General features: G+C 42.4%; 1 protein-coding gene and 1 long non-coding RNA gene across 2 annotated transcripts; both read right to left on the bottom strand.

Annotated features, from left to right (window-relative positions):
- Positions 1–24596: 24596 nt before the first annotated feature.
- On the bottom strand, positions 24597–31596 carry LOC310704614 (uncharacterized protein). The gene is made up of 4 exons (XM_083498263.1): positions 31392–31596; positions 30487–30555; positions 27707–27859; positions 24597–24685 (listed from the first exon to the last, which is right to left on the bottom strand). The coding sequence occupies exons 1-4, from the start codon at positions 31487–31489 to the stop codon at positions 24604–24606; spliced, it is 402 nt and encodes a 133-aa protein (XP_083354389.1). The 5' UTR covers positions 31490–31596; the 3' UTR covers positions 24597–24603.
- An 11929-nt stretch (positions 31597–43525) lies between these two features.
- LOC310706060 lies at positions 43526–57636 on the bottom strand. The gene is made up of 2 exons (XR_014525617.1): positions 57148–57636; positions 43526–44087 (listed from the first exon to the last, which is right to left on the bottom strand). It is a non-coding gene; the product is annotated as an uncharacterized lncRNA (long non-coding RNA).
- Positions 57637–72089: the final 14453 nt, after the last annotated feature.

Here is a 72089-nt window from a genome sequence, read left to right as displayed (position 1 = left end):
TGTAGTTTGTTATTTGAAATTGTTTGTACACCTGCCTCTCTGTTGGTGTCCGTTGCTCATTTGGAGATTTGAGTATACGTATCACTATTATATTTTTAACACAGCATGTGTGTTATGGATGTAGTGCCATGCATAAAGATTTCTACTTAGACACACAATATGTTTAGTTGTTCATTTCTGATCAAATTGTCTTCGTTCCTTCTTTTTTTTTTTTTTTTTTTTAGTTAGATAGGTCCATAAAATCTTTTTGAAAATGCAGTACATTTCTATAGTTTCAAGCCAATTATATTCTGAACACTCTTACTCATGCAATTTCAAGAAGCTAGAATTATAGTACAATTAAATAAATGAGTGTTTCTGTAGATGTCCCCGGACTGAATCAAACATTGTTTTTAAGAAGAAATCCTTCCTAATGTATTGCAGCTGAAAGGAAAGATTAGCTGCATTGGCTCCTACATAATTTGGTTTAATTTTAGATATTTCAATGGCAAGAAAATTTGAGGGGGAAATTACTTTGCAACATGATCCTATAAGCTGCATAAGGGCCCTAGTGCTATTGTAAAGGTTTAGTGTTCCCTCTCTGTTTGGTGCTAGGGTCCATCTGAAATCCTAGTAATGCTACACTGGGGCTTACCCCTGAGTTCATGCATGATTTTGTTGTACCACACAGGCCTTATTGAATTATACTGGTGGCTGTTTTTCACTGGCAGGGTCATTTCACATTCCTTTGCCTTTTAAAAGCTGAGTTGCAAGGCTTGGTGGGCAAGAAACAAAAAAGTATGACAGCTGGCAGAGTCCACAATTCATTGAAAGAAGATCCCTCCTTCATTCCTGGCCATCCCTAATTATAAGGATTTTTTTAAAAAATGAATTTTATTAAGGTTTATAGAGGAAAAATACTTGTTCTATTTGCCCATTTTTAAACCAAACCAAAACTTTTACATAGATACAATAAAAACATGGAAAGGTGAGGAGAGAAATAGAGAAGGAGGAAGAAAGAAAGAAAGAAAGAAAGAAAGAAAGAAAGAAAGAAAGAAGAAAAGAACAATTTAAAAGAGAAAGATAGAAAAAAAGATTCAGAAAATAAAGAATTTACTAAATTAAGAAGAAGAAGAAGAAGAAGAAGAAGAAGAAGTCTAATTTTTGTTAATAACATTTTCATCTAATAGAAATTACATATTTTTTACATAAGATGTGAAAGTGTATATGTGTATACAGTAGTCTTGTATATAGAGTCTGTCCTGATAATTTAAATGAGAGGCCAGATCTATATTTAGGCAACATAAGGCAACATATGGGCTACTCTTAAAATGAGGCTGCATTTTAAACTGTATTTTAACCCGTATTTTAATCAACTGTTTTTTGTTTTGTTTTGTTTTCTTTCCTATTAAGTTCTATTGTAATTTTGTTGGTGTTAGCCGCCCTGAGCCCGGTTCTGTTGTTGTTATTCATCTGTGCGCTATATAAAAACAAGATTCACTTCATCCATTCCACTGTTATGGTCTTTCAGATATTTGAGATGAAACAGAAGCACAAATGTGCCAGTGTTATTGCCCCACCACGCTGCTGTTTACCAGGATGGTGCATGCATGGGGCAGGGTAACAATGAGGTCTGAACTGTGTGGCATATGACAGGAACTCTGGATTAGCTTTCCCACTGCACAGCCCTAACCCCGCAGCCGCCCTCCCCTGCCCCACCCCCACTGTTGGGAGGGCAATAGTGTGGCTCCAGCCTACTAGGTAAGCTGCTCCTGCTGGCTGTAAGATGGTTCAGATCTATTTCCATCTATTTAAACAGAAGCTATTTGTTTAAATGTTAAGTATTGTGTTCTGGAGTATATATATTGAAATAAATGCATCATAGATATGGCGCATTTGATGGATTATAACCATTACGTGTAACCATCTTACAGACATGGCTAAGGAGAACAAATCTGCAACAGTTATAGTTTATCCATAGAACATTTTCCAGGGGATGTGAATCGAAAATGCTTTGTTATTTGCTCAGATGCATAATAACTGATTTACTGTTTATGAATAAGAAGAAGCAGGGGTTTCTTTTTGAATTGTCTCCAAGATTCTTCATCTCTGCAAGTCATGGATCAAATGCAACCATGGGTTGCGCCTTCATTTGTTGTTACTATATCCATCTCTCTTCTCTTTTATCACTGCTACGGCACTTTAAAACAATTTCATGGTCCTCTTCCTGATAATATTAGTGAAAACAAGTGACATTAGAAAACGTCGAATTCAGATATTCCAGCATTACATTTGTTGTAATGTATCTTTGAGTGATAATGCTGAAGAACACATTGGCCATAATCCAATTACATATGATTTTATAGTAGCTAGCTGCTCTGCAAGTGTTTCCCAGGTCTTAAAAGTCCCATACAGCAACCAGCCCTATTCAAATAATCAGAAAGAACAACAATCACCTGTTTGGGAGCAGAACAGGGAAGAAGGGGTCTGAATCACATTTTTCCATCTTTACAAATAGATGCTTGGTGCTATCACCTAAAATATGATATAAATTCCTCCCTGCCGGATGGGGCTTTTTAGTTACGGAAAAACAACCTAAATAGCAGAAGGGATGAGAGAATCTCTCATTGTTTGTTTCTCTGTTTCTATTTTTTTCCAGTCTTAAATTCAGTTCTCTACATTGGTTTGTGATATCGTACCTTGGCTCCCAAACACCTTGGGAGTCGAACGTTCTGGCTCCCAAACAATCAAAAACCGGAAGTGAGTGTTCCGGTTTTTGAACGTTTTTGGAAGCCAAATGTCCGGGACAGCTTCCACTATTGCTTCCAGCGCGCCTGCGCAATCAGAAACCAATTGAAAGCTGTGCCTTGGTCTCTGAATGTTTCAGAAGTTGAACGGATTTCCAGAACGGATTCCATTCAACTTCCAAGGTATGACTATGTATGTATGTATGTATGTACGTTTGTTTAAAGTCCTCATGAAAATTTATCAGCATTCTTGTGCAAATTTTGTAAGCAATTTTAACTAATATACTAATGTTTGCAAAACATATTTCCCTAATATTTGTATTTCCCCTAATATAATGCATTTCTGTATGTTGTAATTTTCATTAATATTCATTTTGGGCAGGCTTTATCCTAGTACATGCATTTTTTGGTGTGGTACTTGCCCAGAGTACCGTACAACAAAATTTCAGAGAAGTGTGACCTTGGAAGAGTGACTGTGTTGCAGTTCATTTATTGTTTCAATTAGTGCAAATTGGGTTGATTTGCCATTAAATACAAATTCAATAGAATTAGTCCCCCATCCATATACAGCATAATCTGTGTATCTGTTAGATCCTCAATCAGCTAGGGTTACATTTTTAGAAGCCTCACTGCTGATTTGAAAAGTCTACTGAATCTTGGAAGTCCTGAGACCTACGAAGGATGGGTTATAAAAATGTAAGACACCAAAATTGCTGCTCAACACATCTGGTTCTGCAAAGGTCAGTGCTACACGTTGTACGAGATCTAAAAGGAGGGCAGGAAGAAAAGCGAGCCCTTTATGAAATTTTTCTTTTATCTAGACAGATTTTCTAACTGAAATAAACACACTGCTCACTGAAGCAGAACGCTAAGTATCACTTTGCCACACATTTTCAGCTGGTGCTCTTCAACCTTTTCTTCCTCCCCCTCCCTGCTCTATAAAACTTCCAAACTCCACGATTCATATTGTCTGATGCTCTCTCTCTGTCCCTTTCTTCTCCCTCTGTGCAGAAACAACATGGTTATAACTTAATTCACCATCAAAGAAATGTACACAGGCATTCTGTCTCTTCCAGATGAATCAATACACTCAAGTCTTAACTGCTGACAGATATAGCTTGATATCAAAACCTTTTACAAAGATACCACTTCTTTGCTATCACTAACTCTGCACAGAAAATGCAATGACCTACTGTAAACCTTGTGAATTTTCATGGGGAAATTGAGGCCAAACTCATCAATCTTTTTTCTTTTCTTTTCTTTTCTTTTTCTTTTCTTTTCTTGAAGTAAAACAGTTCTCATACTAAACCTTACTTCTGCCAAGCAGCAATATAAGCATTTGAGGAGGGTAACATAAGGCTGTTAGTTAAAATTCACAGTGAAGTCCCGTATGTTTAGAGGGTTTGGAAGTACAGGCTGGGGTGAAACAACTGAGTAGCAAGTTTGTGTAACTGTGGGTCCCCCATCACTTCTCTGATGGCCCAAATCCTGCTAAACTAGGACAAGAGCACAGTAAGCCTTTATACCCTGATGGATTTTTAGAGGCACTTTGAGTGTCCTCAGCAAGTATGGTGGGGTAGGTGGTTATGATAGAGAAGGCCTTTTCAGTGGAGGTTCCATGTATGTAGAATGCTTTTCACAGAGAGGCTCGTCTGGCAGCAAATCTGGAGCAGCAAATTCACTGCCAAATACTGTACGCCCCCCTCCCCAGGCCTTTTGGTGCCAGTGTGGTGTAGTGTTTAAGAGCGATAGACTAGTAATCTGGGGAACCGGCTTCGCGTCTCCGCTCCTCCACATGCAGCTGCTGGGTGACCTTGGGCTAGTCACACTTCTTTGAAGTCTCTCAGCCCCAACTCACCTCACAGAGTGTTTGTTGTGGGGGAGGAAGGGAAAGGAGAATGTTAGCCGCTTTGAGACTCCTTCGGTAGTGATAAAGTGGGATATCAAATCCAAACTCTTCTTCTTCTTCTTTTAGGGAGCAATCCTATGCATGAGAGGCTGGTGTACAGTAAGCCAGGATGAACTAAACTAGCATAAAATTACACCAGATCCAAACTCCATTCAACAGTGGGCAGCTGCTGCTCAATTCAACCAGCTTCAGCTTAGCTGGGATGAGCAACTGAGAGCAGCATATCTTTAGCTAAACCAGGTTGGAGAATAGGGTTGGGTGATATATCACGATATGATCCAAAACTGGTTTGAAGTCCATATTGTGATATCGATTTCATAATTTTTGACTTGGCAATATATCATGAACCATGGTGTGTGTGTGTGTGATGCATTAAGTCACAATGTGGGGGAAGGCTGTGAAGCCAGCCAATGCTTATCTCGATTCTTGTAGCCCCTGGTAACTCTGCCGGTTCAGTCTGCAGCAGGATATCAAGGTGAAGAATGGGATTCAGCTGCAAGCTCTTTTGGCTAAGCAGAGTATTTGCCAGATCCCAAGTGAAGGAACGGTACATCCTTACACTGGCTACTTTTGAATGGTTGATTAATTGCCGCTTCAAAAGTTATAGTGCATACACTCAGAGTTAGTCTTCTTTGGTTGTTTACGTAAGCCTAAGGTTTCCCATCAATGCACTAGGGACAAATGAGTCAGAGAAGTAAGCAAGGTCTGTAACTCTTTAAGTTATTCATCAAATGAGACAAATGAGAAATCATAACATCAATGGAGTCAAGATAGTTTTTTGAGAGAAAGGTTAACTTTATGACTCATGAGCTACTTGAGCCGGTAATCATCACCCTTGCCTTCCAGTTCTGCACTGCCATCTGCCTTACAGTGAGTAGAAAATATCCTGTGCAATTCATTGTGAATTTATAGTTGCTCTTATAGCAGCTCTGATAAATTATAATAGTACTACTTATAGAGTGGCATATAAAATGCAAGCATTCAGTGAATAACTTTGTGTCATTCCTATTTCATCTGGAGCGCTGAAGGACACCATGACATCCAATAGTAATGTCTACTTGAGGCAGTATATTGCATGTGAGATTTTAAGGAACTTAGCGATCCCATCTGTGCAGGTTGAAATTGGGAACATCTTGGTGTTCAATATGGTCTTCTTTCATATTAACTAACTGCAGCACTATTCAGGCAAATCCTTTATTTATTTAAAGCATTTTTATCCTAGCCTTCAACTGGAAAAGAAGACTTCCAAAGTGCCTTCGAAAGATCAATAGTAAGGCAGACTCTGCCATCAGACTTGCATATTAAAAAGGGAGTCATAATAGGAGAGGGGAATGGACAGGAAGATTGGGGGGGATTCAGATTCAGACACTTGGTTATAAAGTTCCTATAACATATTGAAATGGAAACAAAATGAGAAACCAAAACTTGCTGATCTTGGCTGAGCTGATAGAGTTGCCCTGCTTCCCTTCTCTGTTGCACCTTGATGGTATGGTTGCTGTGAGGTGACATTTGCTGGAGGGAGAAGCTTGATGAAGCTACAGTGGTGCCTCGCAAGACGAAATTAATTCATTCCGCGAGTTTTTCCGTCTAGCGAATTTTTCGTCTTGCGAAGCACAGTGTCAGAAAAGTTTTGGAAAAGCTTCAAAAATCACCAAAAACCTCAAAAAAGGCTACCACACCGCGTTCTATGAGTTGCTCCTCGAAGTCAAGTCGCAACTGTATGAACGGTGTTAAGAAAAAGAAAACAAACTTGCAAGACGTTTTCGTCTTGCGAAGCAAGCCCATAGGGAAATTCGTCTTGCGAAGCAGCTCAAAAACCGCAAAACCCTTTCGTCTAGCGAGTTTTTTGTCTTGTGAGGCATTCGTCTTGCGGGGCACCACTGTAGCTTCTCTTCCCTACACAGCTTTGAGCCTAATGGAAGAACATAAAAGGTAAAGGTAAAGGTAAAGGGACCCCTGGCCATTAGGTCCAGTCGTGACCGACTCTGGGGTTGCGGCACTCATCTCGCTTTATTGGCCGAGGGAGCCAGCGTACAGCTTCCGGGTCATGTGGCCAGCATGACTAAGCCGCTTCTGACGAACCAGAGCAACGCATGGAAACGCCGTTTACCTTCCCGCCAGAGTGGTACCTATTTATCTACTTGCACTTTGACATGCTTTCAAACTGCTAGGTTGGCAGGAGCAGGGACCAAGCAACAGGAGCTCACCCCGTTGCGGGGATTTGAGCCGCTGACCTTTTGATCGGCAAGTCGTAGGCTCTGTAGTTTAACCCACAGCACCACTCGCATCCCTAGGCAAATTGAAATTCCACTCTTAAGCCCATGATCTGAATAGCTTGTCTAATGCAAAAAAGTTATATTCTCAATTTAGCACTGAGATCACAATTATCGATTTATCTACTTTGTGCTTTCGAACTGCTAGTTTGGCAGGAGCAGGGACTGAGCAACAGGAGCTCACCCTGTCACGGGGATTCAAACCGCCGACCTCCTGATCAGCAAGTCCTAGGCTCTGTGGTTTAACCCACAGCGCCACCCGTGTCCCCTAATGGAATAACATATGATGGAATAAATATGTGGACAGGGCAGATGATGGGATTAGTCCCAATGGTCCTGCATCCAATCCCGATGTTCACAGGGTGAAAGAGACTACATGTATTCAACTTGTGCTCTTGTTAGATTTGCATGTGCATTAACCTGCACATGCCATAGATTTTGTTGACAGGTTTTGGACCCTGATGGAGGGCACAGCCAATAGGTCTGCCTATGGCACATTTCCCAATGTAAGCTATATGAATAGGACAATTAAAAACAATAGAACAGTGGATCTCAAATCTTGTGTTTCAGTTCCAAGGTAGCTTATCTGATATTACTGATATTTTCCCTGAGGAGCATCCGATAAGCTTCTGAAGTAGTTACCTTGTCATCTATTACCATTTTTCTCATGTGTGTTATCTGCGAATCCTGTTTAAGAGCTAAGACTTTGTTGAAACAAAATGGTTTATTAACAGGGTTGTGTACAGCTCCTTGGTGGAGAGAATGTGGGACATGAATTGTATTCGAGATCACAGTACAATGTCCATGAGACAAACTACAAAGTGCACCTGCAGAAGCACATGTTCCACAACACATTCTGTGAATGCAAGGTACAGTGGTACCTCAGGTTACATATGCTTCAGGTTACAGACGCTTCAGGTTACATACTCTGCTAACCCAGAAATATTACCTCGGGTTAAGAACTTTGCTTCAGGATAAGAACAGAAATCATGCTCCGGTGGCGCAGCAGAAGGCCCCATTAGCTAAAGTGGTGCTTCAGGTTAAAAACAGTTTCAGGTTAAGAACAGACCTCCAGAATGAATTAAGTACTTAACCTGAGGTACCACTGTAGTTGGTGAGGTCAAGAGAATATGTGTGCCCTAGAATCCACTGAAGCTCCTTAGAAGTTTAGTCAATGTGGAAAAGATCTAAGAAGGCAGAAAGTTTGGAAACTATTGCTACAAGTTGTTGTTGTTCTTGTTGTTTAGTCGTGTCCGACTCTTCGTGACCCCATGGACCAGAGCACGCTAGGCACTTCTGTTACTTGCTACAAGTAGGTGGAACTATCTCTCTCCTTTTCCAACTTCATATTGTTTCCTTTGCTCCTTCATATCTGAAGGAGCATCTCCACCCCCATCGTTCTACCTGGACACTGAGATCCAGCGCTGAGGGCCTTCTGGCAGTTCCCTCACTGTGAGAAGCCAAGTTATAGGGAATCAGGCAGAGGGCCTTCTCAGTAGTGGCACCTGCCCTGTGGAACACCCTCCCACCAGATGTCAAAGAGAACAACAACTACCAGACTTTTAGAAAACATCTGAAGGCAGCCCTGTTTAGGGAAGCTTTTAATGTTTGATGCATTATTGTATTTTAATATTTTGTTGGGAGCCGCCCAGAATGGCTGGAGAAGCCCAGCCAGATGGGTGGGGTATAAATAATAGCATATTATTATTATTATTATTATTATTATTATTACTACTACTACTACTACTTCATCAGTTCCTAAAGACTTGGCCAAATGTGAGACCTCCAGGTATAAATTAAATAAATAATAATCAAGAAATAATAATAACCAGCACTTAAATGAAAATAGATAATACTAACCATTCTTGTGCATTGTTCTAGGCGGTCCATTTCCTAGAAGTCAAGCTTTCAGATTTACTGTTCCTTATATTTCGCAGATCGCTTTGAGATACAGCTTGTCTTACTCTGTTTATAGGGGTCCAGTTCAGGCATTCTCATCATCATTCAGCTCACACTAGCCACATATTTGAAGCACTGGTATGCTCCCTTTCTTCTACTATGCCAGCAGTCATTGATGACCTAGGGTCTCCTGATTCATACAATTCCTTGAAAAGGAGGGGGCAGTTTGTCTTCATGGATCAGAAAAAGCGAGCCTGGGGTGAGAGAAGGGGTATTGCTTAAAACCTAATCCTGTGTACTCAGAAGTCCCACTAACCCATGTTCCAAATAAGTAAGCCTAGACAGCATCCATAAAATCCAAATATCATGTCGCTTGTGTGCTCTTTGGTCTCTTGCGTGGTACAGCATTCATCTCAGTGGTTCAAGGAGCTGTTAACCTGCCTGCTTCGAAGTGCTGCAGAAGCAATTAACCTGCCCCTGGAAGCCAGATGGATAATATTTTAATTAAGATAGCAATCCAAACTTTAAAACAAATTGATCACAGAGGTGCCCAAGACTGCAGTTCAAAAAAAGGTTAAAATACACTGTTAGATTAAATCAGAAGCACGTGGTGCTTTCTGCACAAGGACGTAAGCAACAAAGATGCTTTGGGTGGTGGAAGGAGTGCCATTTCATCACCCAATAGTTATTATGAAACTTGTAAGAAAGATGATTCAGGGTGTTGTGACACTCCTTGGGCCAGTGTTAGTGTATTTCTCCCCAGCAGATAATCTGAGGATACAAGAAAGCTTTCAGAAATCATTCAGCTCAAATGAATCTTCTGCAGCAAGGTGGTCCAATGCCTAGTTAGTGCTTTCTCCACTTTGGGAAGGAGGTGGAAGGACTCTAGATGAAGCACTCCATAGTTTTGGGACAGCAGTGTGAGAGCTGAGCGCAGGTGTGTGCCAAATATTGGCCTTGCTCCCCACCTGCACAGCAAGGCAGTGTGTGGCCTGTGAGTAATGTGTCGTATACCACTTGGAATGAAAAGTTGGACCACCCTTTTCCATAGCATTTCTGGAATATGTGTATTGTAGTGAATGGCCCAGACTGGTGAACATTGACGTTCACATACAAATAATGGCAAACCACAGCAAAAATATGAGTGGACAGTCCCCCACCAAACAAAATATGAGTTACCCCAATAAATGCTGACAATCTCCAAAATGTGATTGTCCACATTCACTGACATATTTCTAAGCAGAGAGGGTATACACCACAGATTCACAAAATTATTTCTGAATAGTCAACATTAATATGTGAATATTTCCTTCACCAGATTTTGGACATTTGCTGTAACAAATATACACAAGGGTGTATTTCCATGACTCATATTCATTAATGGCATTCATGTTCCCCAGCTGAAGGAAGAAGACTTATGTTTAATACTTTATACTAAAATATATAATATGTATTTTTTTTATTCCAAATCTTCCAAGACTTAACCAAGAAAGTGACAAAGTCTTCATTTCAAAGAAGGGGAACTCTGTCCCCCTCCAAGGCATGTATCTTTTGTGAATTACAGCAACTATTACTGGACTCATGGGACAAATTATATGCATACAGTAGTTAGCTGGAAAAGGACCCTGAATTAATTTAAATAATCACTCGGAACAATATGGAGGTGTTAATATGGTAATAAAATGGCGATAAATTTGAACCATGGCTTTGTGTTATAAGTTAAGTCATAACATTAATTACTTGAGCACTTCACATTGTTATATCCCTGCAGATGACTAATGAGCATTCAATTACTTTGCCCTTCAAAAAATCATAATAATGTTTTCACATTGTCAGGTGCTCATCTGTGTAGCCACTTGGGATGAAGGTATAAAGTTTGCATTCATTGTTTTGACTCCACTGACAATGTGTCACAATAAATAGTAAGGAACTCATTATGGAGCAATATATGCTCTGTTCAAAAACTTGAGTGTTGGTTGTAATGAGATGGGCAGGTTAGTGTTCTCAAAGATGGCCGTTAAAAGTGCCCTGCTTGTTCAGACCAAGAGCCGAACTAGTCTAACATCCAGTGGCAAGCTAGATGCTTCTCAGAAGCCCACAAGCTACACAATCTCTGTCTCTCATTTTCGTTCCCAAGCAACTGACATTCAATGGTATGCTTGTCTCTGATTCTGAGCTCATAGCCATTAATATAGCCTTATACTCCATGAATTTGCCTAATTCTTTTTAAAAGCCATTTAAGCTGGCGGTCATCATCACATCTTGTGGCCTTAATATGCTTAGTTACCAGACTGCTCACGTCCAAGGAGTTCATCACATAATCGTGGTACGATCTTGGAGAATGGTATGAGTGAGAGTTTTTCTCTACTACGACCTTCATAAATAGCAGTAACCGGTCTGCTAAACAAAGCCTGCACGTCTGGCTACAGCGCTTTATTGTTGTGAAGTGGGTGGTTTCACCCGTGAGGAAATTGATCTGCAAAAATAAATTAAAAAATAAAAGCACTTATGGTTGGTGTTTAACACATGTGAGTAATCACTCAAGTCCAGATCTGAACTCTCTCACAGGAAAGCAGGGACAAGCACACTGGCTCCACTCTCCTTCACCATCCTGGTCAACCTCTGAAGCCGGGTGCCTTTCTAAGTCTTCCAAGTTTTTAAATTGTGCCTGGAGAGGTCATGAGTAAAGCAGGCTACCCACTGCGGACATTTGCCTCTTTGTGGGTGAGAGAGTGGACCTAATGGACCTATCCCCAGTTTCTCACCTATGATTCCACTCATGTAGAAGATGAGAACACCTGAAAAGAGCTTGGCTGTAGCTCTTATTGAGGGGTAAACATGCATATATACGGGTGGCTGTCCTCTGACCCTGTATTATAGATGTAAAATGGCACTAAGACGTGCCCACCAAAGTCTTTTAAAAAACAACAACAGTGTGAGTAGTTCCTGAGATCAGCTAAAGTAGAAGATTAGCATTTCTTCCATATAGATAAAACACCTTGGGGAAACTATTACTTTGGAAATCTTAGTTTTTATCTGTTTCCCTTTGTAACAAATATGCCTACCTTTGTTAGGTTGTGAAGATCTTGTATATACGAAATCCTCACAACCTAACCTATTTTGGTTTATTGATATATATATATATTTTCCTCTCTCTCTACCAAAATAGCAATTCCTGCTGAAACTAAGCTACAGAGAACAAGATTTGTGTGTAGAGCGTCCCAGGTCCAACCCCTAGATAAAAGGCTGCAAGTAACAGGTCAAGCAAAAATCTCTCCATGAGACTTCAAGGCAGAGCCGATATAAAACCAGAAGTTATATATTTCTATATCCTTTCCCTCCAAGATATCAGATCTTAACTTTATTTCAGTTTTGCTATATCTGAGATTACAGCAAGTAAGTACCAAGGGATACAAATATTAGGAACAACCCAGCCAAAGTTAACAAATTGCTTTCAGCCACTGAAAATTAATGGCACTTAAGCATGCCTAACTTGGGCTGGCATGTACTAATTCATTGATCTTTATTGAGATTAGGCAACTGAAGACTGATTCCATACATGTCAGGATGTAAGGCATACATATAATACATTTTGAAATGTGGCATTCATTCCAGTGAATTTTGGTGATGTCGTCTTTGATGTCACTTACAATGCGCATGAAATTGATACTTAATATTTTATTTAATGTTCTATGGCATCTGGTATGACAAAGAAGTCCTCTGCAGAAAGCTGATTGGCAGTAACGTCAAGCACTGGTTTGCTAGGCTTGGACTTCCTTTTTAATGCAGCTTAAAAGGAAAAAAAATAGGCCTCCTGACAACATAGTGATTGCCAGGTAGATGAGCTCTGCAAACCTGTCAAAATAGCCCACAAGGGATGAGGAACCCAGACTCTGCCCCATTGAGCTAGATGGACAAATGATCTGACTCGGTATAAAGGAGTTTCCTGCATTATACCATATCTACTTAAAATCAGTAAAGTAAAGGTAAAGGGACCCCCGACCATTAGGTCCAGTCGTGACCGACTCTGGGGTTGCAGCGCTCATCTTGCTTTATTGGCCAAGGGAGCCGGCGTACAGCTTCCGGGTCATGTGGCCAGCATGACTAAGCCGCTTCTGGCGAACCAGAGCAGCGCACGGAAACGCCGTTTACCTTCTCACCGGAGCAGTGCCTATTTATCTACTTGCACTTTGATGTCCTTTCGAACTGCTAGGTTGGCAGGAGCAGGGACCGAGCAACGGGAGCTCCCCCCGTCGCGGGGATTTGAACCGCCAACCTTCTGATCGGCAAGTCCTAGGCTCTGTGGTTTAACCCACAGCGCCACCCGCATCCCTAGGCAAATTGAAATTCCACTCTTAAGCCCATGATCTGAATAGCTTGTCTAATGCAAGAAAGTTATATTCTCAATTTAGCATGGAGATCACAATTATCATTTTAATCACTGCATGTGACAAAGAGAACCATCCATGCTGATTTCTCCTCCAGTAATTTATGGTTCTAGCCCAAGACATGGATGGTGGCATTTTGCAATCTACTACTAACGGTTGGCAACATACAAGATACAATTCATTTTCGTGTCACAGATCATATCCAGGCTGTGGTGATTTGTATAGCATTGCTTTTACAACCACTGTATCCCCTTACCAGCTTTTCATCAACATCAATATTGACAAGGTCTTTATTACTTTGTAATTCTACATACCCCTTTTCTTTCCCTTTTTTTGTTCTTGTTAAATATTGATTTCATAAAGCAGTTGAGCAGCTCATCCATTTTAAAATCATCATTGATTTTGTTTTCTTCCCTCAGTTTACTTATGGGCTTGGTTTCGTACTCGCCTTACTTTCCCTCGTGAAATCTTTGTTAAAGCCCTTAACCTTGTTGAGTAATTTTAACTACAAGGGTCTTAATGAATTCAAGATCTTATATTTTTATTACATCTTGCTATCCGTAGTAAAGTTCTTATTATTCACTCACAGCAGACACTCCCTTGTGGTCCCATAAATTTTAGACCAGCCTTCCTCTTTTTTTATGAATATCTTAGGTAGGAGGAGTAGAAAGAGTTTTATGAGAACACAGCCATGAGTTCAAAGTGTTTTGCATGGATGATTAAAAACCTTGATAGGATTCCTTTGGTTCTGTCCCACTCTTATTGCACAGTGCTATTACATCCAGCTTAATGGGGGCAACTTTGCCACACCCTGGTCTCACTGAAAAAAGAAGACTCACTACTGTTACTCAGGAGAGGAGTGGGCAATGATGGACAGGTCCTAATAGGCCAATGCTGTGTGAGAGTTAGCTGTAGTTTATTACAGGGCGCCTCACTTTGATCCAATTTTTGCACCAACCCAGTATCAGCTTTGCTATTCACTTGTTTTGGGGAGCTGCATAGGAATTTTGAGAGAGCCCCAAATTGGCTCAAGGACTCTTCTTTTGGCCTATTCCATACTGCTGGGAGTTTTCTTGTTCTGGAGTGGTGTGTTTTCTGATTGATTGAGTGATTGGCTGTTAGTCCAGGCAGGAAAGTGTTTAGCCAAATGTTTTTTGGGGTGGCGCTGTGGGTCAAACCACAGAGCCTAGGACTTGCAGATCAGGTCAGCGGTTCGAATCCCCGCGACAGGGTGAGCTTCCGTTGCTCGGTCCCAGCTCCTGCCAACCTAGCAGTTCGAAAGCACGTCAAAGTGCAAGTAGATAAATAGGTACCACTCCGGCGGGAAGGTAAACGGCGTTTCCGTGCACTGCTCTGGTTCGCCAGAAGTGGCTTAGTCATGCTGGCCACATGACCCGGAAGCTGTACACCGGCTCCCTTGGCCAATAAAGCGAGATGAGCATTGCAACCCCAGAGTCGGCCACGACTGGACCTAATGGTTAGGGGTCCTATTACCTTTACCTTATGTAGCACTATTGGGGAACTCTTGAGCTACCCATTGCCAGCTTTGGGCAGGTCCGGTATGCCTCTGAATCAGACATTGGAGTGCCTTAGAAATGTCCCAGAGCCACCTGGGACTCAGCTGCATTAGTTTGTGACACCAGATGGCGCTGTAGAGTTCTATCCTTCAGCAACATGATTTCGCATTACTTGCTTTACAACGTGTTTTCCTGAAACGTTCTTTTGATGTGTCTAGATCCAGCCCTGGCCTAGCTGGAAAGAGGATGCTGGAACAAATACCTGCATAGCATGGGGTTGGACTAGATGACCCTTGTTATCCCTTCCAAATCTGAAATTCTACTATTCTGTGATAAACACGTCAAATGGACTCATGTAGGCAAGTGGCAAAAGCTTGCATTTCTCATCTCTTATTACTATTAGCAATGAGTGCCAAGAAATCAACACATAAAATATGCATAGTGATGTATTTTTATTCAATAAAGATTTTATGTTCCCATCTGCTGCACAGTAGGGTAGCAAGTCTTCAACATCCATACATTTTTACTTGCAAAAATGAGTGCTGTAACCCTGGATTAAGGATAAGGCAAACAACTCAAAGCAGGCAACGATGCTTTGCATTCCTATAACACGTTTTTATCTAAAACTAAAGTTGTTCTCACTGTTTTATGGATAGATGAACTGTGCTTCTGTAAAAATGGTGCCATTCGTTTTAGGTTTCTGGTGTAGCCAGGCTATGCTGTTTTAACTACCTCACCCTCCGCTCAGACAGTGAAATGGCTGCATAACTCTTCCACGTTGGTCAGACAGGACCCAGCCAGTGTAAGCCCTGAAAAAAGGTGTTCCAGAGGCAGGGTTGGGCTAGGACTGGAGAGGGAAGACTTTGATTGAATCCTAAACCCATTCAGCTTCATCATGTGACCAGGCATCCAAGCATAAATTCAGCTGGCAAAAAGGTTTGTGTAAGTCAAACACTATTTTAAAGGCTTCTTGTCCCTCTGCCAGACTTAGGCCACCTCAGACAGCAATAGCCCACACCTGAACACGTCTGGTATCCTTTACTCTGGCTTAATTTATATTGGACTTGCTTTACACCATTTTTTGTGTGCATAGGAATGCTCTCAAAGTGTTTTTTCTTTAAAATAGCCCTCATTCTTTACTGCATCATAACAGAAAAAAATGACCCAACCTTCAAGGGGCTTAATTGTGGCTGGTTAGATGTCTGAGTACAGTGGTACCTCGGGTTAATAACTTAATTCGTTCTGGAGGTCCGTTCTTAACCTGAAACTGTTCTTAACCTGAGGTACCACTTTAGCTAATGGGGCCTCCCGCTGCCGCCCCACTGCCACCACCGCAATTTCTGTTCTCATCCTGAAGTTCTTAACCCAAGGTACTATTTCTAGGTTAGCGAAGTCTGTAACCTGAAGTGTCTGTAACCTGAAGCATCTATAACCCGAGGTACCACTGTGCTGTACAAACACAGCTCAATTTCTCAAATGCGAGGAGTCTCTTCAAGCTACAGTATATGGAAGCCACAAAATGCTTATGAAATGCCGACTTCCGGGTTAGCGCGATCGGCAAATGGCGGATTCCCTCCGAGCTCCGGAGGGAATCGGCTTCGTGGAAGATGGGTCCTGGCGTGGCGACGATGCGGGGACCCTCAGAAACCACAGGCGTGGAAGCCTGTGGACCTGGTAACTCGGCGGGCACCATTTGCGCCCTCCCCGACCAGCGAAGGAGCCTTTTTAAAGGCTTCAGAGCTGGTGACGGAGAGTGGCGTGGTGCTGTGAGTGGATCGCTTCTTCTACGGAGTGAAGCCACGAGCCATGGCCGGAGAGCGCTGACTTCTTCTTTGAATATTTGGGCTGCAAAAAGTAACAACCCGTGAGTAGTACGGAAATTGGACTTAAAATTTGGTTTTTTTAAAAATTCGGCACGACCGGGGGATGCGTTAAAAGGAAGTCCGCCCCCCCCCCCGTTTTGTAGACAATCTAAAGCAAGAATTGGAGAACTAAGGTCGAGAGACCATTTCTCTCTTTGGAGATAAAAGTTATTAATTCCACGATTTGGCATTATAAGTACTGTGCTGGAGGATAAGAACTGACTTTAAGGAGCTGAGGTGCAACCCCCCGGGATCCGGGAGCGATCCATGAGAGAGCCTGCTGAGGAGGTTTAAAGAATTTGACAGCTGTCAAACGAGCTGTCAAAGTTACAAGAATTGGCTTTTTGTTATTTCTGCTGGTTATCTTTGATACATTTAACTTGAAGTTGTTGAAAATAAAGAAAAAAATTAAGAACAAAGTAACTAGACTATTGGAAAAAGAATATTATGTAACCAGAACCCCTCTAGAGGGGGTCCTGAGACATTACAATGGCTGCAGATGGAAAACTACAGGCTGAGCTGGAAAGAATGTTCTTTCTCGTGGGAAAATTACAAGAACAGAGTGCAGCTATGGCTACAGATGTTTTGACTTTGAAATTAAAAGTAAATAATTTTGTTGATGGTCCCAAGGACTTGACTCAAGAAAATTCTGCAGTCGAACAAAATGAGATATGTGCAGTCTCAGTGGGAAGGAGGAGCTGAAATGTTGCAGGTGAAAAAGGACAATCAGTGGCCTACAAAAATGGATTACAAAGAAAACAAAGAAAACAAGACCTGGATGATGAAAATTTGCTTTGAACTTGAGAATGAAGAATGGAGGAATCCCATTATGGGGAGATCGGAAGATCTATGGATTATAAATTTGATTAAGGTGAAAACTGGAGCTTTTGGGACATTCGGGACATTTGGACTTAAAAGGATCAAGAAATATGATTTGGGCTCCATTTTTGAATACGGAGGTCTGGTTGGAAGAAATATAGACCCCATTGGGACAGAGCTTCTCTGAGATTCGATGTCTACCACAAAAGACTACCTACAAAACCGGCAGAGAGGGACTGAGAGTTGACGGATTGATGGATACCTTTTGAGGATCGAGACCGAGAAAGGGGGGGGGGAGAGTTTGGGAATCCAAAGGGTGTATAACTATATGTTGATTTTTGTTATTCTGTTTTGTAAATAATATAAAAATTGGGAAATTTGTGGAAGGGAACTGGGGTCGTCCTTAGAAAGATATGTAAAGAAGGGGTATTTTGGTTTAAATTGAGGTTTATAAGTTTGTCAGGGGTTCAGGAGCAGAGGCACAGGAAAGGGAGGAAACAGAGAGCGAGGGGGAGGAATCCGAAGGAAATATGAGCGATGACAGCGGTCCGAGATCTCTGAGTCTTTCCAGTGAATCGGAAGATTCACAGAAAGGGGCGCCAGTGGTCAGAGCAAGGGGGGCGCCTAGGGGGACACCCCAGGAAGAAGGGACCAGAGGGGACTCAGAGAGCAGCAGTTGGAAATCGGGACCAGCTTCCCCACCAGAGCGCAGTAGGGGGGAGGGGTCCCAGGTATCGGGATCAGGCGGCTCGCCGCAAGCGTGAGGGCATGAGTCAGGATTGGCCACACCTCCATCGGGGAGCGAGGAAACGGTCAAGAGGAAGGTTGAAGGCTGGGCGCGCGCGCCAAGTTCAAATGCACAGGAAGGCGGCACAGTAAGCAGCCCGGATAGGGAGCCAGGTCCTAAAGCCCGCCGCAAGGAGGGAGAAGAGTCCGGGGGGTCAGCGTCAGAAGAGTCCAGGAAGGAAGAGACCACGGGGGGCAGAGGGACCCAGAGGAGGAAGGAAAGACGGAAGAGGTGGAGTAAGGCTAGAGTATTAAGTTGGTGTACAGGAGGCGGAGACTCAGACGGAGCTTCGCCGGTCTAGGTTCTAAGACGTAGAGCTGCGCGCTGCGGCTTGAAAATGGAAACTGTAACTCAATAAAGACTTTTGTACATTACTGCCGGCTAGCGTGGTCCTCTGTGAGCTGGGACCTGGAAGCAGCTCTGACAAAGTTAAATTTGGTTAACTAAGAAGAATCAAAAAATAGTAATAAGGTAAAGGTGGGAGATAAGAACTTGCTGACTAAACTATCGGAGTTGGGATGCAGGAGGGGGAGGTGTGGGGAAGTCAAGGAAAGTGGTTAAGAAATTAGGGATTCGAAATTATATGTGTTTGTTTTTGTGTTTGTATGTTTGTGTTCTGTATTGTCTCTGTGTGTGTAAATTTGGAAAATTCAATAAAAAATTATAAAAAAAACCAAAATGCTTATGAAATGCTCACCTCAATTGCTAAAAACCATAACCATCATTTTCACTGAGACACACACAATAAATATTATTGAAAGGCTCTTCTACTAAGAGCAACAGAAGCATATGCATATATATGTATATGTGTGTGTGTGTATCCAATTGCTAGAATTTTTCATACCTTAGTACAGTGGTACCTCGGTTTACGAAGAGTCCGGTTTAAGAACGATTTGGTTTACAAACTCCGCAAAACCGGAAATAGTGTCTTGGTTTGATAACTTTACCTCAGTCTAAGAACGGAATCCGAACGGTGGAAGGGCACCCGCGGCGGGAGGCCTCATTAGGGAAAGCGTGCCTCGGTTTAAGAACGGTTTCGGAATGGATTAAGTTCTTAAACCGAGGTACTATTGGATGTGGGATTATTTTATAAACCATTTTTTATAAACTATTTTATAAATAGTAACGCCTAGTAATGGTTTACCTGAAATGGATGGCTGATTTACTCAGGTGGACAGATAGCTCAGTCGACAAGAAGAAGAAGAGTTTGGATTTGATACCCCGCTTTATCACCACCTGAAGGAGTCTCAAAACGGCTAACATTCTCCTTTCCCTTCCTCCCCCACAACAAACACTCTGTGAGGTGAGTGGGGCTTAGAGACTTCAAAGAAGTGTGACTGGCCCAAGGTCACCCAGCAGCTGCATGTGGAGGAGCGGAGACGCGAACCCGGGCGCATGAGACTCTTAATCTCAAGGTTGTGGGTTCAAGTCCCACATTGGACCAAATATTCTTACATTGAAAGGGGATGTTCCCTTCCAATTCTACAGTTCTATGACCTGTGAATACACTCACACGAGGCTTTGGAATGATGTCAGAATTTTATCCGAGTAACAACAACAATAAAATAGGAGCTTATATTCAACCGTCATACCTATCGCCATAGGGAATGTCTTCCTTTCCCACTAATATACTCGAGAGTATACAAAACTACACAAAATGGACTTATTCAGGATCACCACACATCGTATAAAGACCATCCATTAATATCAAATATATGAACTATAATGTTGAAAGATATTTCATCCTTCAAGAACTAAGCCATTCCCGAATTGACAAAACACAACTCCCATTGTGCATTGGTAATAAAACACACATCTGTCAACCTACATGAGAATACACATGAAATTGTCAGTGCCCAGCTTCCACCCTGCACAAAAATGTTTGTGCAAAAAGAGCACAGCTGCAGACATGTTTCGACCTGCTGGTCTCTTTCAGCAGCACCAAATTACAGCTATAAATTGAGGTAGATCCAAGTAGAACAAATCATCAGTTCTACCAGGTTAATTGGAAATATGTAATTTACTGACTAATTCAGAAGCAGCCTGTCTCCTATTGTCTTGTGAAGACAATCTCTTGAGGTCTTCCGTGTTCTTAATTTATGCCCAACTCCTTTGCAAAAGTAAAATTTAGATTCCCCCCCAAGCTTCATGAGCTGGAAGTTTCCCATCCAATGGCCGTTTCTGACTTCCCCCACTGGCCTCTTAAACTCTTAAGAATTATTCGCAAATGTCAACATTCACCAAGTTTCTGACATTTACAGCAACATTTATAAATTTTTGCACTTGACACTTGTGGCAAATTAATTCTGTCAATGAATATCATTCACACACACACATATAAATAGAATCCTCTCAGATGCTCTATATCATTTTCCAAAATGCAATGCAATGAAACAAATCCATCTACTTTGACTGTCAAGTAGGGAAATTTCTTCATAGTCTCTCCCCTGCCTACCAGGTCTCTCCCCTGCCTACCAGGTAATACACACACACACACACACACACACACCAGCAAAAATTAATCAAGATGGAGGTAACTTTAATGTCAAACAGCACACCTTTATTGTTAACATTTTGCTCCTTTATTTTATTTTTAAAATTAAAGTCTTTTTGTAAAACTTTAATAAAAACTAATTTAAAAAATTACTCCCTGGAAGCCACCGCCACAGCAAAATGTGACCCTGGCTTCACCTCATGGGCAGGCCAGCCCTGCACAAGCTCACTTATAGTTGTTGTCCCCGAACATCAAACATGGGAACCTGATCTCCATTCTTTATTGATATTTAAAATTATTAGTCCATGCCTAGCTACCCGCGCATTGTTAGCTGTTTTGCTACATGAACATTTTTGGATACAATGTGAGGTTTCGTGCTTAAATAATAAGCAAATCCTGGAATTTGTTGGATGTGGTCAGTGTCGGCAAGCTATTTCAGTCCAACATGAAAAACAATTTTCACCCACAGGAATTCGCTTCTCGCAATTTAGCCAATGCTAATGGGCAGCTGTAGCATTTGGTCATTTGCATATATATAAATACACACACACATACTGTAATGGACCCTGGCATGCACACACACACACAATTTTAACCTCAATTATTCCAGTAAACCTCTTCTTAAGAAGGAGACAAATAGCCCATGTATTGGCTCCTAAGCATTAATTCACAGAGCATTTGCTACTGGTCTGTGGAGAGTTTTTCGATTACTGCTGCTCCTTCCTATTTCCTGCAACTAAATGGCTTCATAATGCAGAGAAAAGCATATTAGATGCTTTCTTTACATTTTCCTTTTTTTCTCTGTCTCTCCATGCAAGCAATTTCTACCATTGTTTGGGGGATATTGTAAAGCCACAGAAGGGTGTTAGTTAAGTTATCATGAATAAAAAAAGTAGGTGGTCTACAAAAAAACACAAAAAAACACACCACGTCCATGGTAAATTGCCCCTGCTATGAAAACATTCCAGAGATCTTTTAAAAATATATTTATAATAGGAACAATCAACACAGTGGGCTTCTTTTGAATTCTATCAGGGTAGAGGATTTGAAAAGTGGTTTTAGGGTAGCTTTTGAGAGTACAAATGAAGGGTTTGAAAGCTTCCATCTGTTGCTACTCATGGGTGTGTAGGCAGATATATTCCCACTCAGTCTGTCTCCGGCGAGTTCTCCTCCCTTGATTTGGTTAGTGGAGGTGCGAAAAACGACAGCAAACTGACTCCCTAGCTGGTTTGGGGGGTCGCCCCTGGTTCTAGTGCAGGTCAAATAAATGCATCCCTGCCTCTCTCTTTCTCTTCGATTCAGGTGGATGGCTAAAATAGGGAATATTTTACCCTTTAATCAAGATGCGTATGTATTGTAAAACTTGCTACCCGTTTAGGTCGCAACTTTGCTGCCCGAAGCAGCATTTTTATATATTATGTGACTCCTATGTCATATAATAAACCAAGCTTTCTTCATTTCTTTCTGTGAGAGTTTCTTGTGGGCATAAGGCTAAGGATTAGCACACATCCCTAAGAAGCACACACCATAACTCCAGCAAAATATCCTAAACATCTCAGCAGTGTACCATCATACCTCGGGTTACAGACGCTTCAGGTTGCATTTTTTCGGGTTGTGGACCTCCGAAACCCAGAAGTACCGGAATGGGTTCCTTCTGGGTTTTCGTGGCCGTGCATGCGCAGAGGCGCCAAATCACAACCTGCACGTGTGCAGATGCAACGCTGCAGGTTGCGGATGCTGCGGGTTGTGGATTGCGAATGTGCATCCCGCACGGATCACGTTCGCAACCCAAGCATCCACTGTATTTATGAACATTCATGAGCGCTAGCTACACACATGTGAGTCCATGTACACACTTGAAACACTACCTATCTTCTATTGTCGGTCTATCTTAACTTGGCCATTAAATACCCTCCAACATTTCTCCACTGACAAGAGAGGTGCCTTATTCAATAATAATAATAATAATTTTATTATTTAAATCCTGCCCATTTGGCTGGGTTGCCCCAGCCACTCTGGGCGGCTTCCAACACATATAAAAACATAATTAAACATTAAACATTTTTTAAAAAAACAACCCTTCCCTATACAGGGCTGCTTTTAGATGTCTTCTAAAGGTTGTATACTTATTTCCTTGGCTTAGGGGTCGTATAACTCCATACCCTCCAACATTTATCTCATGAAAATAGGGATGTCCTAAGGGAAAATGGGACATTCCAGGATCAAATCAGAAACCACAATGGCTTCTGTAAATCTAGGACTGTCCCTGGAAAATAGGGATACTTGGAGGGTCTGCCATTAAGCTCATGTGGTGACCTTGGTTGTTGTGAGGATAAAATGGGGAGGGGGAGACCAATGTGTGCTATCTTAACCTCCTTGGGGAAAAGGTAGGGGATAAATTGTGTGTTTGTGTGCGTGTATATAAAACATATAAATACATCTACCAGTATAACAAATAAATGCCTTCTGATTCTTGAAATCTGAGTTAGGACAGGCCTAATCAACACTTTGCTCTGTGTGCGCAAACATACAGTTCAGTGTTAGACAATTGCTTGCTGCCTATTTGTCACATTGTTTTCATTTTAGCTGCTTTGCCCAGTCTCTTTAGGTTGAATTTCCCCTCTGAACTCCCAGTCCCGTGGGGAAAGAATGTGCAGCAAACATACACTTTAAAGCAGTTATCAGAGAAGTGCTGATTGAGAAAGCAGACAAGCTGCTGAGTTGCAGGACGTAGGGCTGGCAAAGAAAGCAAAAAATAAATCCCTACCTTTGCAAGATCAAAGTTCAGCTCTCCCCGTCAGCCTCATTTTCTTAATTTCCTGCCCTCTCATTTTTAATGGTCTATACAATATTTAAATGAAAAGAAAAGCTGCAGCATATTGGATTTCTTGAGCACAGCATTTGCCTCATTTAAGTGATGCAACATAATCACATCGGTTGTAATATGACTTCTTTTGTATCCTGTGTTCTAGCCCAGTGAGGATTCCATCCTGTATTGCAAAAAAATGCTATTTAAGGAGGGCATGCCTATCACCACCACCCATCTCTGGACCCCTTTACAGACCCTCCAAGTGTCCCTATTTTCCATGGATGTCCCTGATTTAGGGAAGCTATCCCAGTTTCTGATTTGATCCCAGAATGTCCCGCTTTTCCTTATTTTCATTGAAGAAATGTTGGAAGGTATGGAGTTATTCGACTCCTGAGCTGACTGAAGGCAATCCTGTATAGGGAAGGTGTTTTGTTTAATGTTGTGTTATGTTTTTTATATATGTTGGAAGCTGCCCAGAGGAACTGGGACAACCCAGTAAGATGTGTGGGGTATAAAGAATAAAATTATCATTATGGAATAGGGCGTCCCTATTTTCATCAGAGAAATGTTGGAGAGTATGCCTTCACAACATGGGAAGGAGCCACTGGATTGTGGCTTCTCTCCATGCTGCAATCGACACATCAGAAGCTCCAAGTCACACAAATGTAATCCCTGACTGCCATTCTTTGCTATTCAAACATTGCCCATTTCATAAACTGTACCATGGGCTTCCTCCAGGTGGCCTTCATGGCATGGGAAGGAGCCACACTGCTGTGGCTCCCAAGCCCATAGTTTCTTTACATATGTGTTTGGTTTTTTCCTGAAGGCCTCTTTTATTTCTGGCTAGCAGACGGTGGGGTGGGGTGGGGGTTGTAATCTATGCCAATGTCAAAGTAGCAAAAGATGCTCTTATCATTGCATCTGTGCAATGTAGTCTTGACTGCACTCAAGAGTTGGGATGTAAGATGGCAGCCATTTTCATTTGGACCCACGTAGCAATGTTTCCCTACCTCTACAGTTCAGCCTTTGACAAAACCTATGCTATTCATCTTGCTGTCTGCTGTCGTGGATTTTTACCTAATTAATTATGTTACAATTGTGTTATTTCACACCATTCAGTTCAGTGGAAAGGATATTGCAGCTTCCACTTCTGTTTCCATCGGAATTCCCCAACATCCCCTCTCAAGTGTTGGCCTTTAAACCTAACAGTGAATAGACAAGGGAAACATTTCATCCATCTACTTTTCCCTCTCCCTCAACAAACCAGTTTACAAACCCATATCTCATATGATGAGATGTGATCAGTAGTGTAAACCTAGGCATGTCTACTCAGAAGTAAGTTATTGAGTTTCATGGGGTTTCCTCCCAGGTCATTGGGCATAGGATTGCAGGTCCAATGGCCTTTTGATTCTTCTAACACTCTGGTTCTGTGTATGAATGTGCTGGTAGCAAAGATGCTTATCTGATGAAAGAACAATAATTTGTTGATGTTGCATGGATTAATTAATTAGTCTAATGCCCCCCCAACCCCCACATATATCAAGATCTACTAACTCACTGCGCCAGCTGCCTGCCTAATGGATTTTGGAGGTCTGCCATGTGAGCTCTGATTCCAACAGATTTTTATAGTAGCAAACCTGTGTAACTGAATCATACACACACAATTTTGATTTTTGTTTTGTTTTGTTTTTTAGCAGCAGGAAGAGTTGGCCTCCTTTGGGTTTGGGATATGTGGGTTTTTGTTTCGTTTTTACCTTTTCTTTACTTATGCAAACCTGGGGTAGGTTTTTTATTCTCAATCTGCTGCCATTTTGGCTACATAAGCATTGCCATTCACTCCATGATTTGGAAATACAAGGAATGAGGTGTATCAGGGGCTGCTTATCGCGTAGCGGTAAATTAATCAAGCAGAGTCTTCTTCATAAACTTAGTAAAACTTTACTGAAGAAAATAAACTTGTTCATAGACAGCTTAGTCGAAGAGCGTACACAGAGAGGTCATAGCAGCTATCTGACTCTTAACAGAGGCATAGTCTTAGTTACTGATTTACTAGAGTCCTGGAGCCACTCTCTCTGCAACAACACAACACACACACTGGATGAGACACACGGGCACTAACTGAGGCCCATAGAGAGGCTGGCTACTTTTTATAGGGAGAATGAGTCATCACCCAAGATGAGTCACAAGTCACAGTGACTTAGCAGTTTGCTGTTAACAGTTAACAGTTAGTAGACTTAGGCTTGAATGATTGTGTAGACCTTGTAGGCCTTACTGCTTCTTCTGCTGTCAAGAACCTTTGTCCCATGACACTGTTGACATGACATCCATAGGCACACATGTCCCCTTAGAGGCCTTTATTGCCACAGGGCTCTCTTCCCTTGAAGAAAGTAGGTTTGTAAGAAGCACTCTATCATAACCCATATAATATGTTGCAATCTGTGTTAAGTTTCTTTGTGTGGTGTTCACAAAAGTTTCTTCAATTTGCAGATGTGTCCATGGGGGAAATCTGATTTTTTTTAATGTACTCTTGTTTTGTTTTGTATTGTACCGTATTTTTCGCCCTATAGGACACACTTTTTCCCCTCCAAAAATGAAGGGGAAATGTGTGTGCGTCCTATGGGGCGAATGCAGGCTTTCGCTGAAGCCTGGAGAGCGAGAGGGGTCGGTGCGCACCGACCCCTCTCACTCTCCAGGCTTCGCGGACCTCTCCACAAGCAGCGGGAGCGCTCCCGCTGCTTGCGGAGAGCTGCCTGCACGCCGAAGCCTGCGCGCGCTGAGATCAGCGCGTCCAGGCTTCGCGGATCTCTCCACAAGCAGCGGGAGCGCTCCCGCTGCTTGCGGAGAGCTGCCTGCACGCCGAAGCCTGCGCGCGCTGAGATCAGCGCGTCCAGGCTTCGCGGATCTCTCCACAAGCAGCGGGAGCACTCCCGCTGCTTGGGGAGAGTTGCCGGCATCCCGAAGCCTGCGCGCGCTGAGATCAGCGCGTCCAGGCTTCGCGGACCTCTCCGCAAGCAGCAGGAGCGCTCCCGCTGCTTGGGGAGAGTTGCCGGCATGCCGAAGGCTGCGCACGCTGAGATCAGCACGTCCAGGCTTCGCGGACCTCTCCACAAGCAGCGGGAGTGCTCCCGCTGCTTGCGGAGAGCTGCCGGCATGCCGAAGCCTGCGCACGCTGGGATCAGCGCATCCAGGCTTCGCGGACCTCTCCGCAAGCAGCGGGAGCGCTCCCGCTGCTTGGGGAGAGTTGCCGGCATCCCGAAGCCTGCGCGCGCTGAGATCAGCGTGTCCAGGCTTCGCGGACCTCTCCGCAAGCAGCGGGAGCGCTCCCGCTGCTTGGGGAGAGTTGCTGGCATGCCGAAGCCTGCGTGCGCTGAGATCAGCGCGTCCAGGCTTCGCGGACCTCTCCGCAAGCAGCGGGAGCCAGCGCTGGGCTCCCACGGCTTGCAGAGAGCTGCCTGTTTGGGGGCTGGGGTCGGCGGAAGCTCGGGCCGCCCCAGCCCCGTGCCTGGGGGGGAAATAATTTTTTCCCCTTTATTTCCCCCCCCAAAAAAACTAGGTGCGCCTTATGGGACGGTGCGTCCTATAGGGCGAAAAATACGGTAATTGTAGTATCATTTTAAAAATATATATATATGGAAGAATTCAATGCAATATTGCACAATTTGAATTTTTTGCTCTAGATATAGCAGCTTCTTCCATCCTCTTGCTTGTGTAGACTGAGTATGGCCCATACATACATATTGCTTAAAAATGGCTGCTGGTGCAGCCAAGCTTTTAATTGTAATTAATATTTAATAGTCTTTTAATACTTAATTAGTAAAAAGTGTGCACTGCGTTCCGAAAATCCACCTTGATATACCATTGCTATGATTATGAGCCTCTTCTTGTTGGTTTAGACAGCATAACTTCCCTCCCCTTTGATTAAAAGTCAGTTCGAGGAGACTGGTGTCAGGAAAGCATGGATTGAAAGTCAAGGTTAATGCAATATTGCTAAAAGCTTTCAAACATATCAGTGAATAAAGGGATTTTCACCTTATTAATTGATTCCCTTTGCCTCAGTGCTAACTGGGGCAGCAAAGCACATGGATTAGTTGTCTTCAAAAAACAAACAAACCACAATTAGTTGCATCATAAAAAAATGATAAGGTTTACTCAATAATTTTAATTTATAGTTGCAATATCCTATTCCGGACATGTCTGACTTCAGTTGAAAAGTATCCCCTGACCTTTTGATCTCTTCCATTCTTGTCTTCCTTCCATCCTGATTCATTTTTCCTTCCATCTCAGACAATTGGTTCATGGTGAATCTAGCAGATACAAAGATATTGCAGCTTTTTTTTTCCTGAGTGGTTCCCAGGAAACATAGTTTCCGGAAATCTCTAAGATAGTGGAATAGAGTAAACAAAACTATGATTTCAAAGTGGCTTAGAAATCTGTACAAGCAATTCAGCTGATACAACACCTCTGCTATCTAGATCTGCATCAGGGAAAATGAGGTAAGAAGAATCATTTTGAAGGCTTCAAATAGGCAAATGGAAAATGCCTAAAACCACATAATATTTCAGTTTATGAGGTAATCCAGTTTAGGTTTGTTTTACAACTGAAAGGCTATGGGCATTTAAGTATGCACGCCCGAAGCATACCTCCTGGGGTACAGAATTCCATTCACCATCTCACATTCCACAGTTTGTATGGTATAGTGGCGGAGTGTTCGACTTTGGACTCAGGTGGATCTGAATTCAAATCCTCATTCAGAACCAAGCTATCTTGGACACATTATTGTCGCCTATCACAGCGATGGAATGCAATAATCTTCTGCATTCTCCCTTGAGAAGTTTGATAATTGATTTCATGAATGCCACCTCTGTCTTCTATAAAGATGCAACCATAAGTTTTCCTGGAGGAAACTGATAACCCAGACTTATTTCAGTCTGAGTTCAGAACCCTTTTGGGCCTGAATCGGTCTTGGTCACCCTGCAGTTTACATAAAAATACAATAAAAACAGTTACAACATAAATATTACAAATAATAAAAATTAGAAGAGGGACAATAAAAATATATTAGGAAAGCAGTCAGGAAGCCTACAGTTAAACCACTGATAAAGTATTATTATAATTTAAAATGATATACCACCCTTTATCAAAAGATCCCAGGGTGGTGTGCAACATTATAAACACCTTACAGAACATCAATAATAAAAACATAATAAGAACATAATAAAAAGCAAACTGACAGACAAATAATAAAATAGTTAATAACAGTCCTCTCTCCCCCAAGGTGAAAGACTTCTGGGAGAAGATTTATAATGAATTGGGGGGAAAATGTTGAAATATATATTTATTAAGAAACCAGAGGCCTTTCTTCTTGGAATAACAGGTCTGGAATTGCCCAAGAAAGATGTTAAATTATTTTTGTGTGCCACAACTGCTGCTCGAATTTTACTAGCTAAGAAATGGAAAACACAAGAAGTACCAACAGTGGAAGATTGGCAGATGAAGATGATGAACTTTTCAGAGCTAGCCAACCTGACTGGAAGAGTCCGCGACCAGAAGGAAGAGGATTACCAGGAGGAATGGACAAAATTTAAAGACTATTTAGTTAAATATGTCAAATTAACTTAATTGGAAAGCAGCAGATAGGCTTAGGATTTAAATACGTAATGTGATGAACCAACATGTTTAAAGTTGAATTGTAAAGAAAGAAAGATGTTAAGTGATTGAGTTAATTTTTTAAGAATTTAGGTTTTGGAAAACTGTTAAAATGATATACATGGAAATTCAACCAGGGGGATACGAGGAAGTCACTTAACAATGTTATGAAGTTTGGTTTAATTGCAGTTGAGATGTATGTATGTTTGTTTGTTTGTTTGAATAATTTGCTGGAAAATTAATTTAAAAATTTGAAGGGGGGGGGAAATAACAGTCCTCTCTCCCACACTTTCACAGGCCATAGATTGCTTAATAGTGATAGGCTTGAGTAAAGAGGAATGTTTTAACCTCATGCCTAAAGACATGTATGATTGAAAAGCCCAAGTTCGCCCAGTGAGTTTTATGGCCAAGAGAGGCTTTCAACCCTGATCTCTCAGTTCCTAGTTAAGCATGTTAAAGCATATACCACAGCGAATTCCCCACCGCCCCCAATATTCAGATATAGGATCTGAATCTCTCTCTGTATAGCAGTCCAGCAACAGATGTATTATCTAGGTCTGCCGTTGTACATCACAAGAAATGTGTTGGAGTTTCTGCATTGGTAAAACAGATCCAGATGGCTTAACCAAATGACAGATGTCATTCCTGAATTCCTTCCACTTGTCATACACTACTTAAATGACAAGCAAGATGGATTTTGACATTTGAGTGATAAGTACAAGATTCCATTACTAGATCTGATTTCTATTCTACATTTGCAATATGTTCATTTCCTATCAATTTACCAATAATATGTGATTAAGCAGATTAAAGACCACAATGGCACAAAATAATTAAATATTGGCATGGATAAACTGCAAAGTTTGATTTATGTGTTGAGCGGACATGAAAAATGGGAAGAAAGCTGTTTCAGAGGGGAAACAATATGTTTACATCATGCACACTAAGATGATATTATAGTATCTGACATTAATGCTGTATCCACAAAATCACAATTGGACATTCTGCTTCTTTGCCTTTTCTTGTTTATGCTTAATGAAACACTTAATGAACCCATTATTAAAATTCAGAGATGCGTGCACACACAAAGTGCCAAACTAAAGAAAATAAGCCTGTTTTGTAGTGGATAGTTCAGACGAAGAAGCGTGTGAAACCTCCCTGAGAAATTTCATAGCCAAGTAAACTTTTTTTTGTCACAGTTTATCAGATGTTCAGCCAAAGATCCAAATTTATTTCAAATTTTAATTCATGCATGATCTGGTGACAGCCTAGGGATGCAGAGATCCACAATCCCATCCATAGCAACATTATTTTGCCCTCTCACCAAATTCATCAAACATTCCTTCTGAATACGTACCTCAAATTAACTTTGGATGTAGCTTTAGGAGACATTTTGGTGATGACTCTAAGCCCACTGTGAGACATACTGCAGACAACAGAAAGTACATAAGAGTCTGGTTAATTGAAGACTTCTGTGTGGATAAATCTGTCAACTCTGTCAGTCGAATCCCTCCACCCATTTTAAGTTTGGGTTCTACACACCTTTGCAGGATCAAAAAAAACAACAACCCAAAAAACAAAAACCCTCTTGTGAAATGCTGTGAAAATTCTCATATGGTTTGCTCCCAAAAGGATTACAAAATGCACCTTGAATTTTTGCTTTAAGTGAATTTTCATTCAACCAAAAACCCTATAATATAAACTTCAGATTCTCTCTCACACACAAATCCAAATACTGTATTCTCTTACAGATATTCCCAACACTGGAAACAATAATTCTGGGACTAATTATTATCTGTTGACCTGAAGCCATTACAGCCTTGTGTGGCTTACACTTATTTTATTTTGTTTTGTAAGTGTGGGCTGAAACCCCCCATTTTTTAAAACAAATAAATAGAATCTGTTAAATGACAAGTGTATTGATTGCTTCAGTGACAGCTTTCCATGTACAAAATTTATAATCATATCCCCTTTGTCTTCATAATTAGGTTCAGTTGCAGTATATTGATTTGCCCGATGACATCATGTGGTTTGATGGCACCTGAACATAAATTTCCCATTTCTGCTCCCCAAAACTCTTGTCCACAACACTGCTTTGGTCCTACTAGCATGATCAACCTCTGCATTTAAGGGGGGGGGGGAGAGAAGCCAGTTATTTTTATCCTTATTCTACTTACTATAAAAAGATGGGTATTTGAAATTAATGGGTAAGAAATCCTTTAATCCCCTACCTGATTAATGTCAGAGATTGAAAGGCCTTACCTGAGTAAGAGCCTTTCCTTAGAATTTGGGATTCCCAGCACTGTTGCAAGGCTCAACTTTCCCAGGGACAAGAAGGCAACTAGTTTCAAGTGAGCCATACTAGAACAGAGCCCCACTTTGACAAAGAAAAAAGAAAAGAACAGGAGTGATTAGAACATGCAAAATAAGTAAAAATTGATGCAAAGGTAAGATTCTATTTATATATACTTAATTAATTGCTAAATTCCGCTCCTCTTTGTCCCAATCATAATATCAATGCAAAAAATAAATAAATATGATACCCCCACTTCCCATCTCAGAGAGCAATTCTAAAGCAAAACAAACCAGTATATGTAAGTTCAGATTCAGCAGAACTCTGACTGGATTAGGAGGTTCCTGACTCATCTGGCCTATGAAGAATTAACAGCCTCATCCTGAGCACAGCCAAATATACGCCAGGATATCTCTCCCCATGCCAGCTCAGCTAGGACCCAGCTGCCTGAATAAAGCCCGGTGAATTTTAACCTAGCCAAAGCCCTGAAAGCCCTCAGGGACGTGGGTGGCGCTGTGGTCTAAACCACTGAGCCTGGGGATTGCCGATCAGAAGGTTGGCGGTTCAAATCCCCATGATGGGGTGAGCTCCTGTTATTCGGTCCCTGCTCCTGCCAACCTAGCAGTTCGAAAGTACGTCAAAGTGCAAGTAGATAAATAGGTACCGTACCGGTGGGAAGGTAAACGGCATTTCCATGCACTGCTCTGGTTCGCTAGAAGCGGCTTAGTCATGCTGGCCACATGACCCGGAAAAACTGTCTGTGGGCAAACGTCGGCTCCCTCCGCCAGTAAAGTGAGATGAACGCTGCAACCCCAGAGACATTCACTACTGGACTTAACTGTCAGGGGTCCTTTACCTTTTAAAGCCCTGAAAGGGGACATTCTGGAGGCATGGGGGCACTACCAGAGAGGTAGGACTGAAGCTGGCTCCTAAGTCTTTTCTGGTCATGTAACCTAGCAACTAGACATAAATTAACCCAGACACAATTTTAAAGCCTTATTTCCCTCTACCAGACTTAGGCTGGCTCAGCTAGCAGTTAGCCCCAATGCTGAATGGAGTTTGGATCTGGTGTAATTTTATTCCTGTTTAATTTACACCATCTTACTTTATGCCTAGGGATGCGGGTGACGTGGTTTAAACTCACAGTAAAACAGAGCCTAGGGCTTGCCGATCAGAAGGTCGGCGGTTCGAATCCCTGTGACGGAGTGAGCTCCTTTTGCTCGGTCCCTGCTCCTGCCAACCTAGCAGTTCGAAAGAACGTCAAAGTGCAAGTAGATAAATCGGTTCTGCTCCGGCGGGAAGGTAAACGGCGTTTCCGTGTGCTGTTCTGGTTCGCCAGAAGTGGCTTAGTCATGCTGGCCACATGACCCGGAAGCTGTACGCCGACTCCCTCAGCCAATAAAGCGAGATGAGCACCGCAGCTCCAGAGTTGGTCATGACGGGACCTAATGGTCAGGGGTCCCTTTACCTTTACTTTATGCCAGCTTCTTGTGTATAGGATTGCTCCCTTAGTCTATATATCAACACTCCTCTCTCTCCTTCCTCTTGAGCTTATATCTCTGGCTACTCTCACCGTTCAGGAATTCAAGTTTGCTTAGCAAGTTTGAGTTCATGTTTTTCCAGCACAGGCTCCAAGATCATGGATAGTGTCTCAAAACATTTCTTTCAAAAGCATAATTCACACTGTTCACAACTGGTTACAAAATAACTTTTTCTGGTACTTCTTCGGGTTCTTTGTTAAACAGCTAAATAGGACACATCTGGGATCAATGACATAGCCTTGCCTATTAATTTCAATGGGTGTACATTGAAATGGAAGCTAAGACTGGCTACAATCCTCTGCCTTACAACCTGGTTATGGCAGCAGTATATTCTAGTTTAAGCTTTGCTATTCTGCCATTCCAAGACAGCACAGGGATCTCATTCAGGAGGAGAGAGAAGAACAGCTTGAGGACACTGTCCAAATTACACAATTTTTATTATCGCAGCCACAGCGAAAATTGCACGTATCTGGAAATCAAGGGTGATTGTCTTGTGGCACAAACAATATTAACAAATTGACAGAACCGTGTAAATATGGCTTGGGCTGGAACGAAATCAAAACAGTATGCTGCAGCATGCATCCCAAGTCCCCTTTTGGCAAGGCAGAAAGGCTCTGCTTGCACTGTGAAATCCTCACCGTGCTCCGAGAAACTTGAGTCATGGGTGTTAAAGATTTAATTATGATTCAGATGTATCAAATAAATAATGCACATGCAAAGCAGTTGCAAAGCAGTTTGCAATTTAAGAAAATCAACATCATCATCATCGCCATCATCCACTATTAGAAATTTATCTATGTACAGGGAAATTGCACTCATGTTGACATGTTGTGGAAGCCACGAGCTGCTGTGATACCAAGGAAGCAAAAATAACTTTTGTGAAATAAGTAGACCCATTTCAAATTTTATTTATAAACTAGTGCCCCCCCCTCCACCAAGGAGGCATGAACCTTTCCCACCCAAGTAACTCCTATCACACAATGCCAAATTTTGCTGTTTGTGTATGGGATGAAACTACTTGTCCCCCCCCCCAAAGAGGAGTTTTCTATGTGTACTTGAACGTGCATGGTAGGTTCTGTGAGGCTGCTAACTCAACAGTGTTTTAAAGTTTAGACATTTCCAGAGCACAGCATGACAGAAGTGCAACTCCCACTCTCAAATTGTGCTACGCACATTCCTCTTACAGAGAAGACCCAAGTGGTTACTCCAAGGGTAGGAGTTCCCTAGAGACATAAGAGGTTGGCTAGTCCAAATAAGGAGTGGTATCAGCCTTCTGAAGCCAGCTCTTCCTGCCCCCAGCTCTTCTTCCTTCCTGAAGCACTCTCCCCTCACTATGTGGGCTTCGCTAGTTGACTCACTGGAAGTTTGCAAGGAATCCCTGATTGGCCTTTGGAGTTCTTCTTTTTCACCTCCTTCGCACTGCTGGGTGATTCTAATTGGTTTAGAAGAGTGGCATATGTGGGTATTTGTTATTTGGCCATTTGATGAGAGAATTTTAAGAAATTGGCTGTTGAACACCTGAGGCACTATTGCGTTAAAGGTGAGGACTGTTCTTTAGTCACTTCTCATTGTCATTGGCTTAGGGTACCCTTGGGGGTGTCCTTTAGACTATGCTATCCAGTGCTTTTTTCTATAAAAAAAAATGTTTAGGGGTACTCCATTTTGACTCAAGAAATTCACCATTTTATAGTTCGAATCAGGGAAAATAGAGACAGTATATGGACAAAAGTAGAAGGGACGTGGGTGGCGCTGTGGGTTAAAACACAGAGCCTAGGATTTGCTGATCAGAAGGTCGGCGGTTTGAATCCCCGCAACGGGGTGAGCTCCCGTTGCTCGGTCCCAGCTCCTGCCAACCTAGCAGTTTGAAAGCACATCAAAGTGCAAGTAGATAAATAGGTAGCGCTCCAGCGGAAAGGTGAACGGCATTTCTGTGCACTGCTCTGGTTCTCCAGAAGTGGCTTAGTCATGCTGGCCACATGACCTGGAAGCTGTCTGCAGACAAACGCCGTCTCCCATGGCCTATAGAGCGAGATGAGCGGCGCAACCCCAGAGTCGGTCACGACTGGACCTAATGGTCAGGGGTCCCTTTACCTTTACCTTTATGGACAAAAGTACAAAAATTCACAAAATGTTTAGGTGTATGCATACCCCTGCGTCCCCCCAGGAAAAAAAGCACTGATGCTTTTTCAGTGTTCACCCAATCCAGTGTTCACCCAGTGTCAGGATGCTATCAGCTGCTCCCAGTTGGTTGCCCAGGAAAGTATAAAGACAAGGGAAAGTTTCTTACCGTCCATTTTTATTTTAATCTTTACAGAGAGTGGCTATAGAACCCAGCCTCTGTGGGGATAATTAGAGAGGCAGGAGAGGATATATTATTTAATCATATCCTTCATAACTTGCACTAGCAAGTTCCATATTCTAGCAGAGTTCCAAATATCCCCCCCTTTTAAATTACGCAGCGATCAGCTTGTTGCTGACTCATCTGAGTCTTACTATTAAAGATTCCTTCCTGGTAAAATCTCTTCTAATCCCTCTTAAAAAGAATAAACACAAGATTAATGTTAATATAAAAGTAGTTTACTCACAGATTCATTCAGGTTCACAGTCATATCCCTGAAGGCAGGCTTACCTTACATAACAACTAGAACTATTCCATAAATAAGTTAGTCCCAAGTGACTGCAACTAAGCAGTCACTTCTCCAAACATACAGCAACATACAAAATGGAAAAACACACACTGGTCAGAGCATGGAGGCCATGTGCTCCTCCATGCTAGTGCAACAGACCACACCCTCTTCAAGTCACATGTAGTGGAAGCCTGTCCCAGCTCAGGAGGAAACAGAAAGTCTTCTCCTGAGTGGTACAAAACATCCCCTAATATGTCCACTGTAGGAATGTTGTACTTGACTGCAGTTTTACATACCACAGCCTCTTGGATAATGGTATTGTCCTGAGTGAATCTCCACCCCTGTCTCTCCCACTTCCTCATTCGCCATTCTCATCATCTCCTCTATGGGTGATGCTACATGCCCTCTGTCTTTGAGCTCTTTGCTCTCCTACTTTTAAGGCTCCAGGTTCTGGGAGATGGAGGGTCTGGAATGCTTTCTAATCACAACGTATCAGCTGGGTGTTGTTCTGGCTCTCCCATGATTTCCCAGCTTTTCCTTCATCTGCCTCTGAGGTGCTACCTCCCTCAAACCACAAATCTCCCTCAAGACCATAAATCTAAATGGTCTTCCTCCCTGGAAGGGTCAGGACGGGGAGGCAGTCTCCACCATTCCTCCTCTGCCCAGTCCCTAACACCGAGGGGCAATGCTAGGTTCATATACACAAGGTTCACATAGGAGACAGAATTTTTTTCCAAACCTTGATCCCATGGCCACAGGTTGCAACTGTAAACATGCCCAGGAGATGGAAGGGATTATATATTTCCTTATTACATATACCCACTTGACCAGACTTCCACGATTTGGTTAAATCTGGTTGATTGGTTTTCCAGATATTCTGATTTTGCTACATTTAATAAATATAACCATAATTTAGCGCTTAATTTTTGCATCTCGGGTCCTTTTTGTGTGTGTGCTGGCAATTGTGCATCTGAATAACATCAGAGAGGGCAGAAGCTGCATCTAAACAGTGGGAGTATTCTTTTTCAAACTGTTTAAGGACATTTGTTTGCAGGAAAGGCATAAATACTTCCAATATCCTCTTGGAAAAACAACTGACAAGGCAATTAAAATAAATTTCAATATTTCTTCAAGGAATGCTAGGCAGAAGATATTGAGAACCTACACTGCCTTATTAACTGACATTTGAATTTGTGTCTACTGTTATTGGATTTGTGATGCATATCACTATTACCAGCCATGCAAACAGTCAGTGCTGTTGCAAGAATTCCATATATAATATAGCTACATTTTATGAAATGTATCTATTTGTTAAGGTACAGAATAAGTATAGTATATGAAGTATATACTATAGTATAGCCTGCAGTAGAAGTAACGGATTGTTTCCATGCTATTCACTGAACTGAATGCACTATTACTGCAATATGATAATGTAAGGGAACATAATTGATGCCATGAGAATGTTGAGATATTTCTGAAGAGTAGCTGATGGGTCTTGAATAGCAGAATGCATATTTCAAATCCAAATATATTTACAGTAAACATTTATTTAAAAGAATTAAATAGCTGTTTCAAGTAGAAAATATTAAAATGCATCTCCTGTTAAAAACCATAAAAGGAAACTGAAACATTTACAAAACATTGCCCTTATCATTTGCAATATTTAAATACGGTTCACTTGAAATTAATAAGCATCCATGTGATTCTGTTTTAATTATAATTAAGAAGCTTAATTTGGTTTTTGTAAAATAGCAACACGTGCACAAATCAGCTTTGTCGGGCCTGGCACTTTTAGAAAAATGAATTAGTGTATTGAGCTCATTCAAAAATGAGAATTAATAAAAAATTGAGGTTGGTGTTTTGTTTGTTTTATTTTGCTAGAATCCACTAAGCATTTACTCTAGAGCAGGATTATTATTACTATTACAATCTGAACTACATTTTTGCCTGGCACCTAAAGGCGTATAATGAAGGTGCCAGGCGAACTTCCCCGGGAAGAGCGTTCCACAAACAGGGAGCCACTTCAGAAAAGGCCCATTCTTGTGTTGTCACCCTCTGGACCTCTCATGGAAGAGGCGCATGAAGAATGGCCTCAGATGGTGATCTCCTTTGCCATATCTTCCTCACCCAGAAAAAAGAGGAGAGTTTGTTTAGCTGGGCAAAGAAAGCGACAATGTCAATGAAAATAAAAGAGTGTTTCTCTATGCGACAATAGAGTGCTAACAGTGAAATATTGGAAAAGCGAGTTAACACCAAAAAAAGATGAGTGGCAATTAAAGTTGTGCGAGTAACTCAAACTAGCCAAAATGACTGACCTAATAAGAAACCACTCAGGCGATAAGGTAAAAAAAGAATGGGGTTGCTTCAAAAACTACCTGATAAAATATGGTTCCAAAAATAATACTTGGTTGTACTTAGATTAATTTCAAGTGATATGGGGAAAACTGATTTTAATAAATGAATACAGAATACTCGTTACTTAAGGAAAGTATTGAAACTGCAAAGGGATAGAGGGAAGTCATCCAACATAGAAAGGATTCAAACCAGTTCTCCAGAACAGAAAGAAAGTGACTGGAAAGAAAGAAAGAAAGAAAGAAAGAAAGAAAGAAAGAAAGAAAGAAAGAAAGGAAGGAAGGAAGGAAGGAAGGAAGGAAGGAAGGAAGGAAGGAAGGAGTACAAATGCAGTCTCTTTCTGGTAACTTGCCATATAGAATAATCAAATCAATGTTTGTATCCTTTGAATAATTTGGTGTACTTCACCAATCTTTCATTTAAAAAAAAAAATTCTCCCCCCTCCTGTTATATATATATTTGGTTTTGTATTTTTTTTCTTTTTAGTTTTGAATATTTGGATGTAGTGTTTAATATATGCTTTCTCTGTAATTTTTTTTAAATGCAAAAAAGACTAAAAAGAAAAAGAGAGAAAGTGACAATGTCATCATTCAATGGGAAAGAGGAAGAAACTGGGCTGTTTGTCAGCTCCACCCTGTACTCTTCCAGTTATTCTAGATAATTAATTCATTATATTGAATAAGTTTAACCTGTTTACCCACAACCATAGGCTCTCAAATCTTCTTTCTGGTGAATTGGCAATAGTTTCTTGTTATAACCGTTTAAGATGTTTGTGGAAGAAGGACTACTGAAGAAAGCAAAGCAGCAATGTTTTTATTATTTGAATATTGTAAGCAAGGCATGAGGTGCCCCATTCTGTATAACAACAAGGGTGTGATGTTTAAAGATACATGAATGAACTGATAGCAAATCAAGAGATTATTTGGCAAGCCACCAGTACTTCACAATGCTATGGGGAAACATAGGGTCTCACAAGAAGGCACAATTTAGTTGTGGCTAGATTATTTCATCCTTTAAACCCCTTATCAAACCCTGAATAAGAGCTTGGGAACAAAAGAAGAGCCCTGATGGATCGGGTCAAAGGTCCACCTTTCTGCATCTGCCTGCATACAGGTAACAGCCAGATGCTTCTGGAAGGTGAAACAGGGCATGAAAATGAGACCCAATCCGATGTTCTTGAGCAATTGACCCTGAAGGTCAGGCTATACATGAAGCTTAGCCGCAGGGATCTGAACCCTGGCTTTGGGGGGGGGGGTTGTTTTTCAAAATGCACAACTGAACACTGCAAACTAAAATGAAGACTGACATGAAGAGGGGAAAGGGGGACTTAACGTGCTCTCCTCATGCTGCTTTTCTACTACAAATTGCCTTCTGCAAGCTATGTGGAGAAAAGAAACAGCATGAAGGGAACAGATTAAGCCCCCTCTCCACCTCTTGCCACCCCACCCCGCAGGTTTAGTTGGGCTGTATGCTATACTGCCTCTGAAAAAAGATGTTTCATTTAGCCACCACAGCTAATAGCTACTGATATTAGCTATTACTTTCTCTGTTTTGTGTTTCCTTAACTCTTTCCCCCTTCCTTTCTCTCAGTCTTGACTTAGCTGTAGAATTTAAGGTTCACCCCAATAAGAACACCTACGTTTTTCTTTTTGGTCTGCTAGGTGTTTGATACACTGATGGTGTATTTGACTTATCAAATCATAGTCTTAACACAATTTGATGCACTGATTCTTATTAGCTACAAATGGTCTCCACCAGTTGAGCAGCACAATCTTATTGACAGGGGGTAGCTGCTGCAGTACATCTAATAGATTTTACCTACCTAGAGTATTTAGCTCTCCCTAGCTCAAGTCCTAATAAACAGCAAATTGTATGGAATGTCACATCAGGCAAATAACCTGTACCCTGTGCTGTATAGTACTTGGCATGATTTGTTTTTTTTTGGAAATGATATAACCTGTGTCCACTAAAGGCTCCAGGATTAATCCAATTGCTCTCTAGGTTTGGTCCCTCAAATGAAAATAGGCTATTTACCAGCTTGCCTGTCCAACACACCAAGCCTATAAAAATGAAAGTTCAGTGTGCCTTACTCACAAGTAAGGTTCGCACTCTAAATGCAAGCCTGCCATGCAGAGATAAGAGTTGCAGGTCCCATTCGGGATCACGAATCAGTGACTGGGGGGGGGGGGAGTCATTCAGCACCCTGGACAGATCACAGTGAGCAAGCAATTCTGCAATGGTGCCACCATGGAATTCCACATTTAGAGAAAGCACTGGAATAGAATATGGCTCAGAAGAGAACACTACGTCAAGCATCCACTGACAGAGGCAGTAAGCTTCTGAATACTACGTGCTGGAAACCACAGGAATACTGGACCTCAGTTTCTGCTTGTGGGCTTCCCATAAGCACCTGGTTGGCCCCCGGGAAAACAGGATGCCGTACTACTGTAGATGAGCCACTGGTCTAATCCTGTTTATGTTCTTAAGCCTGAAGCTGTCTCTACTCCTGTGGAGAAAGATCATGATAACCACAGATTATATTTTTTCTTCCCTAACAACAGCTTTGTTAATTTGACTATGGAGCTGAATAGCTTCAATTGTCTTAGTAAATTATTTGTATCTAGAGCCCAATACATGAGGAAACTGAGTTCTATGTATTCCAGGCTTTTACCAGGTTAGGTGATGTTATTGTCATGATTTATTAGGTGTGTCTGAGTTTTTCAGGGCAGACTCAGAAAGAACTTGGGAATTCTAGATTATACCTCTATAAAAATATATTTATTAATTGAAAATTATATGATTACCAAAGAGCAGCCCCATACACCGTTTGATCAACAAGGAAAACCCATTACACTAACCTACTTGGTACTTGGCAATTTCCTGGTTCTTACATACATAGCCAGGATGTAGAAACAGGACATTCTGGTGAACTGTGTTTTGTTGCATGGCTGGGAAGGTCTGGCATAGAGCTTCTAACACATGGCCCTAGTAAACAATTTTTTCTTGCATACACAGATGAATGACTGAATATTCCCAGAAATAGGATAGCAGTCCCGTGCTTTTGAAAACAGGATGCATTTAAAAACAAAAATAACAGAGCAATGAAGTTAACATTTTTATCAGACTGCATCTTAAGCAAAACATCACTTCCCATATTATTGCCAAATCAAGCCACAAGAATTATAACCTCTATTCATAACTTGGCACAGCCCTTTGGAGAACATTAGCAAATTGTGATTCCCCCCTCCCCTCGTAATTTATTTTCTACATGCTGTTTGGCAGTTAGTTGGTGGAGAGAAAGGGGCAGAGCTTACATTTAATGTCCCAAGTACTGGTCTGTGAAGCACAATTTATTTACAAGTGTTCATTTTTCCCCCTTGTTGAGTCAACAGCCAATTTAGCTTTTTGTTTAATCTCATAGTTCCATTCTAAATAAATACGTGGAAGTGGAATATAAATCACATCTCCCTCCTATGCTGACAGTGATTTATCTTCCCAAGACTTCTGGTTGACTAATATGCTATAGCTATGAAGAAGCCGAGGTAATGATGTAAATGCTTATGTCAGAAATTGCATTCATTCTATCATAATACTGGGCTTCATACTAAGAAGAATGGCCATCTTACGTTCTCAAATCAAATTGACAGATAACTCTAAAAGTGACTTTTAGAAAGGCTCTTTCTCAAAGTCTTGCCATTAAGCATCTGCCTTCTCAACTACCAAGAGAAAGAGAAATAAACAAACCATATGTTATATTTTATTCTTTTCATAAAGAGTCAAAATCAGACACCGTGATTGCCAAGTCTCCTTTTAAGTGACAGATAAGAATGTGTCCAGTTAATCACTCTGGGATAGCTGTAGGAACCATTTCCTCAGACTATATTAGCTTTATTATGGATTTCTCAGTCAACTTTCGAAAGGTTTTTAATTAGCAAAATCTATTGTTTTTAAATGAATAATTGATCCATTTGCTTGGTTAAAACCATTTGCATGCCACCCTTCCTTTTGATGTGTTCAGGTAGCAGATGTGGGCTACCCATTTTATTCTCTCAACCATGTAAGTTCGATTACACTGAGAGAAAGTTTTGCTGACAGCCAGTTTCTTATCTGGTGAACCCCGGCTATGCTGTCTTAACTCCTTCACCCCTGACTCAGCCACAGGAATGTTCAGCATCTCTCCCCCATTCCCAGCCAGAACCCAACACACTGAGCCAAGCCTAATGTGTTCCACAGGTATGACAGGGGGAACAGAAAGTGGTGGTGGTAGTAGAGACTTAGCCTGGATCCTAATGAGGACCCTGGTTGTGCTCGGGCCCTGAGACACACACACACACACACACACACACACACACACACACACCCCTGCTAGGTGGTAGGTGTTGGGCGTGTCCCAGGCTTGTCATTATGGCCGTACAATCACACCAGGCCATTTGAGCCAATCCGAGGCAGGTGGTGTGATTGGGGGGGCCTTTAAAAGTGGCAGCATGACATGGCCAAGACACTTGCTTTGCCTGTTTGGTTGCCTGTTTTGGAACAGGGGCCGGGTAGGAATTTTGTCCTTTTGGCAAATTGGCACTAGCCACTTGGTTTTCGCCTACCCCCTTAGCAATTGTCACAACTTTGTAAGGTTTGGCAGTTAGGCATTGGCTTAGTGAGGTGTGTGGGAGGGGAGGTGCGGCCATCACCTGCCCCTCCATGAATAGGGTATTCTGGTAAAGGAATCTGGGGGTCCTAGATCTCATCCGAAGTCCACTTGAGGGGCTAGGGCCATGCCAGAACCACAGGAACCCCGGGGTGAGCTTCGGTTGGTCTTCATTGATGTGGCTCCCTCGTTTGTTTACCCTTCCAGACTACCTGCCAGAAAGGTAGGAGTCAGTTATAGTCAGTTGCCAATGCCTAAGCCAATACCACTCACTTTGTTGTAATCAATAAAGCTGTGGCCTAGATTTTGCCCGACAACTTAAACCAAAAATACGTGTCAGTGTGAAGTTATTTACTTGGGGTAAGGGCTTGGTCGCCTCGGAGCTCAAAAGATGTGCTGTAAGTCAAACAATTTAAAGGCTTGTTTTCCTTCTGCCAGGCTTTGACTGGCTCAGTCTGCAGTAGCCCCACTCCTGAATGGAGTTTGGTTTTGGCATACCAATATAACTTTTGCTACCTTCCCTTGCGTTGGCTTGCTCCTTTAGAGAGCCAAAATGGACAAATGCATGCATCCCATGGTTACATACGAGTTTCCTGCATGAGGGTGTGATTTGAAACAGGACAGTTACTGCTGCTTATATTGGCCTGATCAGGTTAAGGGCTTTGGATGACTCTCCTTTTTGGAAGTCTAAGACAGGCAGAATGCACCATGATGATTACATTTTCCTTATTACGAGGTTATTGTGCTGACAAAAAACAAACAAACCACTGGAAACGTCCATGCTAAATTGTTCTGAGTTCAGTTAAAGTCAATAGAAATCAACTGGTTTAAGCTACCCGAAGGCCGCAGCGTTACGCCAGGATCCTCTGTGTGCTAACTTGGAAGTAAATTGCATTAAAATCAGTCAAATTTATTTCTTAGGAAATAATGCTCAGGGGTGATTTTGAGTGCCACTAAACTTTTTGGATCACATTTATTTGTTTTATTTATTATCATACAGGAACCAAGAAACAAAGACAGATAATTAAGGCTGCTATCCTATGCTCAATTACCATGGAATGCCCCACTGGACCTTATTGCATGGTTTAAAAATATATTAATGTTAAGAACATTACACTACTGGTTTGATATACATGAAGAAAATGTACAACACCCCATCCGATCTTACAATTCACTTAATAATTCTGAATCTATCAGCTAACAGTTCTTATCTGGGAGTCTAACTTTGATTTACTACTGCTGCAGTTACAGTTTCTTTCCTTTCTTCTTTCAAAGATTAAAAGGAATTTCTGACAGCATCATCCGCTTCTCCCTTATTCTGCACTAAGTTTAAGGCTGAGGCGGCAATATGATCAAAGCTGCAGTTAGCTTCTGCTCAGTCTGATAGCACATTGAGATGGTGACATTGCACTTTTGATGTCTCTTTCTTTCTTTCTTTCTTTCTTTCTTTCTTTCTTTCTTTCTTTCTTTCTTTCTCTCTGTGCCTCTTGCCAGGGTAGGGCTCTGAAAGACACCAAACAGCCTGGTCTTAATGTTCCACTTTCTTTTCTCTCTTTGGGGGGAAGTGGTAAGCATTAATTTGCATCATACTAACAGACCATTTCCCTTGATATAATTTAAGAGCGCTGTTTAATTCTTTTTTTTAAAAAAAAATCAATGGCTCATTAATGCACTTTCAATCATTAATATACATTAGCAACTGCTAATGGGCAGTATGAGAACAGAATGTTCATAGAAGACTTGCAACCAGTTTCCCCTAATGAACTGACCCTTGCTACTATTGGAGGTCAATTATATACAATGGCAACTTTTCTAATAAAGGGCTTAAAAAAACAAAACAAAAAAACCTATCACCAGTGGAATAGCCAGCGATAAGGCTTGTCAGATGGAAAACCAATAATAATGATAAACAAGAAGATCTAGAAGCATGTGGTGCAGAGGCGTCCCTAGGGGTTGGTGAATCTTGCCCCCGGCAAGGGTGCATGCCCAGTTGGGTGCAAAAATCAGACTATGGGGTGTCTGATGCATATATGTGTGTGGTGACACAATGCTGCTGTTATGGAGAGATCAAACACAGGAGAAGCTTCTCATCCTTCGCGCACTGTGGCACAAAGGCATGCAAATTTGTTCGCCCTTCCTCCTTGCCTTGCCTTCACTCTGGATGCTTCAAGTATTTGAGACATGTAAAACGTAGTAATTTCTAATGTGGATATTGCTGTAAATTGATATATATATATATTTCTGGGGTGTGTGCAGATACAGCTCCTTGATGGGGGTAGCAAGGGATGCCTCTGATGTGCTGTTACCAAAATGGACTCCTATTTTGGTATTAAGTGGTGAATAAAATAACAGTGGCGATAATAGTGCCACCCAAGGCACTAAAAACAAACACAATTCATTCTGATTATGTATTGATTGTGATCTTGCAACCAATGGAATTTGGAATGGAGAATCTGTTGAGAGGTATGATCTAACAGATTTCAGGGAAGTCATGAAGAATAGCTGAGTTCACTGGCATAGGAACGGGGGTTGCAGTGAGTGTGGTCTGCCCCAGGTTTCATCCGGGGGGGGGGGGGTGACATCACTGGCTGAGTTTAAGCAATTTTAAAAGTTCGCTTTTGACTACTGTATTCACACCATTGTTTTGTCCAGCCAAAATATATCTTACATTTCTTATACTGACAGTTTAGATTTTGTAATAAGAATGTGTGTGTGTGTGTTGCAGTTGTATGCCTTTAGATGCTCTGATGAAAGTTTTCATGTATTCCAAAGGTAAGGAGATTTTAACAATCCTGTTAAATCGTATACACAAAAAGCTGCTGTAAAACAAGCCCATCATAAGTTAAGATAATGCAAAGTACATGAGATCCAAATTCCATTCAGGATTTGAAGACACTAGCAAGACAGACATCCATAGTGATCTGCTCTGCATTTTAGATCTGTGCCACATGGATTTGATTTTCAGATCCTTCATAACAGCTGATTCCATTCCAGGTCTCCCATTTCTGAAACATCTGAGAAATATGGGTAAACAGCAATGTAGGCTAAGTATCTTTCTGAACTGTTGCAAGATCATTATGATCTATGAGAATAATAAGGATGGGGAAAATGTACAGCTAAAAATGCCCTATCTTTGAAACCTTATGCAAAGCTAACTCAGAACCAATACATGTGAAATACTTAGAGCATCTTAAAACACAATTCAAAATAAAACCACTGAAATAAAATGTTTACCACAGTACTTTAAAAAAAGAAGTTTCACATTCTATAATCCAAACGTACTGTGATACTCCCCCACCAACTTGCTTAAAATGCATATAAAATTGTTAGATTACTTCACCCTTGCAATTTTATGTTCAAAGAGATGAGTCAAAGTGAGCAAAAAAATATGAAATTAAAAAATCAGAACTCCAGTCTTTTTTTTAAAAAAACAGCAGAGATCCTTTTTGATAACATTTGAAAGTGTAGGATTAGCTTTCAAAGACAGATGGCAACAAATCAAAAGCTTTAGCTTAAATAACATTCAATGCAAATAAAAAGCCAAGACTGACTATTTTGAGTGTGGATTTGAGCCCCACCTGGGGCAAAAGATTCCTGTGTTGCAGGGAATTGGACTAGATGGCCCTGGTGGTCCCTTCCAACTATGCAATTTTATATTAATTCCAAATCTACAATTCTATGCTAAATAAATCACTGTCATCCCACACAGGGTAAAGGTAAGTAGAGGCAAAATTGAAATGTTACCCACTGTCTGCTTGGGGGGTGGGGAGGGGAGAAAATCCTGAAGTTTCAGGGTCTTCTCTTTATTTGATATATAACATGTTCTTTCAGACAATACCGCAAAATTCTTCAGTGCACATATATAGCTATTGCCAGGTGAGGATACTCATTGAATTATATTTCTAGCATGTTGTAGCATAAATAAGGTGCCTGAGTCATAGTCTCCCTTTATTAGTGTCACACAAACTGTGTTTTCAAACACAAAGTGTAGAGCTACCAGTTTTGCCTGAAGCGAAATATGTTTTCACAAAAGAGAAACATCCCCCACAATATTTAACCTACAGTATTTCAGGTTTGACCCCTTTTGGTAAAATCCATGCCAGATCAATAAACCCTCGGCTGTCTGATTCACTGTTTAAACATGCTGACCAGAGAAATTCCCCTCTGTGTCCTGAATTTGGGCATCCGGAATTGTTTGGAGTTTGGAAGCATTTTAGAAAGTTGGGTTGTGTGACGTGTATCATTTCTTCTTCATTACATTCACACTCTACCTTTCTTCTACTGTTCAGAAATCAGGCCGCCTATTAATCATATTTTCTGCTGCTATTGCTATATAGAACAAGAGTTGTTGAATTTCAGAGTCTTGCAACCTCCTTCATACATTTAAAAAGAGGTAAAGGGGGGATATTAATTCTCAAATGTGCACAAAGTTTTACTGACCATAGCAAAATGCAGTCCCCCTGCCCCAGGCTTACTTCAAAAGCACACCCTTCAGATTCCATCTCCCTCCTTTTCTCCATTTCACTGGTGCCTTTTTTCTTTCCTTTTGCTTTTCAGCTTCATACATTTGACAGTGTAGTCACTTTCTTGCATGTTAGATGAGCAGGATCACTGCCCTCTCTTTCAGCACAGAGATGCCATCAAGGGTAAACCCTCTGTGGCGTTTGCCCTCCTATGTGTGTGACATCATACTGGGCTCATAGGGAAAGGGTTAACTAATTGTAAAATGTCTAACCAATGGGAACCCGGGGGCAGAGTTAACCGGGTATAAGGTTTAAGCACAGAGGGTTTTTTTAGTTAGTTAGAGTTGTTGAGAAGACAGTCTGGAGTTAGAAGAGACAGAGAGGATGAGTCTGTTGGTTGCGCTAGTCTGGTGTGAGAGAGTGAGAGAATTTGTTAAGAGGAGTCAGTCAAATAGTTGAGCTAATCAGTCAGAAGGTATTAGGAGGGTATTAAAGGTAAAGGGACTCCTGATCATTAGGTCCAGTCGTGGCCGACTCTGGGGTTGCGGCGCTCATCTCGCTTTATTGGCCAAGGGAGCCGGTGTACAGATTCCGGGTCATGTGGCCAACATGACTAAGCCGCTTCTGGCAAACCAGAGCAGCACATGGAAACGCCGTTTACCTTCCCGCTGGATCGGTACCTATTTATCTATTTGCACTTTGACATGCTTTCAAACTGCTAGGTGGGCAGGAGCTGGGACCAAACAATGGGAGCTCACCCCATTGCAGGGATTCGAACCGTCCTAGGCTCTGCTGGTAAAGAAACTAAAGTACTGACAGGAATATTATCTGAAAAACCATAAACTTGTTAATGTTTGTAAAATAAACTTGGGGTTTTTTTGGTTCACTTTTGACAACTGACTGGACTCAGTGTTTTACCAGAGAGTAACTGGTTGGTGGCAGTGCGGATGCAAGCACAGTGGTGGCACAGGGATCAATAGACCATTAAACGTCCAGGGATCCTGTGTGATCGCCACACCCTCCAACTTATTCTAACTGAAATCCATGCCGCTGCCCCCCACCCGCTCAGGTCTGCCACTGCCACCACTACCCTGTGCAACCTCGCAACTCATCCCCCCACCCTCTGCCTCCACCAGAAGTCCCACCATCTCCGAAAGGCCTCTGCTGAGTGCTCAGATTGGGAGAGGAGAGAAAGTGCGCTTCTGGAAGTGCGGCCCAGCTTCCTGAAGCATGTCGGTGACTGTGGCAGGCCTCCAGGCCTTGGTGGGGACCCTGTGGAGGAAGCAGGACATCACAGATTGACATAAGAAGCCAGGACAGCTGCTGGAACATCAATGATGTCCCAGTAAAATTGGGATCAGTCATGCAGGGATCTGGTTTACAAGATTCTCTCCCTCTGCCTGACCTGCCAACAATGAAAGGCTTTTGCGTGTTCAGACCCAGAAACCTCCCCCCTAAATAAATTCACTCAAATTTTGGTTTTGGTTTTTGGCAGAATTTAGGCTACAACTTTATTGATTACAGAAAGTGAATGGTTGCATAGGCTCTGGTTCGACTAGCTCCCTACACTCTTGCAGGCAGCACTGACCCAGGGTTCCAGCATAGGTCAGTCAAGGGTGAACACCTGGATAAGCGGAAAGCCGGGAACAGGCTATCTCCGGCACCCAAATGTCCCCCTGGACTCAGGCACGGGCACAATCCACTCTCAGGGGTTGACCAAATCATCAAGTCCCTGGATTCCTTTAATGGAATACCCTTCACATAGGGTTGGCGAGAGCATTCTCCCATCCCTATCAACTGAACCAGAGCCTATCCGCAACCTTACAAGTTGTGAAGATTTGCTACGCGGCAGGCGAAACCCAAATGGCAACAGCCAATCAGCCAAGCGGGGAAAATTCCTGCCATGCCCCTGTCTCAATGACAGATGACACACGTCAGCATAGCAAGGTCAAGCGCAAAGCCCTAAAAGTAGGGAGAGGTGGGCGGGTGTTCCAAATGCACGCGCCAAAAGAGGAAGCTCTGGGTCACATGCATGGGTATAAATAGGTCCCTCAAACCGTTTGGACTGCATCCCATTGGCCAGATTACACCCAGCTATGAGGGACCTACCAATCGGGTGTTGTGGCTGACCAATCGTACCCACCCACAACACAGGGTGTCAGTTTCCAGGTCTCACCGCAATACGTGCCCTCTTGAAGGGAGGACCCAATTTCCCATTACATGTTCTCTGCATAGTGGAAGGAAGCACACTCTTTCCTATACTGTGAGGATGGAAAAGTCAAGAATGAGACTTAAGGGAGCAAGATCCATTGGGATGTCCAGCCAGGGCCATCTTTAGCATATGCACCACTGGGGTGCAAAGATCTGCCCAGCGCTCCCCCCCCCCAAGTGGGGCAGGCCAAAGTTGTTGAGCATGGCAGGGCCAGAGGCAGGGATTCTGAGTCTGTTCAGCTTGACCATGTTAGCTGGCAACCCAGGTTAAAACACTATTTTAAAGGCTGCTTTTCTCTCTGCCAGGCTTAGAAAGACCAGCAGCAGCCCCACTGCTGAGTGGGATTTAGATCTGGTGCAATTTTACACAGGTTTAACTTACACTGGCTTGCTTTATGCCAGCTTTGTGTGCATAGGATTGCTCCTTTAAAGCTTAGTGTAGTTGTAGGGACCAGTTTAGCAGTGCTAGAAACAAGGATGGAGGAATCAAGCAGCTGTGGTTTTTCCTCAGTTTTTCAGCCTTAGGTTCCGTTTGCAATATTTATATATCACTTACTGATTATTATTTTTTTAGAAAACGCTCATGAAAATTGGCCAGCATTCTAGGTACACTTTGGTATTTAATTTTGCTTAATATTTAGCCTTTACAAGCAACTTCCCCAATAAAAAGCTGTGTGTTGGTTTCACAGATATATGCATTTTTATGCATACTTTCCCTTGAGACATACATTTTTTTACACAGTTTGGAAGAATTGCAGAAGTGTGAATTTTGGAAGGAAAGCTGGGTTTCAGCTTGCGTACTGTTTCAGAATACAAAGGTTTCCATTAGAATGCAAACTGAATTCCCCTCCCCATCCCAGTTGGCACTTAATTTTTCTGCTTTATGAAACCCAAAGCTTCTATAGAAACCTGTGTAACTTTGAGCAGTATTCAATTACTTGTAACTCACAGTTGTCACTTATTCCACAATACAAATATCTGAGCCCCCATTGGAGAAGGTCGCCTTGTAGAATCCTCATAGTACTGCATCTCTCCCTCACACCCATTTAATTTATTTCTGGCTTGGTATTCATGAGCTTTCTCAGAAAACTCCGAAAGAAAAAGTTTAACCCTCTCCCAAAGTAATAATAAAAAGATCTGTCCCAGCTTATAGTGCTGGCAACCTTAACACACTGCTTTATTAACTGCCCCTCAGAAAATTCCATGTTTCTTGAACAAGTCTTGGACATTAATCACAGCTCAGACTGAGCCACGCAAAAGTCCCCAATGGGTGATCTTCTAAGGCTTCAGAGAGCTATGGGTAAACCCAGGGATGCTTCAAAGATTTGGGAACAAGGGAGCTGTGTAATATCTGAGCTTCTTTGACAAAACACACCAAAGCTCTCTGACTCAAATAAGCTGAAGCTTAGGCAGAGACTATATATTACCACAAAGCCCTCCCCTTGCCTTTATTTTCTTGGTTTTCAAAGCTGATGGATGCTATAAAAGTTTAAGTATTGGATGCAGACCACATGTTTTCACTGAAGCAGGCAATTACAAAGTGCAGGAGTATCGCTACATCAGATGCACACATAGCATCTTAGCTTTAATCATTCCTACATAGCTCAAGTCAATGAGAAGCCTTGCTCCAGATGTGCTAAGCTTACCCATCCAGGTAGATTTTGTGGAGGAGGTATATTCAAACATTCTGTCTCTTAGGTCAGCCTTCCCTTCGCAAACCTGCAATACTGCTGGGGCTAGGACGTGGGTAGCGCTGAGGTCTAAACCACTGAGCCTCTTGGGCTTGCTGATCAGAAGGTCGGCGGTTCAAATCCCCATGACGGGGTGAGCTCCCTTTGCTCTGTCCCTGCTCCTGCCAACCTAGCAGTTTGAAAGCATGCCAGTGCAAGTAGTTAAATATGTATCGCTGTGGCGGGAAGGTAAACAGCATTTCTGTGTACTCAGGTTTCCATCACGGTGTTCCATTGTGCCAGAAGCAGTTTAGTCATGCTGGCCACATGACCCAGAAAGCTGTCTGTGGACAAACGCTGGCTCCCTTGGCCTGAAAGCAAGATGAGTGCTGCAACCCCATAGTCACCTTTGACTGGACTTAACCGTCCCAGGGTCCTTTACCTTTACCTTTTTGTTCTACTGCTAGGGCTTATGGGAGTTGTAGTTCAAAGCACAGGTTGTTAAAGCCTGCTCTGTATGCACATTGAAGACTGCTGTGCTGTGAAAGGAATGTGATTTGTTGAAACCATGGATCAATTCTCAATCCTGTCTTGATTGTAAAACAACATTTGTCATAGATTTCAAATACCTTTATTTCTGCTAAGCCTTTTGTTTTACATTCTCAGCCATTTCCAATTAAAAAGACCCCTCCCCCCCAATGCAGATAGTTATATTACTGGCATACCTTCTTTTTACCTAGACTTATTTTCGTTAATCGAGTTTTCTTAATCAATAATTAAAGATATGAGATGCTCTCTCTAAGCTATGCACACCACACATCTTTAGCACTGTGAGCTTTGACGCCCAACTGTGTCTCTCTGTGGGAGTTGTCCTCTTCTGTCTCTCCTTTGATTAATGTTGTTTGCCATAGAAATGATGCACGGTGATAATGGTCGCTAAATAATCAGCCTTCAACACTGCATGGATACTGGGGGGAAACATAGCAGAAGCATACTTATTGCTATTAGTGTTGTGAAATATACTTGACACTGTAACATAGCCGGGGAAATTGGCCACCCTCTGGTGGGTGGCGCTGTGGTCTAAACCACTGAGCCTTGAGCTTGCCGATCAGAAGGTCGGTGGTTCAAATCCCTGCGATGGGGCTAGCTCCCGTTGTTGGGTCCCAGCTCCTGCCAACCTAGCAGTTCAAAAGCACATCAAAGTGCAAGTAGATAAATAGGTACCACTCCGGCGGGAAGGTAAACGCCGTTTCCATGCGCTGCTCTGGTTCGCCAGAAGCGGGTTATGTCATGCATCGCAACCCCAGAGTCATCCGCAACTGGACTTAACGGTCAGGGGTCCCTTTACCTTTACCTGGTTAGAATAGGAAATGCGATGTGTGGGCCTATTTGCCATATGCGGTCCTGAGTAATGGCAAGGAAGATTTGCCTCTCCCATATATGAACTAGACCACTAAGCTTAAGTGCAGTTCCTTTTTAATAGTGGAAAGAGGAAAGAGAGATATTGCCACCCCAAAACTAGAGACTGGTTCACCCATGAACTTATGAAATGATTAGAGGAGTGCTGCAGACAGCACTTTCATATAGGGTACAGAAAGAGAGTTATACCCCCAGCTCCTCAGACCCTCCCTCCCTCCCTCCCTCCCTCCCTTCCTTCCTTCCTTCCTTCCTTCCCAAAGAAGATTACAGCACAAAATGTGGATGCAGGTTCATGCATCAGCAATAGACAGGCAGCACAATTCCTAAGTATGCTTAGGGAGCAATTTATGGCAAGACCCACCAGGACGAGCAAGATCCAGCTGGTCTCTAGCTTGAGCAGGGAGGTCCTAGGAATTATAGAAACCCTGTCAAATTACCATTGCCAAAGAGCTTTGTGCTGCCAATTTCCTACTGGCCAGATTTTACATGTAATGAAAGACTTGAAACAGCAGTCCTCACCGCCAAAGCCCCAGCTGTTTTGTGGAAAGTGACAGGTCTGTGTATCAGAAGTGGTGTGAAGTAAGGAAACCAGCTGCAGGGAATAACAAGACAAGTGAAAGGCTCTCAGACAAGCTTTTGGAGTGAGACAGAGAGAGGTGGTGTGTTGTGGGGTCCTGCTTCCATGATAGCAAGAAAGGTACAGGGGGTGATGGTAAAGTCCTTTCCAAGACAGGAGAGGTAGACCCAGAATGTGATCCCAGCAGCGTACTACAAATCATGGATGTGAACATCTAAAGCCCAACTAAGATCTGTATGAATGGGTAGAAGGGACATCAATGAGTGGGAATGATTTTCAATGGTTTCAGTGAGGAACAACAATGGTGGAGATAGGCCCTGATCCATGTTTATCATTTTACTGTTTTGCACAGGCTTATTGATGGCACTGTTGAAAAGAGAATCACAGCACAATCCCGTATGTGTCTACACAAAAGTAAGTCCCAGTGGGATTTGATCAAAAGATGCTACAAAACATAGCCTCAGTGTTGTTACAGCTCCAAAGAAATTGGAATTACAGTTGCTATACTTTGAAAAATCTTTGGCATTCTGAATTGGGCACTTGGATTATTCAGTAATGTTCAACCTTCACAGCTTTGATATCTCAAAAGTGTAGAAAGCAGTCTCGACATATTAGTTTATATGTGCATCAAAAAGTAATCAGGAAGTAATATGTAATCTGATTGCTAGACTTGTTTTTTCAAAACACTCAGCAAATAGCTCACTGGCCAAAGATGAATAGCTCCTGAAGATGTGGGAAATTGCAACAGTAGGGAAGCTAACAGTCTATTAAAAAAAACTTGTTTAAAGGTATATCAAACTTTGAATACATAACAAAAAAATGAGTACAAGTGATTAATTACTTGAAATAGTTTAGCTGAAGTTTTGGAGACAATCTTAATTATATGCTTTCCCAAACCACTGGATATTTTGTGAGAACTGGGTTGTTTGTAAGTGACTACTGTTGTTATTTCTAAGTTACAATTTATTTTTAAACAACAGATAAACAACAGTCTACGTCAGGAACCATGGCTCTGAATGGAATCTTGACATAATGGAATCATGATCGAAGTCAGAAGCACCACAACAGTTACAGAAACAAGGGGCTAACAGCAACCCTGACGGACACACCAAGACCAGCTGGTATTGCCTTCCATATTGGACATGTATGGGAGACACCAATCAATGCAGAGCGTTGTCACTGTGTCCTGAACCTCCATGTATATACAATATACAGTACAAGCATGCAGCAAGAAGGTGCTTCTTTTCCAGTGCAGGCTACCACCGTGGAATGGGCAAACAGCAATGGACAAACCATAGACCTCAAGGACTTCTGCAGGTAGGAACTCATGTCCCCTAGCAGCAGAAACACAGACAGCATGCAAATAGCTAACACTCTAGACAGAGTACAAAGGACTACCATTACAAGAACAGCATACATCAAGCTTCACGTCCATTAGGTAAGAAGAAAGTGTGGAGATCTTATGGAGTTTCCAGAATCGTGGTTCAGATTCTGCTATGGATCCAAAGCTCCTACTAAACTCTGCACTGTTTAGTGCCCCCTGTGTGGAGGAACAAGATGTCAGCTTGATGAATAAAGATGACATATATCACAAGAAAAAGCTCATAGGCCAGCACCACAAGCTGCCTTATAGCTGCAATGGAAGTCAGTGGGTGTTTTTGCCAAGGATGCCAAATAGAAATGTGAGCAGCAGGTCAAAAACGGCCTCAGTCCAGTATACCTGAAGGAGCGTCTCCACCTCCATTGTTCTACCCGGACACTGAGGTCCAGCACCGAGGGCCTTCTGGCGGTTCCCTCACTGCGAGAAGCCAAGTTACAGCGAACCAGGCAGAGGGCCTTCTCGGTAGTGGCGCCCTCCCTGTGGAACGCCCTCCCACCAGATGTCAAAGAGAACAACAACTACCAGACTTTTAGAAGACATCTGAAGGCAGCCCTGTTTAGGGAAGCTTTTAATGTTTGATGTATCACAGTATTTTAATATTCTTTTGGAAGCCGCCCAGAGTAGCTGGGGAAACCCAGCCAGATGGGCGGGGTATAAATAATAAATTATTATTATTATTATTATTATTATTATTATTAGCCCAAAATTCTCACTATGCAAAGTCACTCCCTAACCCCACAGCCACAGCAGCAGATGGGAGCTAAACTAATGGTAAATTGTCTGTTGCATCTTGGGTGCTTGGCCTGTGGAACACTACCTTCTACCTCATCCTGTGTTTCAACCTCCAAAGAGAATAGCAATATAGCCATATCCAAACTAAAGAGGCCCACTGTAGGTCTATTCCCTAGTGGTAAAGTACAAAGTAGACAGATGGTCCTAGGTCCAGTGTTTGCTCATTCACCAACCTAACAAGCTCCTCCCTTTGCTTGACACAGTATATCAGCAGAAACTGCAGAGGTGCTGAGGTGTCACTGAGTTGTTTGGGGTCTCCCATTTATTTTATCCATGCACCATGAGCAATATGCAGGCCCTTCGCCCAGACTACCATCATGAAAAACTCACTGTCCACTATTTCCCAGCATGGAGTCAGCTGAGATGAGTAACAAAGCAGGGGATTTCTATCTTTGAGCCCTCAAGGAAGCATGAAAAGGCAAACATGGCATTTATTGAATGGGGTCAATGGTGAAGTGAGTTCTGCAGGAGAATGATAAAACTCAGTTTGTCAACTCCTTGCAGTGTCCCTGTGGCCAGCTGAGCAGGACGTAGGGTTTTTTTTTTTGAAGGGTAGAGGATTCAGTGCCATGAGCTCCCACCTGCAGTGATATAGCCTACACAAAGGTTCATGAACATCTGAATCTGCTTGAAACCAAGTCACAACATTGGTCCATCCACCTCAGTACTGTCAAGTCTGACTGGCAGCAGAGACACAAGTAAATGCATTTTTCAACCTTGCTACCCAAGATTATTTAGCTACAGATGCTGGAAACTAGGACCTAAGACAGGCAAGCCTACAAATTAGCTGAGGCTCTCACACAGACACTTTCAGATCTCTGAAATGTTTGAAATTTATTCAAATAACTTGAATTCTTCTTCTTCTTCTTCTTCTTCTTCTTCTTCTTCTTCTTCTTCTTCTTCATGTGAAGATGGACTAAAGTGCAGCTGAACATTTCTCTTAAACAGTAATAACTGATGCAGTACCCTGAGACACAAATGCTTCAATCTATGCCTTTTTCAAGAACAACTTTGTTGTTGTTTAGTTGTTTAGTCGTGTCCGACTCTTCGTGACCCCATGGACCAGAGCACGCCAGGCACTTCTGTCTTCCACTTCCTCCCACAGTTTGGTCAAACTCATGCTCGTAGCTTCAAAAACACTATCCAACCATCTCGTCCTCTGTCGTCCCCTTCTTCTTGGGCCCTCCATCTTTCCCAACATCAGGGTCTTTTCCAGGGAGTTTTCTCTTCTCATGAGGTGGCCAAAGTATTGGAGCCTCAGCTTCAGGATCTGTCCTTCCAGTGAGCACTCAGGGCTGATTTCCTTAAGAATGGAGAGGTTTAATCTTCTTGCAGTCCGTGGGACTCTCAAGAGTCTTCTCCAGCACCACAAGAACAACTAATCATATCCATAAAGAGCTTCACTTTCTCCTTAAAGTGAAGCCAATATCATTCTCCTTTACTTAGACACATTTAAGTTATCTGTTACTCCTAAAAGGCTTTGTAATTCTGTAATGTTCTTCACAAAATTACTGTTATGCATAACTCATAGAACTGCACCACCATGTTAGTATACTGAAATGTGGTGATTCTTACTAATTTCCCAGTTGCTTTGAATGATGCTTCTCATAATAAAATACATGATCCTTCAGCTGTATTCTTGTGTTCACCATGTTATTATCTCAGGGGAAGGTTGGCATCAATCCGCATGGTATCATTTCTTCCTTGAATTCAATTATGAGTGCCTTTTTATTCCTCGTTGTCTTAAACAGACAAAGATGGAAGGCAATTATGGGGTAAAACAAATAAATGAGAACAACAGAACAGCCCCTCAGGAATGTTTAGCTAAAGCATGATTGGAAAATCGTTAGCATGGGTTCGTAGTTGCTGTATATCATTGTTGCATTTGGAAAGCAATGCCTGTATTCTCTGGAATTGGGTCTTTTGCTTAATCCTCCTCATAACAACCTCACGAGGCAAGTACAGAGTTGGCCCAAGCATTTAACCATTGCCCCCTCCTGTGGACACCCATTAGCGTAAAGCATTCACATAGCAGTCAACTAATACTCACCAAAAATGTGCAGGAGAGCGGTCCCTCTATTGAAGTGAATGGAAACGGTCATGTGGAGCGGTACTCCCAGTTGTGTAGAGAGAGTGCAGGGTTTTTGCAGCCATGGGTTTCCGGTGTAAGTTTAACATGCTTTCTTCTGACATACAATAGCTCTCTTAAAAATAAAAAAATCGATTTAACTATTAGGAGCATGCATATGGCTAATATATCCCTGGTGGTAAACATCTGAATTCTCAGAACCGCAGCCCGGCAGTAATTGCTCTGGAGCTGCCAACAGATCCAAAAATGTTAGTAGAAAGGGAGAACCTTTAGATGTACATGCCAGACACATTAACACTGCCTGGCTTCAACGCAGGGGAGAGCAGCAGGATTGCTTAGCTTCAGAGAAGGTCTGAAGGTCTCCTGAGCATTCTGTCCTCAAAGATCTATAACTGCCACCTTTGAAATGACATCATTGTTATCAGAGCAACTGATGACGGCAGATGCTGAAGCAATAATTTGCAATAGGAATTTTAAATGTATGTTTTGTTAGTCACTGATACACACACATATAATTAATAATAATAATAATAATAATAATAATAATAATAATAATAATAATATATTTGTACCTTGCCCATCTGGCTGGGCCTCTCCAGCCACTCTGGGCAGCTTCCAACAAAGATTAAAAATACATTAAAATGTCACACATTAAAAACTTCCCTAAACCGGGCTGCCTTCAGATCCTTCTAAATGTCAGTTAGTTGTTTGTCTCTTTGACATCTGATGGGGGGGGGCGTTCCACAGGGCGGGGGCCACTACCAAGAAGGCCCTCTGCCTGGTTCCCTGTAGCTTTGCTTATTGCAGTGAGGGAACCGCCAGAAGGCCCTCGGCGCTGGACCTCAGTGTCAGGGCTGAACGATGGGCGTGGAGACACTCTTTCAGGTATACTGGGCCGAGGTTGTTTAGGGCTTTAAAGGTCAACACCAACTCTTTGAATTGTGCTCGGAAACGTACTGGAAGCCAAGGTAGGACTTTCAGGACTGGTGTTATATGGTCTTGGCGGCTGCTCCCAGTCACCAGTTTAGCTGCTGCATTCTGGATTAGTTGTAGTTTCCGGGTCACCTTCAAAGGTAGCCCGACGTAGAGCACATTGCAGTAGTCCAAGCGAGAGATAACTAGAGCAAGAAGAAATGAAGTCTGGCCAAACATAACAAAATGTATCTATTGTGCAGTTCTTTCTTCTTGCACCTACTTTATATGCCAACTTCTGCATCAAAGACCAAATCTGAGAGGTTCATTCAAGAATCAGGTCTCCAGATGAAGTCCTCCAAGGTTTAGATTTTTTTGGGGGGGGGGATCATGGTTATGGCAAAACGTATGTTTGATTTGAAGCATAGCAACATTTAATAAGTTAGAATCAATGTATATAATGGGTAAAATATATGTAATAGAGCAGGTTTATATAGTAAGAAAAGAGCACCATGGAGGAGTGGAGGGGAAGTCAGTGGGTATGAGAAATTTGTTCTGAGTGTTGCTTAAAATAATTTTTAAAATTTGAACATTTAATGAAAAGGTTATCCAATGTTTAGATATTGCTAATCTGGCTGCCACAATACAAAAACATATAGTGACATATATTCTTCCAGGTTACATGGAGCATCTGCAGACATCTTTCTTTCTTGCAGTGAGGGAACCACCAGAAGGCCCTCGGCACTGGACCGAGTGGTTAAGAGAGGTGGACTCGTAATCTGGGGAACCGGGTTCGCGTCTCCGCTCCTTCACATGCAGCTGCTGGGTGACCTTGGGTTAGTCACACTTCTTTGAAGTCTCTCAGCCCCACTCACCTCACAGAGTGTTTGTTGTGGGGGAGGAAGGGAAAGGAGAATGTTAGCCTCTTTGAAACTCCTTCAGGTAGTGATAAAGCGGGATATCAAATCTAAACTCTTTTCTTCTTTCTTTCTTTCTTTCTTTCTTTCTTTCTTTCTTTCTTTCTCAATCACTTGTAGCCGAGTAAGATTATCTTCCATAATCACAGTTTTAACAGTGAGTCCGTAAGTGACTGTGGAGGCCAATTCTGGATCCACACGTCCTTCCACAGTGGGGACATAGGATTCTGAGCAGGAGATGATCATGGTGAGGATTTTTCAAATGTGCCTTCCTCTTAGCTCAATCTCCCTTTCATCCTGAGTTTGTGCTTCTTCAAAGTCCATGACACCTTTGGTAGAGGCTATTCTCCAACTGGAGTGCTTGCAGGCCAATGTTTCCCAGTTGTCATTTTCAAAGATTTGCCTTGAGAGCTTCTTTAAACCTCTTTTGCTGTCCACTGGCAAAAACCTACATGCAGTGGGTGACACTGGTGTAGAAATTCATCTTGTGATGAGGAAGAAAAACAGTTGTTACCCGGTACATACATTTCAGAGGCCAGGTAATATAGATATGTCTGAGTTGTCCCCATGTGATAAATGCAAAATGTAGGCTGATTCCCCCCTCTCCCCATTTCAAAGCAATGCTGATTTCCTTCACTGTAAAAAAATAGTACAGAACAAAGACGTGAGATTTTGTCCCGGCCATTTTCTTCACAGTGGATTTTTCATTTTACTTTAATTAAAGAGTAATCATATGCTGCATTATTGGAAAGAACACTCTGGATGTGAATTAAAGGAAAATCTGGGACAATGTGAGAAGGGAGGGAAATCTGTAATTTAGGAGAAAGCACTGATCGTATCCAAATTGCTAAATCTATTTAACACTATTAAAGAAGCCTTAAATGGATTCAGCCACATTAGATGAATTCCAAACAGGAATTTGCACTTATTTGATCAATGGAAATGTGGATTTTGGAGACTGGTAGAGAATAAAGTGGATTAGTTATATTATGCTAAATAGCAGGGAAGAAGAAAGGAAAAGGAAAAGACTTTTCTTCTTTTGCACCAAGCTGGGGTACATCTTACAGCCTGGGGGGCCACACTATTCAGGATAGCCTTCTAGGGGCCCACATATTTTTACCTTTTATTGAGTAGGCTTGCTTATTCATGTTCATCTCTACATGGGAGGGTGTGTGGCCCAGGAATACTCAAGGGCTAGGTTCTCTAACCCTGTTTTACACATATGCATTCAGATCTGAGCCACTATCACATTAAACACACGAGACGGTCATGCAGATCACAAGAGCCAGTGTGGTGTAGTGGTTAAGAGCGGTAGTCTCGTAATCTGGGGAACCAGGTTCGCGTCTCCTCTCCTCCACATGCAGCTGCTGGGTGACCTTGGGCTAGTCACACTTCTTTGAAGTCTCTCAGTCCCACTCACCTCACAGAGTGTTTGTTGTGGGGAAGGAAGAGAAAGGAGAATGTTAGCCGTATTGAGACTCCTTCAGGTGGTGATAAAGCGGGATATCAAATCCAAACTCTTCTTCTTCTGAAGAAGAAGAACAATGCAGACAGAACTCTATTCATTGGCTAACCATGACTAGGAAAACACTCCTTCCCCTCTCTCCCTTATTGCAATCTGCCACTAAGGAGAACGCCTCATAAGCATTCTGAAAAATCTGAGTGGGATGAAAGTCCTACTCCCTGTCCCCTCTTAGGACAGTGGTTCCCATGGACAACCTGAAAACTGCTGATGGCCTTAGAGGACCCCATAATTCCCCCGCCTGTTGCAGCAATCGTCATGTGCTGTGCTAGGAGTGGAACGATTTTTAATTGTGCTTTAATTGCTCCTTTTATTTCTCTCGTTGCATTTTCTTGGGTTACAATTTACATTCCATAAAACCCAAATTGTAATTAAAAAAAATACAATATAAGAAATAAAAAGGGCAGTAAGAATACAATTAGAAGTCGATATGAATATTTAATGTGGGTATGCCGCAGGCCACCTGAGTGAAGCTCACAGACCAAAGTTTGGGGAACTCTGCTTTAGGAAATGTGTGCCTTTGTAGCACTCAAAATACCTCCCAAGTAACAGGGGCTGTGAAGCTGAAGAACGTATTTGCATCTGCAGGCTAGAAAATGCTTCCATGTTAGAAGGAAGTCTTCAGGATTAGCAAGGTCCATTGTTTCACTCAATTGATGTGGCACTTTCTCAATAATGAGAAATTCCCACCGTTTGTGCAGCCATTGATCCAACAATAGAATTTTATCAGATGTGTGTTTGTGCGTGTATTGATTGCAAGTTCTTTTTTTACTTTCTTTTCTTTTCTCTTCTATTCCCCCCCTGCAATGAGGATTGAAAATAAATCCCTATATTCAGTGCTTTTCTGTTACCAAAAAGAAAAAGAAAAAAAGGTGGCTGTACTCACCTTGAACCCCTTCATGGATCACTGCCTTGCCGTGGCGAAGGGGCTTGAATAACTCAGAGAAGCTATGAACTATGCCGAGCAGGGCACCCAGGATGAACAGGTCATAGTGGAGAGTTTTGACCAAACGTCATCCACCTGGAGGAGGAACCGGCAAGCCACTCCAGTATCCCTGCCAAGAAAACTCCATGGACAAAGACAACAGGCATATAAAAGTTATGACGCTGGAAGATGAGCCCCTCAGGTCGGAAGGTGTCCAACATGCTACTGGGGAAGAGCGGAGGACAAGTACAAGTAGATCCAGAGCTGATGAAGCGGCTGGGCCAAAGCCGAAAGGACGCTCAGTTGTGGATATGCATGGAAGCGAAACGAAAGTCCAATGCTGTAAAGAAAAATATTGCATAGGAACCTGGAATGTAAGAACCATGAACCTGGGTAAGTTGGATGTGGTCAAAAATGAGATGGCAAGAATAAATATTGACATCCTGGGCATCAGTGAACTAAAATGGACGGGAATGGGTGAATTCAGTTCGGATGACTATCATATCTACTACTGTGGGCAAGAAACCCTTAAAAGAAATGGAGTGGCCCTCATAGTCAACAAAAGAGTGGCGAAAGCTGTACTGGGATGCAGTCTCAAAAATGATAGAATGATCTCGATACGAATCCAAGGCAGACCTTTTAACATCACAGTAATCCAAGTTTATGCACCAACTACTGGTGCTGAAGAAACTGAAATTGACCAATTCTATGAAGACTTACAAGACCTTATAGAAGTGACACCAAAGAAGGATGTTCTGCTCATTATAGGGGATTGGAATGCTAAAGTAGGGAATCAAGAGATAAAAGGAACAACTGGCAAGTTTGGCCTTGGAGATCAAAATGAAGCAGGGCAAAGGCTAATAGAGTACTGTCAAGAGAACAAGCTGGTCATCACAAACACGCTTTTCCAACAACATAAGAGACGACTCTACACATGGACATCCCCAGATGGGCAACATCAAAATCAGATTGATTATATTCTCTGCAGCCAAAGATGGAGAAGCTCTATACAGTCAGCAAAAACAAGACCTGGAGCTGACTGTGGCTCAGATCATCAGCTTTTTATAGCAAAATTCCAGCTTAAACTGAAGAAAGCAGGAAAAACCACTGGGCCGGTAAGATACAATCTAAACCAAATCCCTTATGAATAAACAGTGGAAGTGAGGAACAGGTTTAAGGATTTAGACTTGGTGGACAGAGTGCCTGAAGAACTATGGGTGGAGGCTCGCAACATTATACAGGAGGCAGCAACTAAAACCATCCCAATGAAAAAAAATTGCAAGAAAGCAAAGTGGCTGTCCAACGAGGCCTTACAAATAGTGGGGGAGAGAAGGCAAGCAAAATGTGAGGGAGAGAGTGAAAGATACAGGAAATTGAATGCAGATTTCCAAAGAATAGCAAGGAGAGACAAGAAGGCCTTCTTAAATGAGCAATGCAAAGAAATAGAGGAAAACAACAGAATGGGAAGAACCAGAGATCTGTTCAAGAAAATCGGAAATATGAAAGGAACATTTCGTACAAAGATCACCATAATAAAGGACAAAAATGGTAAGGACCTAACAGAAGCAGAAGACATCAAGAAGAGGTGGCAAGAATACACAGAGGAATTATACCAGAAAGATATGGATGTCTCGTACACCCCAGGTAGTGTGGTTGCTGACCTTGAGCCAGACATCCTGGAGAGTGAAGTCAAATGGGCCTTAGAAAGCACTGCAAATAACAAGGCCAGTGGAAGTGATGGTATTCCAGCTGGACTATTTAAAATTTTAAAAGATGATGCTGTTAAGGTGCTACACTCAATATGCCAGCAAGTTTGGAAAACTCAGCAGTGGCCAGAGGATTGGAGAAGATCAGTCTACATCCCAATCCCAAAGAAGGGCAGTGCCAAAGAATGCTCCAACTACTGCACAATTTCACTCATTTCACACGCTAGCAAGGTTATGCTTAAAATTCTACAAGGAAGGCTCAAGCAGTATGTGGACCAAGAACTCCCAGAAGTGCAAGCTGGATTTAGAAGAGGCAGAGGAACCAGAGACCAAATTGCAAACATGCGCTGGATTATGGAGAAAGCTAGAGAGTTCCAGAAAGACATCTACTTCTGCTTCATTGACTATGCAAAAGCCTTTGACTGTGTCGACCACAGCAAACTATGGCAAGTTCTTAAAGAAATGGGAGTGCCTGATCATCTCATCTGTCTCCTGAGAAATCTCTATGTGGGACAAGAAGCTACAGTTAGAACTGGATATGGAACAACTGATTGGTTCAAAATTGGGAAAGGAGTACGACAAGGCTGTATATTGTCTCCCTGCTTATTTAACTTATATGCAGAATTCATCATGCGAAAGGCTGGGCTGGATGAATCCGAAGCCGGAATTAAGATTGCCGGAAGAAATATCAACAACCTCAGATATGCAGATGACACAACCTTGATGGCAGAAAGTGAGGAGGAATTAAAGAACCTTTTAATGAGGGTGAAAGAGGAGAGCGCAAAATATGGTCTGAAGCTCAACATCAAAAAAACGAAGATCATGGCCACTGGTCCTGTCACCTCCTGGCAAATAGAAGGGGAAGAAATGGGGGCAGTAAGAGGTTTTACTTTCTTGGGCTCCATGATCACTGCAGATGGTGACAGCAGTCACGAAATTAAAAGACGCCTGCTTCTTGGGAGAAAAGCAATGACAAACCTAGACAGCATCTTAAAAAGTAGAGATATCACCTTGCCAACAAAGGTCCGTATAGTAAAAGCTATGGTTTTCCCAGTAGTGATGTATGGAAGTGAGAGCTGGACCATAAAGAAGGCTGATTGCCGAAGAATTGATGCTTTTGAATTATGGTGCTGGAGGAGACTCTTGAGAGTCCCATGGACTGCAAGAAGATCAAACCTATCCATTCTTAAGGAAATCAGCCCTGAGTGCTCACTGGAAGGACAGATCCTGAAGCTGAGGCTCCAATACTTTAGCCACCTCATGAGAAGAGAAGACTCCCTGGAAAAGACCCTGATGTTGGGAAAGATGCAGGGCACAAGGAGAAGGGGACGACAGAGGACGAGATGGTTGGATGGTGTTCTTGAAGCTTCCAGCATGAGTTTGATCAAACTGCGGGAGGCAGTGGAGGACAGAAGTGCCTGGCGTGCTCTGGTCCATGGGGTCACGAAGAGTCGGACACGACTAAACAACTAAACAACAACAACTCACCTTGAAGTTGTTATAATAAGTGCCACACTTTTAACCTTTTGTGTGTGTGTGGAGGAGAGGTGCTGGTATTGTGTACCCTTAAGTACACCCCCCCCAAAGCACTGCCCATATCCAATGAACATATTATTGTTATGTATTAAAGGAGTAATATGCCAGTGGTGTAGCAAGGTCAGGTGGTACCCGGTGTGGGAATTTTTTTGTCACCCCCCCCCTTGAAATTATTAAAAGAAGGAAAAATAAGATACAGTTACAAGTGTTATTTTCTGGTTTATTTACTTAACTTTGTGAGCATAAGCACTTAAAACCTTTTTTTCGTGATGGGAATTTCTTATGAATGAATTTCTTTGATGAAAGGGCATCACTAGAGCTGGAAAGAGGCAGCCCAGAGCACGAATGGCTGGCAGAGAGAGAAAGGAGGCCCCAAGTGCTATGGGTTCAAGAGCTCCAGCCCAAAGGAAAGACAAGCATGGCCAGCTGTTAAAGGGCTGCTCTGCCTCGTCTTCTTAGGACAGCCCTGCCCTTCCTGGAGAGGGAGGAGACCCCTAGGAGGGTCCTCCAAGCATCAAGGTGTCCCAGAAGAGGAGCAGAACATGAGGAAGGGGGTGGAGTCTTCCTTGGAGCCAGAGAGACCTCCAGGAAGGGGGAGAAGGCCGATGTCGTAGGGCAGCTGGAGAGATGCAAAAGGGAGCCAAGCAGAGGTGTAGTGGTTGGAGGGCTGGACTAGGAGGACCTGGGAGAGCTGGGTTCAAATCCCCACTCAGACATGAAGCTCCCTGGTGGACCTTGGGCTAGCCTAGCCTACTTTGCAGGGCTGCTGTGAAGATAACAATTGGTGGCAGGGAGAACCATGAAGGCCACCTTGAGCTTCTGGGAGGAAAGTGGGCTAGGAATGGCCTAATAAATGTAAATTATGAGAGGGGAGAGAAAAGGGGAAGGCAGGGAAAGAGTGTGGAGGAGCCGAGCTCTCTAGAGAAGACTGTCTGGGTTGATTTCCAGAGAGCCAAGGCTGTGCAGGGGACCCCAGGACTCACCCCCCACCCCCAGGAGACCAAGAGAAAGCAAAGGAATGCTACTTACAGTCTGCACATTTTGTTCATGAAGAATTCCCACCCTCCTCTCTAAACTAGCTAACTATCTAAAATGCCCACCCAAGCCAAACTCTGACCCCCAGCCCTAAGCCTAAGACTAACCCCTGCCCTAACCCTACACTTACCCCTAACTACTCCTCTATAAACAAACAAAATAAATATACAAAATATATACAAAATGTGCACAAATGTGCACAGAATAAAAATGTAAAATAAAGAATATGAAAATAAAGAACAAAAAAATAAGAAAGTAAAATAAAAGTGTTAAAATAAAAAAGTAAAATAATAAACAAAATAAAAATAAATAAAATCAAATGGATCAAATAAAAGTAATAAATCAAATAACAATCTCCTTATCATCTCCAACCACCACCAACTCCTCTCTCTACTACTCAACTCGCCTCACTACTAACCCACAACAGCCACATGCAAGTCTGTGGCTTTTAAGGGAAAAGCAAGAGTTGTCACAAAGGAGGGCAGGTCCTTGTCACCATGGCAACCCCTCCACCTGGACCAGGCCCCTCCTGAGAGGTGATGCTCCTCTCTCAATACTTGGAGGCACCTGCTGTTCCACCTGCTGCATCTTCTCTTCGCAGATTTCACATCATTCTTCCTGCAGCCCATTTCCAAAGGGAGACCATCCCCACACCCTTCAAGGCAGGATAGTGGTCTCCATAGTGCAGGATTGGACCATCTGCTTTGCATAGAGGTCTTCTGTCCTGTGCTGTCCTCCTTAAACACGGGAAAGACAAGTGTTTAAAACAGTGTTTTGCACCAGGTTGCCAGGTTACGTGAATGGGCTTAGCATTCAGTCTAAATCCACTCACCCCCCCCCTTTCTGTAAATTACACCCTCCTTGACTCAGCCAACTTTGGTGAAATAAAAGTGGTAGGACCAGGCTGTTCCACCCATTAGGCAAGGATGACTTCTGAATTGATTTGTCACAAGTATGTTGAATTTTGGAGTGGACAACAGCATTTCTGGACAACAGAATATTTGGTTCAAGATGTCAAAATGATAGCTCAGCTGGTTAAAGAGTGGCGCTGATAACCCCAAAGTCATGGGTTCAAATCCCGTACGGGTGTATATTTCTGCATTGTGGGAGTTGGACTAGATCAGTGGTTCCCTACCTCTTTTTGGCCATGCCCCACCTAAGCATCTCTAAAATCCTGATCCCACCCCCCCACCCCGCCATCACATATAATTCTTATTATTAAAAAAGTGAACTCCTATTCACATGGAGGAAGCCTGAAAGGCCATTAACTTGATCTAACTCATTTTCGAATTGCCCCCCCCCCAAAAAAAAATCAAATTGCCCCCCCTCTGGGGCATATGCCCCATATTGGGAACCACGAGACTAGATAATCCATGGTTTCTCTTCCAACGCCATGATTATATTATAGTATAGATTGTGGTAGCTGCAGTAAAGAGAATGTGTTTTAAACTAGCAATGTCCTGATTCAAATTTCCTAATTATAATTGTAAGCCACAGTATGTGAGAAAAGGCCTAGAGTTTACATACATCAGCAATAACCCCAATTATGCTCTTGTACCACCTTAGAAATGCTGAAAGCATCCTCTTAATGAGTGGGAGTCCACTCATGGGGAACTTCTGGCCCTCCATATTTTGCTGGACTATAATTCCCATCAGTCCCAGCAAGTAGGGCCAATAGCCATGGATGATGGGAACTGTAGTTCATAAACCCCTGGCAATACAGGGGTTCCCCACATTGACTTTCATAGTAGTAATTGATAATCAAATGAGTGCGAGCCAAAAATAACTTGACACAGCCATTTTTGAAGGGTAAGAGAGTAAGTAAACTTCTCTGTCCCAGATAAATCCCAGTCTTGGGAGATTAAATTGTTTCTTATCCCCTGGAGGAAATATTTTATCCCACAAGTTAATTAAGAATGTCAGCAACTGAGCTGTCACGCCTAATCAGGAAATAGCTAGCTGATTTGAGACGCAAAATGTTCTTCGCAGCATATGCAGGGAGATTGCAGCTTCACTGCAGGCACCTCTTCTCTTCTCTTCTCTTCTCTTCTCTTCTCTTCTCTTCTCTTAAATGAAGTGTATGGGCTGCATCACACACTTAAGGTGCCCAAATGAGCATGCTGGCAATGCACAGAGGGATGCCCTTGTGGAGGGCAGCACTCACCTGATGGTGCCATTTCAGGCAACCTAGGGTTAGAGTAGAGAACCTCAAGCCTGGGGATGACTGAAGTGCTCCCAGGCCTCTTTATCTGGCCTTTGGGACTTTGCCCAGGCAGCACCCATATGACACACTCATCATCAACCTAACTCGGCCCCCTCTTGAAGTGCTATTCCTTGCATTAAATGTGTCCTTGCACTGTGATCATGCCTCCTGCTTCCCTGGATGGAGAATGTAGGCGTGTGAGTAGAAACATTTGGCTTCACATGGCTAGAATGTAACCTAATGTGCAAAGTAAGGGTTGCACCCCTTGCTTTGCCTCTGGCCCTGATCACCACTGGCATGTGGCCCTCAGAAAGTTGTCCAAGAGAGAATGCAGTGCTCAGAATGTAAAAGGGTTTCCTACTCCTGGTGTAGGGGTTGCATACACAGGTAAAAGGTAAAGGTAAAGGAACACTGGGCAGTTAAGTCCAGTCAAAGATTCAAATCCAGTTCAGCAATGGGGCTGCTCCTGCTGCTGCTGCTCTATCTAATCCTGGCAGAAAGAAAATAAGCCTTTACACTGTGTTTTATACCAAGCCATGTGACCAAAATGAGCAAGCTTAGGATCCGGCCTAAGTCCCCTCTCTTTTGTCCCACCTACACCAGGTTCCCAAAACCTCTCTGATCAGTTTATGGGTGCATGTGAATCTCTAGTTTTCAGCTACCCAGACAGCTTTTGTCTCTTTCCACTATAAAAAAGAACCACGATTGAACCATGTGGCCCAACTCCTATATAGAAGAGGCAAACCTTCCTGGACAATACAGTGGCACCTCTGGTTAAGAACTTAATTCATTCTGGAGGTCCGTTCTTAACCTGAAACTGTTCTTAACCTGAGGCACCACTTTAGATAATGGGGCCTCCCATTGCCGCCGCACGATTTCTGTTCTCATCCTGAAACAATGTTCTTAACCCGAGGTACTATTTCTGGGATAGCAGAGCCTGTAACCTGAAGCATCTGTAACCCGAGGTACCACTGTACTCAGAACCACACATGACACGTGCTTACACATCCTGCTTTCTCTTACAACCAGAAGATGACTTATTCTTCCAGTTATGTTGCATTGTTAATTGTTTTGCAACAATAGCGATAAGCATACTTCTGCTGTCTCCACCCCACCCCCCAGTTTCCATGCAGTATTGACGGCTGATTATTTAGCGACCATTATCACCATGCATCATTTTTGCAGAGCATAACATTAATCAAAAAAAGGGGACAGAAAAGGACAATTCCCGCAGAGAGACACAGTTGGGTGTCAAAGCACTCAGCGCTAAAGATGTGTGGTGCACATCGCTTAGAGGGAGCATCACATATCTTTAATTATTGATTAAGAAGGTTTCATTTATTTATTTTTAAAAAGTCTAGATAAAAGAAGGGTATGCCAGAAATATAGCTATCCACATTGTTGGTTTTTGATTGCTTTTTTTTTTAGTATGGATACCAGTGCTATTTTTCTATTAAATAATAATAAAAAAGAGGTGCCGGATTTCACCATGAACGCTCCCTCATTGTCCTAGAATGGCAATGGTTTCCACCTGAGAGGTGCCGGAACTGAGTTCCAGTGAGTTCCAGTTGAAAAACAGCCCTGGATATGGCTGAGAATGTAAAACAATAAGCTTAACAGAAAGAAAGGCGTGTTAAATCCATGCCAGATGGTGTTGCAGACCCAGTCACAGCGCCCCCTCCCCAGTACGAAGGTGAGAGTTAGGAGTAAAGGAACAGACAATCTGGGGTAAACATTGGCCACAACTTTATTGATTAGAACTGTAGGTGGACTTTGGCTCAAGCACTGGGTGTATTCAGGCTCCTAATGGACAGCTGAAATTTCAACAGGGTAGTGCTAAGGATGAAGGCCTCCCTAAGATGGTAATTTATCAAAGAGGCAATCCCTAGACCTCTGCTGGAAGCTTTATGGCCCATCTTTGCTACTCTGGTCTGCCATCCAGGCCCTTCGCACTTGCATGCCCCTGATAGGGCAGTTTAAACATTTGGCTTGGTGGGCTTTTAGCCTAGCAATGCAGCCGGAAACTGCTGTTTCTTTGCAGCTGACAATGTGACAGACCATTCAAGAGACAACCTCCTGGCATCTTCTCTTATTGTCAGCCCCACTAATTAACTGAGGACAAATTTTTAGAACGTTGCTACATTTCCCCCCTGATTAATCACTGTGATTAAATCTTAAAGCTGGCAGTCCTAGTAGAGAGGCCCTTAACTTTCCCATAACTGGCAAAACCTTACCCTTCTTTTGAAAGTTTAGTTGCCTGCATCCCATCCCTGTTCTAGATTCAGAAAATGCAAAGAGTTTTCCCAACTAAAATGGCTGACCTCTTTAAGCCTTGATAGTTTAAAGCAGAGATAACCAATCTGCTGCCCTCCAGATGTTTTTGGACCATAATGTCCATCAACTTCAGCCAGCACGATTAATAGTCAGGAATGACAAGAGTTGTAGACCAAGAAAATCTGGCAGGCACTGTGCCAGCTACTCGTGGTTTAATGTCCACACACTTAACTTGAAATTATTATTATTATTATTATTATTATTATTATTATTATTATTATTATTATTATTATTATTTAAATACCACCCTGTATAAGGATAAAAATGCTGCTGTTGAATCAATAATATTTATTCTTTCCGATATAGTCTACTCTCAGTGTCAAAACAATGACTCTTCAACAATATTTTCCCCTTTTCAAAAGACACTTGACATTATGGTCAGAGTTAGACCCTTATTGGAATTGGGGAAATCAGAGCTAGAGAGAGCTCAAAGAATGGGCAATGTGTTAGAAGGTTAATTTGTGTATAGGTCTGTTAATTCCATGCCTTTAGCAAACCCGTGTGGGAGGGAATCCCACTGAGTCTATTGACCACTTCCTTAGTAGCCATACATTTGACATTAATGTGAAGGGGGCATACATGATACAAATGTGGTCTTGACTATGCTACCACTCAGTGGATTTGTAACTGGCTGACTGACCGAACCCAAAGGGTGCTCATCAATGGTTCCTCTTCATCATGGAGAAGAGTGACTAGTGGGGTGCCACAGGGTTCTGTCTTGGGCCCGGCCTTATTCAACATCTTTATCAACGACTTGGATGATGGACTCAAGGGCATCCTGATCAAATTTGCAGATGACACCAAACTGGGAGGGGTGGCTAACACCCCAGAGGACAGGATCACACTTCAAAACAACCTTGACAGATTAGAGAACTGGGCCAAAACAAACAAGATGAATTTTAAACAGGGAGAAATGTAAAGTATTGCACTTGGGCAAAAAAAATGAGAGGCACAAATACAAGATGGGTGACACCTGGCTTGAGAGCAGTACATGTGAAAAGGATCTCGGAGTCTTTGTTGACCACAAACTCGACATGAGCCAACAGTGTGACGCGGCAGCTAAAAAAGCCAATGCAATTCTGGGCTGCATCAATAGGAGTATAGCATCTAGATCAAGGGAAGTAATAGTGCCACTGTATTCTGCTCTGGTCAGACCTCACCTGGAGTACTGTGTCCAGTTCTGGGCACCACAATTCAAGAAGGACACTGACAAACTGGAACGTGTCCAGAGGAGGGCAACCAAAATGGTCAAAGGCCTGGAAATGATGCCTTATGAGGAACGGCTAAGGGAGCTGGGCATGTTTAGCCTGGAGAAGAGGAGGTTAAGGGGTTGATATGATAGCCATGTTCAAATATATAAAAGGATGTCACATAGAGGAGGGAGAAAGGTTGTTTTCTGCTGCTCCAGAGAAGCGGACACGGAGCAATGGATCCAAACTACAAGAAAGAAGATTCCACCTAAACATTAGGAAGAACTTCCTGACAGTAAGAGCTGTTCGGCAGTGGAATTTGCTGCCAAGGAGTGTGGTGGCGTCTCCTTCTTTGGAGGTCTTTAAGCAGAGGCTTGACAACCATATGTCAGGAGTGCTCTGATGGTGTTTCCTGCTTGGCAGGGGGTTGGACTCGATGGCCCTTGTGGTCTCTTCCAACTCTATGATTCTATGATTCTATGAAATGTACATGAATACACCTCCTCCATTCAGTTGCATTGTAAGTGCCCTGTAGTTTACAATGGTACCTCGGGTTAAGAACTTAATTCGTTCTGGAGGTCCATACTTAACCTGAAACTGTTCTTAACCTGAAGCACTACTTT

Source organism: Podarcis liolepis, assembly GCF_965112155.1.
Source record: "Podarcis liolepis genome assembly, chromosome: 4".
In the NCBI taxonomy this organism is placed as follows: domain Eukaryota; kingdom Metazoa; phylum Chordata; class Lepidosauria; order Squamata; family Lacertidae; genus Podarcis; species Podarcis liolepis.
This window is presented reverse-complemented; position numbering and strand designations above follow the sequence as displayed.

Coding starts and splice junctions, on each gene's coding strand:
- LOC310704614 (XM_083498263.1), bottom strand. CDS start 31,489: ATGGCTCACTTGAAACTAGTTGCCTTCTTGTCCCTGGGAAAGTTGAGC. Junction 27,860..30,486: donor ACATCCAAAGTTAATTTGAG/GTACGTATTCAG, acceptor CCACTATCTTAG/AGATTTCCGGAAACTATGTT. Junction 24,686..27,706: donor AGAATGGAAGAGATCAAAAG/GTCAGGGGATAC, acceptor ATTCACTGTTAG/GTTTAAAGGCCAACACTTGA.